At 39.5% G+C, this 72,089-nt stretch overlaps 1 protein-coding gene, 1 non-coding gene and 1 pseudogene across 3 annotated transcripts; all 3 read right to left on the bottom strand.

Moving 5' to 3' along the window:
- Positions 1-41,006: 41,006 nt before the first annotated feature.
- On the bottom strand, positions 41,007-41,081 carry ACRALDRAFT_t36. The gene has a single exon. It is a non-coding gene; the product is annotated as a tRNA-OTHER (tRNA).
- Positions 41,082-58,994: 17,913 nt separating this feature from the next.
- On the bottom strand, positions 58,995-60,884 carry ACRALDRAFT_1073289 (uncharacterized protein). The gene is made up of 2 exons (XM_071018085.1): positions 60,627-60,884; positions 58,995-60,567 (listed from the first exon to the last, which is right to left on the bottom strand). Exon 2 carries the CDS (start codon positions 60,504-60,506, stop codon positions 59,268-59,270), a length of 1,239 nt encoding a protein of 412 aa, XP_070880245.1. The 5' UTR covers positions 60,507-60,567; positions 60,627-60,884; the 3' UTR covers positions 58,995-59,267.
- Positions 59,134-59,205, bottom strand: ACRALDRAFT_t35 (annotated as a pseudogene). Its single transcript has one exon. The product of its transcript is annotated as a tRNA-OTHER (tRNA).
- Positions 60,885-72,089: the final 11,205 nt, after the last annotated feature.

Below are 72,089 nucleotides of genomic sequence, written 5' to 3'. Positions count from 1 at the left end.
TACTAGGTTAGGAGGGCCTTAGGGTTACGCTATAGCCTAGGACTAGCTAGCAGGGGGTCCCGCTTATCCCTGGCGGTTACTTTAGTCGTGATTATTATGTTAGTATCGCTAGCTATACCGTGGTTAATACCTACCCCCGAAACGACTCTCTAAGGGTTACGTTAAGGCTTTGGCCTTTCGGTATAGGGGTATAAGCTCTCCGTATACACGTAGGACTCCCTACGTAATAACATAATCGCGGGTTGCTAGGTAGACTCTGGTTAGGACTATCTAAATACGCTAAAACTCGGGTAGTTCCTCCGGCAGCTCGGATTCTAGGGTCTCCTATTTACGGATAAATTATTAAAAGGTTTTGTTAGGTTTCTAAGAGGACTCCTGCTCGGATATAATCTAAATAATAACCTCTTATAGACGGGTATCTTAGTCGTCGACCTATTAACCGAGCCAGGCTTCTAAAGCCGGCTATAAGACCCGCGCTGATTCACTATTATACTTATAGCGGACCTTATTCTGCCACCGTTCCTTAAGATAATAGGGTAAGCAGGAGATAACGAAGTAGTTCTTAGTAGCGTTAGTCGGGAAGCTATAAGGGTCGATTACGAAGCGCTCCTTTATCTCCTAGATAAAGGTCCGATACTTAGCCTAAGATATCCCGTCCTACTTTAGGAGAGGGTAGTTAACCTTAGCCTAATTAGTCTATATTCCGGGGCCTCTTATATACTAGTTAATAGGGACCAGGACCGCCTCTCCGCTAACGAAACGTTTAACGGTACCGCTAATTAGGTACTAGTTATTATTAAGTTAGTTTAAAGTCCGAGCTTTAAGCTTAAGCAGTCGTTTGAGTTTTCGCTTTTTTTTTAGTTCTTCTATATAACGTAGGCGTTCTTTTAGTTACTTATATATTAGCTAATCTCCCGGGACTCGATTATAAAGGGGCCGGGGTTTAGGGTTCCGGTTATAAGGGGGCCGAAAAGGGAGCGGCTTATAGAACACAGAGGCTAAAGAGACTAAGGGGGCTAGTATCGAGTATATAGTTATCGGGCGCTCTTTCCTAGGTAGTCCGTTATAGGCCCGGACGGGTTTAGAGTTCTATTAAATATCGGATACACTATACTTAGATAATAGGTCCGGCTCCTATTACTAGCCCGAAGGTACCTTGGTGGTGGGTACGGGTAGACTAGTATCCGGATAGACTTATTCGAGTTACTCGGTGGTATTAAACACCTATTCGTTAATAGGGTTAGATATCTTATCTTAACTTCTTAACGGTCCTCGCGCCCTTAAAGGGTTAAATAGCGATTAATATATTAAGTGGGTAATTACGAAGAGTAAAAAGATAATCAAGATAAAAGTACTTAGTGGCCAGGATATAATCGCACGTAAGTTAAGTAGGGGGGTGCTAAAGAGTTAGATTAATCGCTAGCCTCCTTATTCTAAGGGCGGCTATCTATCTCTTTTATATACGCTATCTAGGTCCGGACTAGCTCGGGATCCTATTAGCCGTAATAACTACCATCCCGTGACTCGTATAATAACCCGACTCGTGCCCTAAGTCGGCCCGTGACGTAACCACCTATTAGTCAGGCTCCTAACCGGACGCTCTAACGTCTTCCGTGACTTGTCCGCTAGCCTAGACCTATATCGTGACTCGTGGCTACTCGGCACCGGGGGAACCGGTAGTCCGGCACCTAACACCCTTAGCCTTAGCGGCTTAGGCTAGCTAGGCGCGGTAGTCTATAGCTAAGGTAGGAGGATTAATCTCCTTACTAGCCAGGGCGGGAGTAAGTACCTCCTCGCCGGTATTATTATTATTATTATTATTATTATTATTATTAGCCCCCTATATTATATATATAAGTTAGTAAATATCGCGCGAGGCTTATAGGAAGAATAAGATGCCTTAAGGGCTAGAGATAATCTTAGAAACTTAAATATCTTCTAGAGAGAGAGATAAGGGGTTAAAATAATAAAACGGCGTATAAAGGGGTCGTGGGCGATAAGGAACGTACTATTAATAGTAAAGTATACTATTAAAGAAGAGGAGAAAAACAGAACTATAGAGGTTATAGCGAAGTTAGTATTATTAGTATAAGTACGTTATACTGTTAGGGAAGGTATATATAAGGGTTCCTTATATAGAAGGAATAACCCCATGACCCGCCTACGAATAATAATAATATCCTTACGCAAAACGTTAATTAATCTTATAACTATAAAGAAGGCTCGCCTTAAGTACCCTTTAATAAGCAAAAGGGTTATTTAGGATAAAAGAGCTGCTAGAAGTCGTTATTTAATTAATAAAGGGGGTTATTTAATTAAATAATAACGCTTTACTAATATACCGAAAATCGACGGCTTACTAAGGGGAGGAGGGGGGTAATATTACGGGTTTAACCCCGTGGAGATAATCCGGTAAATCACCGGATCTTTCGACTAATGATATCGTGTTTCTAGTAGGTCGCCGCGATATCATATTTAGGTCGTAAGCGCCTATAGAGATTTCTCCCTTTCCTCCTTTTCTCCTTAGCTTTAGATAATTTAATTATTCGGCCTCACCTTTTAAATAACTCGTGACTAGCCGCTTATAATAACTACAGATAACTCTTCAATTAGCTTATACTTATATACCGGTAGTTTTTTATAATTACGCCAGGGCGCTAGTTATCTAGTAAGTCTTGTTATTATTATACGATTAATTTCGCTTTATTATTAAAGGTACTATAAGAATTCCGTGATTAACGCCCTTTATATTCATATCAAGGAACCGGTAACGGATCGCTAATCGACCTGCAAACTACTATCCTTAGCTCCGAGTATAACCGGCGTAGCCGTTAACTCCTTATTTTTATTTCTATCCGGTCTATAGTTAGGCTCCGTTATTGTTAGCTTAGGTATAACGGGCGCCTCGTGTCTAGTATCCGCTTCGCTAGCTCCCCCCGGGGGGACGCTTATTCCGCGAGTCCTTCTTAGTGGTATCTTCGGCCTAACTAGCTTAAAGATATAGAAGTTAAAGACATATAAGGCAAGGAAAGTCCGTAGACTTTAGTTAAGGAAAAGATATTATGGAAAAGGGCTTAATACCTTCGAATCGCAGAGTAATTATAGTATATTCGTTAACTAAGCGCTGACCTTAAACTAAGACTTTAACTTAAGGGATTAAACTATATCCCTTACCGTATATAGAGATAGATTCGGATCGGTGGTCCGTGCGCGACTATCGGGCCGATTATATACTAACGGCTCTGCGGTTATCTTATTATATCGGCTATCTATTTCCTAATATAGTGAGCTTATTAAATCTTCTTCGTGACTATTTTCTCTCTCTACTCGGACTATTCCTGACTCTAATAAATTATATCCGTGATATCACGCCACCTCTTCTATAGCTTATGCCCCTAGCAGCGATGTAGCTAATAGGGTGCCCTTATAAGGACCCTCTCCCGGCCCGACCCCTATCCTCTGGGTACGGCCTTAGAAAAGGTGACTTAGCCCGGGATAGTATCCGGCCACGAATAGCTTAACTTAGCCTATACCAGACTTCTAGTTTATAAGCCGCTATTCGTATCTAGGCTATACCACTATCTTATTATAGGGCCTGTTATAAATAACTTCTTTACAATTAGAGCTAAATATAAATATAAAGATCGATTTCCCTGAATCCTAAACTATTATAATAAAGCGTAAATAAAGCTTTATAGAACCATTAAATTTCCGCCTTTAAACCGTTATTAAAGGGCTCGTGAATAATCCGTGAATAATTATATTACCCGGCTATATATAAAGCCTATAGACTTCAAGGAGTATACACGACGCTTTGTTATTACTAGAGTAATAAACTATAGATATGCTTTTAATATAGGCGATATAACTAGATCGTAGAGTGGGCAGGAGTAACTACATTGGCTCTACCTAAGGTCCAGTGATTATCATAGAGTATATTCTAGTTAATAATCCTAACTTATTATTGTTTTTCCTTTTCCTCTCTTCACTTATTTAAGTAATCTTTATAATAGCCTTATCCTAGGCTCTATCTATAAGTCGTCCCCTTATCACGTATCGGAGGCATTATCCTAGTGGTTTATCTCGAGTTTCCTAGGGGTCTATCCGCAGTATTATATAAGATCTCCAGTGGTCTCTTAGTTCTAGTAATCTAATATCTAACGTAGCTTACTATAATCGTTTAACGAATAAAAAATAATAATAATTCCTAGTAATAATATACCTTAGTGCTATATAGACTAGTAATATAAGTAACCGTATGCCTATTCCTAGATCGATACTGATTCTCGTATTCCGTAATTATCAGGGGTTTTCGTGTAAAGAGTAAAGAGACGTTGTAAGACAATTAAGAAGGCAATATAAACTAATAGGTCGAATTAAGAGTTAAATTATTCGCTGAATCTCTAAGTCAGGAGTTTAGCTTTACCTATCCCTTTTATAGACAACCAGAGCCTCTTCCCCGAGAACCTTATAGAATCCCCCCGAAAGCATTCCTAGGACCACGATCTATCCGCCGGTGGTCCTCCTTATCATACTAGACTAGACCGGCCCGGATAGTACTAGTCCCGGGGCCGACTTAACTACCTATCTCCGAACACTATACCCTATCTAATTCTCTTCGTGACTATTAAGATATATTATTCCCTCCTATTTAGGCTATCCCTAATTTCGATTAATTATACCCGTGATATCACGCCCCCTCCTCTAGTGCTTATATCCCTAGGAGTAATATAGTTAACGGGGTACCCTCGTAAGGACCCTCTCCCGTCTAACCTATATCCTCCGGATATAGCTCCGAAAAAGACGACTCGGCCCGGGACGGTACCCGACTACGAATAGCTTAAGTTAGCCTATACTAGGCTTCTAGCTTATAAGCCACTATTCGTATCCAGGTTATAGCTATCCTACTATAAGGCCTTTTATCAATAACTTACTAAAGCTAGAGCTAAATATAAATATAAAGATTAATCCCTTAAACCTCTAAACTATTATAATAAAGCCTAAATAAAGCTTTATAGATCCCTTAATACTCCGCCTTTAAACTATTATTAAAGGCCTCGTAAATAATCCGTGAATAATCGTTTCGCCTAGCTAAATATAAAGCCTATAGACTTAAAGGAGTGTATACGACGCTTTATTATTATCTAAGTAATAAACTATAGGTACGCTCCTAATATAGCAGGTATACCCAGATCGTAGAGTAAGCAGGAGTAACTATATAGGCTTTACTCGAGGTCCGGTAACTATTATAGAATATATCCTAGCTAGTCCTCCTAGCTTATTATTATTTTCCTCTCTTCCCTCCTTTACCCTTTCGAGTAATTATTATAATAGCCTTATCCTAAAGCTTTATCTATAAGTTATCCTTTATCGTCCTATTATAGGAACTTACGAGGTCTAATCTTAGTGGTTTGTCTCGAGTCCTCCGAGGGTCTTTTTATCGCGTTACGCGAGGTTCCTAATAGTTCCCTGGTTTTAGTAGTTCTGATATCTAAAGTAGCTTATTATAATCGTCCCTTATATAAATAATAATAACCCCTATTAATAATATACCTTAATTCCGTGTAGAATGATAATATAAGTGATCGTGTGCTTATTCCTAGACCCGTACTAATCCCCGTATCCTATAGTATTATAGTCTCCTGGAATAAATAATTACGTGTAGCTAAGAAGCTGGCTAAGCGGGTTAACTTAGTTAGTATCACTAATGCCTCTCTTAACAGGACCCCTAAGAAGAAAGCGGCCGCGGCCTAGAAGAGTCCTAATAAGGCTGGTGGTGGCCTTAACACCACTAAGAAGAAGTCCGTTATTATTTAAGATAGTATTATTAAGAAGACCACTAATAAAGGTGGTAATAATAATAATAGGTTAGCCGTACCCGGTATAGAGTCGTCCGCGACTCCTACTAAAGCGAGGGGCCTCGCCGCGCCTACTAAAGCGCGCTATAATAATAATAGGTTAGCTATACCCGGTACGGAGTCGCTTATAACTCCTATTAAAGCAAGGGGCTCTGCCCTCCTTAATAAGGAGACCTTCACGGTCCCTAACTATAAGATTAGTAAGGTCCGTGCCCGCTTCTTCCTAGTAATTAAGTTAGACGATGGTTTAATAAGTAACCCGTCCACCGTTAACCAGAAGACTCCGGCCGGACGTCTAGTTAACTACGATAATAATAATAGTGCCGGCGACGAGGATAGTATCGTTAACTATAATAGGGATATAACTATATCGGGTAGCGCCGACGGTGTTATCTATATTAGCAGTAATAAAAACGATAATAATAACTTTATCCCTAGTAAAGGTAAGAGCTCCTAGGGTGATAATATCTTCGGTGACGAAAACGTTACCGATATCCGTCCGGGGGCTAATAGGGGTAATAGCGATACTATACCTCCTAATAGCGATAATCCCATTAACCTATACCCGGTAATAGAGGTTATTAAGGGGGGCGACCTCCGCGATAATCCCTATTAGCGGTGCTATTATGGGTTTCTTAATATTATTCTGGATAGCGAGGGCCCTACTATCTTTTATTCGTGCCGGGACTCGAGCGAGTCTATGGCCTCTACTAAGTGCTTCTACTACTAGGCTATTCGTAATAGCGCTAATTACGAGACTATAAGTTATGCCCCCTCCTTTCTATAAACCGCCCCGGATCACTAATTAAACCATAGTTAAACTAGACCGCTATTAAAGCCGCCGGGACCTTTTAAAAGTTCTTACTTAATACTATTAAGCTTAGTGGCTTAAGAGCTAATAAGCTATAGTATACGAGATATCTATAGGGACGCCTACGCCGGGCTCTAGCCGGTAACTAGCGGTATAATACCGATGGTTTTAATAAAGAAGAGTATAATCGCCGCCTCTATACTAAACTAGCGGATTATCGTATATAGTATAAGAGATTTATCGTGGACGAGATAAGGAAGGCTAACTAATTCTTAGAGGGTTTTTATAATTTCCTAAAGACTAGAGATATTAACGATAATAGGCTTTATCGACGTTACCGGGATTAGGCCGCTAATAGCTAGCAGGATAAGTAAGGTGGCACGAGAGTTTAGCCGGGGGGCGCTATTAATACGCTAGTTAATCTATAGATATAATTTTTCGTTTTAGGCGTTTAGGATATATAACGAATTTTAATAACGATAAGGCCCTTTAAGGCTATAATATAATAAATTAATAATAACGACGAAGGACCCTATAGGGTTATAATAGTCTTTATACTTTCCGCGCCCTCTCCTCTTACCGATTATAATATTCTTAAAGGAGTTCCTCCGGGATATAACGCCTTAGTTCCTAGGTATTATCCTTATACCTATAATCCGCCCACTTAACTAAATACTGCCTCCTTTTCCTATTAAACCGATAAGCTAAAATCTCCTCCACCTTATACTCCTCCGACTCCTATAGCTTTATATCCACCTCTATAGGCTTAGGAGCCTATCTATAGCGAGACCGCTAGGGCTCTAATAAAGATATCAGGAAAATATTATAAATCTTTATCGACTATGGGAGGTCTAGCTTATAGGCGAGACTATAATAACCGATAACTAAGGTAATACGGTACGGCCCGAGGTACTTATCTAAGAGTTTCTTACTAGGCCGGTTTTACTTAATATTTTTCGAGGAGACTAAGACGTAGTCTCCTACCTTAAACCGCTATTAAGTCCGCCCGGTATTATAGAACCTCTTATAAGACTCTTAAGCCTTCCGAATAAAAGTTTTTATTATTTAACGATTAGCGATTAGGTGCTTTACCCGTTATTTAGCGGATACCGCCCTAATATCTAACGACTTAGGTAACCGGATATTATTAGGGCCACGAGGGTTATAGCCTATTAACGCCACGGAGGGTATCTGCTTAATTACCGAGTGCTACGCGGTGTTATAAGTAAATTATATAAGGGATAGCTTATCCACCTAATCGGTCTGCTCCCGCGAGTAATAATTATAAAGGTAGTGCTTAATACTCTAATTCTAGCGCTTAGTCTGCCCGTCGGTCTAAGGATAGAACGTAGTAGATATCCTGCGGTGGACGCCTAAAAGACTATATAGGGTCCTTTAAAACTTACTCGTGAATAAAGAACCCTAATCCGAAATAATACTATCCGGTAACCCGTAAACACTAAAGACTCTTAATTATATTATATTAGCTAAACCTTCGGCGGTTAGTGCACTACTATAAGGGATATAAAGGGAATACTTTATATAATAGTAAACCACTATAAGGATCGTATCCTTCTTTTTTCCGCCCTAATTAATAGGGGGGAGACCTATAATAAAATTAATCGAGATCTCCTAGAACGGATAAGACGGAACCGGAAGACTACCTAATAGGCTATAAGGCTTATACTATCTCCCCTTAGTCCTTTAATAAACCCTATACATAGGCATAAACTTCTTTATATCCCGGGATATATACTCTTAATAGAATAAGTCTAAAATCCTTTTAATTATTCTACCGGAACTATAATATCTAGCGGTGGGTTTATCGTGGAAGGCCTATAGGATCTTCTTCCTTAACCCCTATATATTCGGGATAAATAGGCGACCTCTAAAAAGGATTAGGCCCTCTTTATCCCTTAACTATGGGTCGGATAACCGGTCCTTCCCTAATAAAAAAACATAAAAGGGATTATCCCTTTAGGTATCGGCCACCTCTTCCTTTAAACTTAGTAATAAGCCCTTAGAAATACTAGGTGCTCTGCCCGCCTTCTTTACTACTCTTAATATAAACTTACGGGTAAACCCCTTAATAGGCTTTTAACGCTCCGTGTCTAGGTCCGCCTACTTAGAAGTATACTACGGCTTCCGCGATAGCCTATTAGCTAGGTTCTAGGCCCCCGGTCGATACTTAATCTTAAAGTCGAATACCGATAGCTCCTTTAGCTATCGCGTATACTACGGCTTAATCTTTAGCTTATCTATTAGGTACCGATAATTAAGGTAGTCTATTAGAACTTCTACTAGGGTCTAGCTATAGGCTAGGTAGTGCCTTTAATACCGGAATACCGCGACGATAACTATTAACTCCGTGTCTAGAGTCGAATAGTTTAACTCTATACCCCTAAGCTTCCTTAAAAAGAACACGATAGGATACTATACCCGATCTATATACTAAGTAATCACCGCCCCTAAAGCAAACCCCTATATATCTGGCTCTAATTAAATAAGTAACTTAAGATCGAAATACTATAAAGCCGGAGCCTCCTAAAACCTCTAGTATAACTCGTCGAAAGCCTCTTTCTCCCTTATAGATAACACGAATATACCCTTTACTCTACTCTTCTTTATTAAGTCCGAGAGCGGCGCCGTAATCTTTAAATAATTCTTAATAAAACGCTAGTAGAACCTAGTAAAACCCAGGAAGATTTAGATAGTCTTTACTAAGTTCGGCTCTTACTAATCGCGGATAGCCTTAACCCTAGACTAATCTATATAAACCCTATCTATTCTAATAATAAACCCTAGGAACTCCACCTCTTAAGTCTTAAATATATACTTCTCTGGATTCGCGTATAATAACCACTCCCTTAACCTCTCTAAAACCTCCTTAATATATACTTAATAGACCTCGAGGTCCTTACTATAAATTAAGATATTATCTAGATAAACTATATAAATCGTATCGACTAACCCACTTAATACCTAGTTAATATACCGTTAAAAGCTAGCTAGGGTATTAGTAAGCCTAAAAGGTATAACTAAGTACTTAAAGTGACTATAGCGAGTCCTAAAAGCTATCTTCTACTTATCGCCGGGTCGTATACGAAGTCGATAATAGGCGTCCTTAAGGTCTAGTTTAATAAAGACCTTTAACGATAAAAGCCGGTCTATAATCTTATATATTAACGGGAGCGGCGTACGGTCTTTACGAGTAACTTTATTTAACCCCCGATAATCTATATATAGTCTTAACTTTCCACCCTTCTTTAGTATAAAAAGAATAGGAGTACCCGTAGGCCTAGTAGAGTAACGAATCTAACCTTTAGTAAGGGCGCCCTAGAGGTACTCCCGTAACGCCGCTAACTCCTCCTCCGCTAACGGATAAATCGGCCTAAACGGGGGCGTCTTCCCTTCCTTTAACTCGATCCTATAGTCCTATTAATAATAACTAGGCAGCTTACCGGCCTCCTCCACGTTGAATATATCTAAGAACTTATAATATTACTCCGACACGGCTACTAATAACTCTTCTTAACCTACGGGTAAGGGGTCCTCCGGGGGCTCGGGTAGTGGTTTAGGTAAGGGAGTAGGCGTGGTCGTGTCCTCTAAGATATAAGCTTAAACACGGCTAGCCCGCGCTACCTAAGACCTAACGAGTCTGATAGTCACCTTCGCCCTATTCGTAGCCCTTTTTAACTCCTTCCACGAACCTATAAACTTTAACTCCTCTTTCTAAATCCGAAATATCTAACTCTTATCTGCCTAGTTAACTATTAGGTTATACTTAGTTAACTAGGGGATCCCTAGGATAACCTCCGACCTATCTTTACTTATACCTATAATATATAACTTTATATACTATATCCGTGTATAATTCTAACTATTTATAATCCGAATTATAGATAAGATCGATCCGAGTATCTAAGTTATATATTCCTTATTGACTTAGCTAACTTCCCTAGGTAGTCCGGTAATTACTTTACTAGGGTGCACTACGCGTTTATCGATAATATCGAAGTCGGTAGCGCTATCTAGAATTATAACTCGACGGTCCTATCCACCGTTTAGTCGTATATTAAGCTTTACCCTTACTAGACTAGGGGGAGGGTCCGACTCTAATAGCGTGTTATCCTAGGCCTAACCTTATAGGGTTTAGGATAGGGCTTATACCTAACCTAAAGTAGGTCGACTAAGGGCCACGGCCTCCTAATTAGGGTTAGTAGCCAAGGTAAAGCTTTAGTCGGCCCGCCTATTCCATAGATAAGGGTAAAAAGGTTAAATATAGCCCTCCTCTCCGTATTTATAATATTTCTAAGGGCCTAAGAATTCCGAGGTTCTGCTAGGGTTATCCCGCTATTAGGTAGGGGTAGTAGCCGCGGTTATAATAGTAGGGGGCGTAGGCGAATCTTCTTAAGGACCACTAGCTTAGGATAATAAGGGTTTACTATTAGTTCCGCGCTTCCTCTTATAACCCTGATTACGGGGTATATAATAGCCGCGGTCCTAATCGGACGGTTTACCTTTACAAGATAATATAACCTTAGCCTAATAAGCCGCGATACTTAGCTTTTAGAAGGTCTTAGGTAAAATCCTAGTAATAATTTAATCGCGTAAAGGTCTATTTAATTTAGATATAATAAACTATATACACTATTTATTAGGAAGGAGGATAGATACCTTATTAAATAAGGAATCTAACTTATTAAGAAATTAATTATAGGTCTAACCGGGTTACTAAAAGGTCCGTTCCGAAAAGATTTATTCCGTGACTAATAACTCGCGGGTCTTATTATTAACTAACTACTCGGTTAGGAAGGCCTTTAGCTTAGCCTATATTGCTTTTATTAAAGAACTATAGGTCCTCCTTTAATAAGCTCGCTAATAGGACTTTATATTCCTTTTAAGATAACTAATAATAAAGTAGACTTTCTTCGCCTCTATTATAAAACTAGCTAGATTAAGGTAAAAACGTTCCTTAATCTCCTTTATAAAGGTTCTAAACTAATTATACGACTTACCGTCCTATTTCGGGGTAGGAAGGTTTACCTTAAATAAATCGCTATAACCACCTTAAGGATAATAGTGGTTCGCCGAGTAAGGGGGTAGGGTAGTATCTAGGTCCTCGCTATAACGAATAGCTTCTAGACGTTCTAACTTATACTCTCGCTGCTTACGTTCCTTATAATAGTTTAGGGGGAAGTCTAGCTCCTTAGGAAATAGTTAATCCGGAGGATAGTTCTTTAGTTCCTTAATATTAAAACGTATATCTAACTAAGGGTAAGACGGTGGCTTTATAGTATGAACCGGGGGAGCTATAGGTGTTTTACGCTAAGGGACTATAAAAGGCTTACGCTAAGGGACTATAAAAGGCTTACGCTAAGGTGCTAGATACGGTTCTGGCTACGGCTTTAAAGGGTCTTACGGGATAATAGTCTCCTGTTTACTAGGCAGAGGCGCGGTGGTGTCGTTTCTAGGACTAGGAGATAGCGTGTGCTTACGAACCGATTCGTGATCTCCGTCCTCGGGAGGGGTAGTACTAAAGCGTATATAAGGAGGTATAGTTATTTATTAGCTAACTAGTAAAGGTGAATTATACTTATAACTCTTAATAGTCGCTATACCCGTTAAAACGGTTTAGCGAATAATATATAAGGGGTTTTTATATAAAGAGTAAAGAGACGTTATAAGATAATTAAAAAGGTAATATAAACTAATAGGTCGAATTAAGAGTTAAATTATTCGCTAAATCTCTAAGTCAGGAGTTTAGCTTTACCTATCCCTTTTATAGATAACTAGAGCCTCTTCCCCGAGAACCTTATAAAATCCCCCCGAAAGCATTCCTAGGACCACGATCTATCCGCCGGTAGTCCTCCCTATCACACTATACCAGACCGGCCCGGATAGTACTAGTCCCGGGGCCGACTCGACTACCTATCTCCGAATACTATACCCTATCTAATCCCCTTTATGACTATTAAGATATATTATTCCCTCCTGTTTAGGATATCCCTGGCTTTGATAAATTATACCCGTGATAGTAATACTATAGTCTCTTATAAGAAATAGCTCTGTATCGCTAATAAGCTTACTAAGCGGCTTAATTAGTTAGCGTTACTAATGCGTCGTTTAATAGGGCCGGCCGTATAGCTAAAGAAGTATTCGATAAGCTATTCTTAGCGTTTAGCTCGGATAATAATTTAGTTAGTAGCCCGTCTACTAGTAACTAGATAACTCCGACCGCGTAGCAGTTAATTATAATAGTAATAATAATAACGATAAAGATAGTATCGTTAACTATAATAGGAATATAACTATATCGGGTAGCACCGATAGTCTTATTTATATTTATTCCGACGATAACAATAATAATAACTTAATCCTTAATAGAGGTAAAAGCTCCTAGGCTGATAATATCTTCGGTAACGAAAACGTCACTAATATTAGTCCGGGGACTAATAGGGGTAATAGCGATACTATACCTCCTTATAATAATAACTCTTTTATCTAATACCTGGTAATAGAGGTTATCGAGGGGGGCGACCTCCGCGATAACCCTATTAGCGATGTTATTATAGATACCTTAACGTTATTCTGAATAGTAAGGGTCCTACGATCTTTTATTCGTACCGTGACTTAAGCGAGTCCACTACGTCTACTAAATACTTCTACTACTGGGCGTTACGTAATAGTACGTAATATAACGATATAAGTTATACCCCGCCTTTACCTTGAACCGCCCCGGGTTACTAACAAAACCGTAGATAAACTAAAAGACAACTAAGGCTACTCGGATCTTTCAGAATTCTTTATTAGACGCTATTAAGATCGTTGGTTTATAGGATAATAAACTCTAGCACGCTCACTACCTATAGGGTTAGCTGCGCCGCGCCTTAGCCGGTAATTAACTATATAATACTAATAACTTTAATAAGGATTAATACGACCATCGGCTAGAAGATAAGCTGGCTGACTACTGGATATAGTATAAGCTGTCCGTCGTTAAGGAACTATGGAGAGCTAATAAGTTTATAGGGGGTTTCTATAATTTCTTTAAAACTAATAATATTAAGGATAATAGTCTGCGTCGATATCGTAGCTGCCGGGCTACTAATCGCTAATAGGATAAGTAAGGTACGGCGGGGGTCTATACGGGGGGCGCTATAATACGCTATCAAGCTTCGGTTATAATGTTTTGTCTTATTTTTAACCGTTTAGGATATAGTTTTCTTTTAACGAATCAACGACGACGAGACCCTCTAGGGTCGTGATATAATAAATTAATAAAAACGATAAGGGACCCTATATAGTTATAATAGTTTCCGTATATTCCGCGGCCTCTCCTTTTACTAATTATAATATTACTAAAGGAGTCCTTCTTGATATAACGTGTTAGTTTCTAAGTGTTATCCTCGTATCTATAATCTGTCTACTTAACTAAATATTACCTCCTTGTCATATTAAACTGATACGCTAAGATCTCCTCCACCTTACACTTCTCTAACTCCTATAACTCTACGTCCACCTCTATAGGCTTAGGAGCCTAATTATCGCGGGGGCTCTAAGGTTCTAATGAAGAGATCAGGAAAATATTATAGATCTTTATTAACTATGGGAGGTCCAGCTTATAGGCGAGACTATAATGACTAACGACTAAGGTAATACGGTATAGCCCGAGGTAGTTATCTAGGAGGTTCTTACTAGGCCGTTTCTGCTTAATATTCTTCGAGGAGACTAGAATATAGTCCCCTACCTTATATCGTTATTAAGTCCGCCCGGTATTATAAAACCTTTTATAGGACTCTTACGCCCTCCGAATAAAACTTTCTATTACTTAACGGTTAGCGATTAGGTGCTTTACCCGTTATTTAGCGGATACTACCTTAATATCTAATAACTTAGGAAACCGAATATTACCGTGGCTCTAAGGATTATAGCCTATTAACGCCATAGAAGGTGTCTATTTAAGTAACGAGTACTACGCAGTGTTATAAATAAACTATATAGGGGATAGCTTATTAACTTAATCGGTTTACTTACGCGAATAATAACTACAAAGGTTATACTCGATACTCCAATTCTAATGCTTAGTCTACTTATCGGTTTAGGGGTAAAATATAATAGATATCCTACGGTAAATACCTAGGAGTTCATATAGGATATTCTAAAGTTATTTATAAATAAAGAACCCCGATCTAAAGTAATACTATCTAGTAACGTATAGATACTAAAACCTCTTAACTATAGGATATCGGCTATACCTTTAACGGTTAGTATATTACTATAAGAGATATAAAGGAATATTTCCTATAATGGTAAACTATTATAAGAATCGTATCCTTTTTCTTTCCGCCCTAATTAATAGGAGGGAGACCCGTGATAAAGTCGATAAAGATCCCCTAGAATAAATAAGATAGAATAGAAGACTAGCTAATGGGATATAAGACTTATACTACCTCCCCTTAGTCCTTTAATAAACTCTATAAATAGTTATAAACTTCTTTATATCCCGGGATAAGTGCTTTTAATAAAACGAGTTAAAAATCCTTTATATTATTCTACCAGAACTATAATATTTGGTAATAGGTTTATCGTGGAAGGCCTATAGGATCTTCTTCCTTAATCTCTATATATTCGGGATAAAGAGGCGACCTCTAAAAAGGATTAGGCTCTCTTTATCCTTGAACCACGGGTTAGATAATCGGTCCTTCCTAGATAAGGAAATATAAAAGGGATTATCCCTTTAGGTATCGACCACCTCTTCCTTTAAACTTAGTAATAAGTCCTCGGAAACTCTAGGTGCTCTGCTTATCTTCTCCACCACTCTTAAGACGAACTTATACCTAAACCTCTTAATAGGTAGGTCTGCCTAAGTAGAGATGTATTATAGCTTTCGCGCTAAACTATTAGCCGGATTCTAAGCTCTTAGCTAGTGCTTAAGTTTAAAGTCGAATATCTATAGTTTCTTTAGCTATCGTGTATACTATAGCTTAATCTTCGGCTTATTTATTAGGTACTAATAGTTAAGATAGTCTATTAGAACTTCTATAGGGTCTAGCTATAGGCTAAGTAGTATCTTTAGTAATAGAATACCCTAATAATAGCTATTAGGTCTGTCTTTGGGGTTAAGTAGTTTAACTCTATACCCATAAGTTTCCTTAAGTAAAATATAATAGGGTACTATACCCGGTCTATATACTAACTGAATACTAGGCTTAGGGTAAATACTAAACTATCTAGCTTTACGGCAAATAGCGATTTAGGATTAAAATACTATAAAATAAGAGCCTCTTAAAACTTCTAATACAACTTATTAAAAACCTCTTTCCCCTATATAAATAACACGAACACTGCTTTTACTCTATACTTCTTTGGTAAATCTAAGAGCAGTGCTATAACCTTTATATAGTTCTTAATATAAAACGCAGATAAAGCTGGTAAAGCCTAAGAAGATTTAAATAGTCTTTACCGAGTTCGGTACTTATTAATAGCAGATAGCCTTGACTCGGGATTAATGTATATAAACTCTATCTACTCTAATAATAAACCCTAGGAACTCTACTTCTTAAGTGTCGAGTATATACTTCTTAGGATTCGCGTATCAAGACTACTCTCTTAACCTCCCTAAGACCTTAACGTATACATAATAAACTTCGAGGTCCTTACTATAAATTGAAATATCGCCTAAATAAACTATATAAATCGTATTAAGTAATCTATTTAAGGCCTAGTTAATATACTATAAAAATCTAGCTAGGGTATTAGTAAGCCCGAAGGGTATAAGTCTATATTTAAAATGGCTATAGCGGGTTTTAAAAGCTATGTTTTACTTCTTACCGGACTATATATATAGGCGATAATAGGTATCCTCAAGGTCTAGCTTAGTGAAGACCTTCGATAATAAAACGCGATTTATAATCTTCTATATTAACGGGAGCGGCGTATAGTCCTTGTAAGTAATGTTATTTAACCCCTAACAGTCTATATATAGTTATAACTTCTACCTTTCTTAGGTATAAAAGGAATAGAAGTACTTATAGGGGTAATAGAGTAACGAATCTACCCTTTAGCGAGGGCGCCCTAGAGGTACTCTGCCGCCTCTAATATTAAGGAATAAGGTTAATAAGTAAAAAGCGTAGCCAAGGAGGCCGTCGCTTTTATAGCGAACGCCGGTAAGTGTCTAGCTAAAAAGAAGGTTTGTAATAACGCTTAGTATTTCGCTACGAGGATCTTAGTTTCTCTCTAATAGTCTAGGACGCCTTCTATTATTCTGACGCTAACCGTATCATTGGCGTTAAATGGAATTTTAACTAAAACGTTTTATAATTAATCCGGGCCTAGTATAGCCCATAATAAGCCTAAATACTATAAATATATCAGACACTTCTATATACCGCTGTATAAGTTCTCTACGATTCGAAGGCTGAGTAGGCGCGATTAGCCCTTTTTTAAACTCCCCGCCTCCGCCGTTAACTTCGTTAAGCTTATAGCTAACACGGGCTGAGCTATACGTAATAATCCTAATAATAATAATATAAGTCTTCCTAAGTTCTTTATTAGGTGGCTACTAACTCTGGTTTAGTTCCGCGAGGCCTATAAGTTAGCTTATAGTGAGTATTATACCTCCTTATCCGAGGTAGCTCCCGCCGCGACCCCGGATCCCGCTCCTAACTCTGCCCCCACTGTCGTTAATAATAGCAAAAGTATCCGCTATAAAGTAGCGGCCCTCCGCCGCGAGGCTTATATATAGGGAGAGGCGATAATGCATTCCTATAGAGTATCCTCGCTACTTACTAGCAGGGTAACAGTTCTATTACTGGTAATAGTAGTAATAGTAGTAATAAAGAGAGTCTAACCGGCGATAACGCAAACCAAAGTCCTTTATAAGGGCAGGATATATCTCTTTAGAAACCGGTAAGGGGCTAGTAAGCTCCCTCTCTTTAATTAATTTACGATTATAGGTTATCCCTCCCTCGTACTAAGCTCTTTTCGTCTTCGTATACTCCTTATGGTATATTCGTATAAAGGCCTATTCTTCTTATCCGCTAAGCCGTATTCCGCTTCGAAATCGTGTAACACGTTAGTGTTTTATACGGCGTTTAGCAGTTCCTACATAGGCTCTGCCTAGTCCGTGTAGCGTACTAGTACTTTATATTATACGCAGTAAGCTCGTCGTTTACTCCGCGTATATAGGATACTTTCTATTTCCTACTTTTTGTCGCTATTAAGAGCGCCTTTAATCGGTTCGGGCTAGGGATTAACCGCAACTTATCGTAGCAGGGGGTCGCGGCTAGCTCGCTTCAGGATATTAATATCCAAACAGGGATATATCTTAAAGGAGATATTTAATTCGATAAAATAGGAATTAATTACTTTTATTACCCTATACTTCTAGTATAGCTAGCTTAGCGTCTTAGATAGCCTAGGCGTAGAGTAATTAGCTATTAATAACTAGGCAATGTCTCCTACTTTAAAATATTCAGCTAGGAGTCGCCGTATATTTATAGTTTCTTTATTTAATAATTACTTTGATAGTATAGCGGCCTACGCGAGTTTTATAGCCCTTTATGAACCGCTTAGTAAATTATAGGCGGCGGCTTCCTTAGGGTATACTAGGGGTAGGTTATAGACCTAGATCGAGTGGATATGGAACCCGTGTAAAAAAAAAAAAGGATTTATCTAAGTCGTCGAGCTTTTCCTGCTATTAAGCGATAACTATATAGCGGGTAATAGGCGACCCTAGTTATCCTAGGAGTAGTATAGAAAGGTATAAAGGTAAGCTTCGCTATCTTAGTTTAGTCTCTAAGTCCTTTATTAGTTTAAGGGTAATAGGCTATACTAAGTCGCTACTTGATTTTTATAAGTTTATAAAAGTATTACTAGACCTTGCTAGTCTAGTTTAAGCCTTAGTCGCTAATAATTAAGAGGGGTATACCCTGGAACCGGAAGTAGTAGCTTGAGAAGTATGCTGTATAGGCTTCCGCTTTTATTATCTTTATCGCTTTTAGTATTATAGACTTTCTTAACCGGTCTATAATAACCTATAAGTAATAAGCCTTATCTTTACTAGTACGTAATAGATTTATTATAAACTCTATCACGAGGTAGCTAAGGATCCGCTTAGTATAGGTAATAACTTTAATAGTCCGTGTTTTATATTTCGTTACTAATTACTTCTGTTATACTAGTCATAGTTATAGATAAACTTCCGGATATCTTTACTTATACCCGGCTATAATAATTATTAGGCTATTATAACGATTATAGTCTCCCTGCCCGGGTAGCCGCTAATAGTAGAGTTATGGATCGCTTATACTAAGCGTCCTCTTAGTAGCGAGTCTTCTCCGGAACCCGGGACCTAGAGATAATCCCAAAAGGTTATATATTCTACTAGATTAAGGGAATACTAGGCGATCTATAACCTTAGTTCGAGGGATAAGTTAAAGCTATAGGCTCTTATAATAATAGTAGTGAGAACCCCGTAATACTAGGAGTCGGTCGCTATAATCTTATCCTAGAATAGCTAAAGGTCCTTATATACTCTAAATACCGGTTAAATAATATTTCTCTATATAACTGGTCCGAGGATAGATATAGGAATCGCAGAGTCGGGGATTAGTTAGATTACCTCTCCTTATTCCTAATTATCCAAGTTATCTATTAGATCGTCCTGTTTATAATATAATCGCGTATTGACCACGAAGTTCTTAGTACCTCGCCGGTACTTTAGTATTAAGTTAAATCAAGTAAATTTACTAGCCTAACGGCTCTACCTTTTAATAAGGGACCGTTTAGCTGTAAAGTATTCGAGTACTATATAGTTTAATAATATCGTAAATTATTCGTTGCTAGTTAGTTCTACCTTCTAAGCGAGTATATAGCTTATAATAGCTAATATGTCCTTATTATAAATAGGATAGTTATACTTTACCGGAGTGATTTTATACCTGTAGTACGCGACTATATATCGATATCCATAGTCGTTCACCTAGGATAGGATACCACCTAGTATATAACCCGAATAGTTACTCTTTAATAAAGTCTTATAGTCCGGGTTCTATAGTGATAGGACGGGTTTTATTTAGACGAGTCGTTTTAGTTCTTTAAAAGCGGCGTTCTTTCGGCCCCTTACCTAAAAAAACAGTCATTTTTCGTTAATACTAAGAGGGGGCTATAATGCCCGCGATGTCGTAGATAAATATCTGGTAGCAGTTCCCTAGCCCTAGGACACTTTATAGCCCCTTTATGGATATAGGAGCCTCCTACTCGCGGATAGCCTTTTACTTCTTTAGGTTATAAAATACTCTTTTATCTACGGTTATAATAAATCTAAGATAGTTGATTATTATTATACTAAACTCGTACCTAGCCGGCTCTAAGTTTAGGCTAGTACCTATAAGTCTATATAGTATTAACTAGACTTTTGCGTCGTGGTCCTTAAAAGATCCGCTCGAGTAGATTAGGATATAGTTAATATATACTATAACGAAGTTATTAAGGAACTTTTATAGGGTTTAGTAAATATAACGTTAAAAGGTAGCGCGTATACTGCTTAGTCCGAAAGAGTATACTAACTACTCGAAAAGACTAAACCGTGTCCTAAAAGCCGCTTTATTCTTATAACCTAGGGCTATACGAACATTATAGAAAGCTGAGCCTATGTTAAGCTTCGTAAACTACTTTGCGCTAGCCAAGTTGCGCAGGGTCTTAGTGATTAGGGGAAGGGGGTAGCGATCTGGCTAAGTAATCGCGGTTAAGGCTTTATAGTCGTAATAGAATTATAGTCCGCCTCATGGCTTCTTTAGAAATAAGACCGACGCTAGAGCCGCTAAGCTACTAGCCCGTATAAATCCCTTATCCACTAGGTTAATAAGCGCTTTCTGAAGTACTAATACTTTTTCTCTTAATATACCGCAGAGAGGCCCTTATAATAAGGTCGGCTCGGGCCTATAAGGACTCTATTTTCAGGAAATTTCGTGATTAACGCCTAATTAGTAAGGGGATAAGTTATTAGCCTTATAAGGCGTAAAAAGGTCGCCGAACTCTAATAGTATACTTATAGGGATATAGTCTTAAGAGTCCACGGGCTCTTTTTTATAGAGGGCCTTAACGATATCTTATATACTAATAGCGCGGATAAAGGCGTTAAATTCGTTCCTCCCCTTCCTTCTTAATTCCCGCCTTATTCGTTGTATCGTGGCCGCGAACACAGATCTTAAGACTAGCCTTACCTCGTGGATAACTTATATATCGGCCGGCTTATGTTCGCCTACTAGTTATAGGTTAATAGCGGCGACTCTATAGTATAACCTAGAGTTCTTTATATAATACGTGATATCGCTATATTCTAAATATAGTTTCCCTAGGAACATGTCCTAGTCTAATCCTTTTATTATATAAGTAAATACTCGTTATATATGGCCACTAATCTCGAGCTTAAACGCGGCGGTCCTAGCGCTAATAGCCGGCTTAGATATATCCGAGAATCCCTTTAATAGTCGTTTCCTTTTATCGACTAATAGTAATTAGAGTCTTATAGCAAAACGTTTATTTATAGTAGTATACTAGTTATAACCCGTATCTATAAGAGTATATATGTATCTTTTATTTACTCGCCTTAATATTAGGGCTAAGTCGCTGCTAGCTAAATATCTAAAGGCCTCGTATTCCTGTCGTATAGCGGCTATTAGCTTTCATGCCCGTTTTCGCGTTAAAGCTATTCTTTTTCAGACTCTTTATCGTATAAGTTATCTAAGCTCCTAACGATATCGTTATTCTTAGCCTATACCTTCGCTACGCAGGCGCCCTTGGTTTTTAACCCCTTAGACTGGGACTTATAATGTATATAGATCTATTCTTTTTTCCTACATTCCTAGTATTCTCGGTTACCGCGAGGTCGATGCTACGTACCAGTATCCGGCACTATACTAGGAACTAAACTAGATAGCTCCGGATTAGGTCTAGTAATATACCGGCAGTAAGCTCGTATAGCACTAGATAAGTACCAGCACTATACTAGCACTAAACCCATATGGCGCTGCATCGGTGCTAGCACTATCCTAGCACTATAGCCAGTATAGCGCCTAGCTATAGATAGCCCGAGGTTCCTTCGTAGCTATATAAGGCAGGAACCTCGCCCTCTCTTTTAGAGAATCTATCCTATTTATATATTCTTTACCATACCTTAAGGCTACCTTACTTAAATCCTCTTATAGGTCCTATAGTACTGGGTAGCGAGAGATATATACGGTTAATATATATTAAATAGTTTTAATGGATTAGGCTACGAGTAGTAGGCTATACGCGCGGAAGAGAGGAAAATCAAGCAAAAAGCTGTTGAATTCGTAGATCCGTAGGATTACTGCTTGTTTCACGAACGTGTGATTTTGAGTGTGTAAAGAACTGACTTCTGGGATTTCTTCCTGGATCCGGGGCTGGCAAAAGACCCTGGAAGATTGGGTGGCGACTATTACGTCAACAGCCTACGCGACGGTTATCACGCCACGTTATTAGCTTAAGTAATAACCAAGATATCCAATTTATGACACCTAGTGTATTTATATAATATATATTATAAGCCACGTATATATACACGTATAATACGTTTCATATTATAGTATAGGTTAAGCTGGTTATAAAGTAGACGTCTAGTTATATAGCTATAACTATATACTGTTTATTTTAACTTAGATATTATACTTATTATTATTATAATTATTACTTATTATGAGTATAATATTAACAAATAGTACTAATTGGAAAAAGATTTCTCGATCTTAGTAAAGTTCGTTTACTGATCCTATATAGCGACTATATAGACTATTCTAGTTATATAATCCCAGGATAAGTTACTATCTGTTATTAGTAAAGTACCTCCCCTTAATTAGGATTAGGTAATAAGCAGAGACTATTAAGCTATAGCCTAATAGCGCCAATAAGGAACTACTTACTTATACACACCTTACTATATTAACTAGTCCCTTGTATAAGACGTATAAGATCTATATACTTAACCAATTTTTAGTTAAATAGCTATATATAGCGCCCTAAGCGGCTATATAGCTTAAGCCGTACCGGTTAGCTAGAGTTCACTAAGGAAAGCGCCGCCCCTTTAATAGGACTAGGCTCGTAGGCGATAAGTATAAGAGTCTATAAGTACTAGTAAAGAAAGGGGAAGCCGTTACTATATAGAATGGCTCCGCGTAGGACAAAACAAACAAACTAACTAATAGGCTAGCCGAAGGGAGGGTTAAGCTCGTCACGGGTCCGTATCTAGAGCTAAGAGTCCTAAGGAGACAGTCGCCGGGCCTCTAAAAGGGTCGGCAGTGGTCTAATCAGGGGAACGGATAGCTATAGATAGGCAGGCGGGCCTACAGTCGCCTCTTCTAGATCGTCTAGATATCCGAAAAAGAAAGGATAATATAAATTATAATTATAATGGGTGATAGGTGACGATAGTGGAAGATCGGACAAAAAAGCTAGCTATATATAGTAGGTCTATTCCGAAGAATGGCCGGAGATAAGACTAGATCCCTAGGACCGCGTATATAGTCACCTAATATCCAACGTCTAGACCCGGGAATACGAGTCTGCCCTTATACACTAAGAGGAGTTTACTCGCTAGTTTAAGAACGGGCAAGACGGCTCCGGCCTAATATTCGACGGTTACTTTAGAGCCATTATACCATTCGGAGATAAAAATAGTATAGTATATTATCTTATTACGGCTAGTCTGGTATTTAAGTAGTGGACTGTTAAGTATAAAGCTCTTATAAAGCGTTATTATCGTTAAGCCAATAAAAGAGGGTACGATAACCCTTAAACTAGGCGATGAGTGAAGAAAGGCGAAGCCGTTACTATGCAGAACGGCTCAGGCAGTGTGAACTCGGACAAGCCTTCGACAACAGGAGTGCTATCAGGCATTTATGCCCAAAAACCCCGAAAAGACCGATAAGCCTATTAGGTATATTCGTAGAGCCACGTCACACACTGCTCCGAATATGGCGGTACTTCTATTAGATGTATTATAGTGCTTTTCCCCCTCTTATAGGTATATATTTATTATAGGTTTTATGTGAGGAGTGAAGAGAGTCGTCAAGACTATAACAAGAACAGGTCACGAAGCTGACCTTAGGGGGGGAATAATTATAAGATTATTCGTTAAGCCCCTTTAACTTAGGACTTATCAGGAAACACCCTACTTAAGGACTAGTGACTATCCTCCCTAGGATCGATATATAATAACCTAAGGCTCTAAGACCATAGGTCTTAGGCCAGCTTAACGATCCTAAAATATAACTCGGTCCTAAATATCCCTAGGGTTAACCTTAGGGCCGGTTCCGGGTTCTTAACGTATTCCTTAACGCCTCTAAGTCCTACCCGATTCCCTTAAATAGAATATCCCTAATATCACGCCCCCCCTTCTAAGGCTCCTGTCCATAGGAGCCGGTAACCGTTACTAGTCCGGCCCGCCCGTTAATCTATCCCGACCTAGGGACGGATAGGCCGGCCTAAACTCCACCTATTAGGGCCATTAACTCCCTCCTCGTCCACCTAAACCAAAACTAGCCGTCCCCCTTAACCTGCCCTTCCTTTAATTAATCCTATCCACCTCGTATAGTATAACCGTAGCCTTATAAACCGAGAGGCCTAGTTATCTTTAGATAAAGCATAACTCTCCTAGGTCTTCTTTATTCACCTCCCTTACTACGACTATACTATAATAAAGCCCTAAGCGCTCTGGCCGGGGCCCTATCTAATAAAGGGCTTTAGTTAGAATAAACCATAACTCTAAAAACAGATATTAGGTCGGTAATAAATCGTAACCCCTTATACTACCACTATTACTAAGACGACCTAAAAAGCCTACGTAAAAAACACTTTTAGAATAAGGCCTACTACGCTATAGTCCTAAATAATAAAAGAGCTTACTCTATTTCCTTTATCGCCCTCTTACAGCTTATCTAGCTTAAGGCTAGGTAATAGTAAGGCGTGATATCTATTATAAGTATTAATAATAATAAAGCCTATCCGTAGACGCGTATACTATAATAGTACCCTAGACGCGCCCTTTATTAACTAAATAACCGTATTATAAAAACCCGTAATAGGTAATCGTATCTAGGTAAAAGGGGAAGGAATAATATAAGTAGAGCCTATATTAGGTTATACGACTATTCTAATATAGGACTTTTCTATTTACCTAACTTATCCTATTATTTTCCTTTTCCTTACCCTTTTTTATTTACCTGTCTATAATAATAATAATAGCATCGCTATTATAGTAAGTTATCTATCCCCGTCTATATTAAGGGTATCGACTTATCCTATTAACTCCTTATTAGGGTATATATTATCTCTGCGTGGTTCCGTGTATCGCGTATAGGATCGCGGGCGGCTTAGGATTCGGCTAATATCATAGCAGATTATTATTATTATTAGCACTATTACTATTACTATTATATAAGTGTCGTGTCCCCTTCGCGTAGACCTTAGGCTAACTTATAGCGTTAGAGTAGACCACTATTATATAATAGCGCCCCTAGCTTTAGCTAATAAGCATAAAAAGTCCGGCGCGGCCGGTAAATTATCTAAGAAGTCCGGTAAGGCCGGTATAAAGTCTATTAAGGTGGTAGCTAAGGTTATCGATAAGGGGATAACCAAGACTACTAGGAAGAAGGCACGGCGGGCCGCTAAGAAGGCTTAGGCTAAGGCTAAGGCCGTAGCTATAGCGGCTACTCTTAAGTAGTTGCAGTAGTAGTAGTAGTAGCAGTAGTCTAACTCTTTATCGGACTTATCGTCGGATTCGTCCTCGGATTTATTATCTTCTTCCTCCTTAAAGGATAAAGCTATTAAGTAGCCGGGCACGGCGGCTACTCTAGCTAAATAAGCTATATCGGTTAAGACTATTAAGAAGCCGGCTACTATAGCTACTCCGGTTACTAAGTCGACCGACCCTCTCCTTTTAGGGTATAATAATTCGCCGTAGGGTGCTCTTGAGCCCCTTAATGACCTAGAGGGCGTCCTTAACTATACTAGTCAGGACGTTATTATAAGCGGTAGTGCCGATAAAGCCACTCTCTTTAATAATAAGGAAGCTAACTCCGATAAGTCGTTATTATCGGAGTTCGCTTTATTTATAAACGGGTCTAGTAATAGACCCTCGGACTTTAGCGATAGCGGCGGCGTCGAAATACCGGTATATCCTATTATTTTAGTTAGGTCGGGCCTAGAGCTTCGTGCTCCTTATAGGCGGTGCGCCCGTGTACTGGGTTTCCTGGTGCTGGGTAGCGATAACGCTACCGGTCCTATTACTATACGGCCCTGCCGTGGTAGTAAGGTGTCCGATAAATACTATTACTACTATAATAGTAATAGCCGCGACTATAAGTTAGTACGTTTATATAACTATAGTCCCCTTTACTTTAACCGCTCTTAAGGTTACTAACTAGATATATAGCTTTTATTATAGGCGGAGCGGGTAGCTAAGAAGCTATAAAAGATATTAGTAGCGGCCGTATAGGGCGGCGGTAGTCTAGACGACTAGGCGTTTATAAATTAGCCTAATATCCTTATAAAGAGCACCGCTAATATATATAAGCGCCGGGCCTTCCGGGTCTAAATTAAGCTATACCGGGCCCTTAAGGCTATAAAGAAGTACGCCCGCGATAATAAGGGGTTCGACCCCCTAGAGCGTCGTTGCTAGGAGGAGGAGGAGGAGGCGGAGAAAAAGCGCCGCGATACTCCTATTAACACGGAGCGCCACCTAGCCACTATTACCCGCCGTCTAGGCTAGTTAGTTAAATAAAATTCGAAGTTAGCCGGTCTTCGTAAAAAAACCGGCTATAAAAAATAAATAAGGATTATATACGGTTATTATTAGGCTTAGACTAGGGGGGGTTAGGGGTGGGGGGGGGGGCGTTAGCGTTTTTTTTTATTTTTATTTTTTTTATTTTTTTCTTTTTTTATTTTTTTTATTTTTTCTTCCTTAGACCTAAATAAAAAAAGTCCTTACGGGGCGCCGATAATACTATTAACTGGTCTTACTCTTTCGATTATAATACTCCTCGATAAGCGTGTTAGGGAGATATCTTTATAGTTCCTATATATTATATTTATATTTATACCCGGCCTACTTAATAAGGTATTCGCGCCTATTCCCGTTATAGCGATAAGCTAGGACTTCCTCTACCTTATATTTATCCGACTCTTATAGTTTAACCTTAACGTCCACGGGTATAAGCGACCTGCTATCCCGAGACTTCTATAGTTTAAGGAGCGAGATCAGGAAAACGTTATAAATCTTTATCGACTCCGGGAGCTATAGTTTATAGGCGAGCCTATACTGGCCTATTACGGATATAATCTTATAGGGGCCGAGGAACTTATCTAATAGTTTCTTATTAAGGCGATATTACTTAATATTTTTCGAGGATAGTAATATATAGTCGCTAATCTTAAAACGCTAGGCCGCCTAGCCGGCGTTATAGTACTATTTCTAGGTGGTTTAGGCTTTCCTAATAAGGACCTTTATAGCCCTGCGATTCGATATAAGGTGCTTTACCCTTTACTTAGCTATAGCGGTATAAACCTCGCCTAACTTATATATCTATATATTATATAGTCCGCGTAGGTTAAAACCTATTAGTGTAATAGAAGGGATTTACTAGATAGCTAAATACTATACGGTGTTATAGGTAAACTAGGCTAGGGGTAGCTAGTTAACCCAGTTATCCTGTTATAGGGTACCGAATACCCGTAGAAAGTGCTCTAAGTTCTAGTTTTATCGTTCCGTCTAGCTATCCGTCTAGGGGTGGAACGCGGTTAATAACCACCGCTTAACGCTTAGGAGGCTATATAGGGTAGTCTAGAACTTACTAGTAAATAGGGACCCTCGGTCTAAAACGATGCTATTAGGTAGGCTATAGATACTAAAAACGTGCACCTATAGGATACTAGTAAGACCCTTAGCTATTAAAGAGCTGCTATAGGGGGTATAGATCGCGTACTTAGTATATCGATATACCACGACTAAGATAGAATCCCTTTTCTTTCCTTATAAGGTTATAGGGGGGAGGCCTATTACGAAGTTTATCGAGATCTCTTAGAATAGCCGTTCGGGTATAGGCAGAGGTGCCAGGTACCTAAAGGGCTTATACTAGCGCGGCTTAGTCCTTTAATAGATGCTATACGTAGGCACGAACTTCTTAACGTCTCGTAAAAGGTATTCTTAGTAGTAGAACTCGGAAATCCTCTTAATCGTCTAACCTAACCTATAATAGCCCGTAGTAGGCGCGTTATAAAATACCTAAAGGACCTTATCGCGTAAACCTAACTAGTTCGGTATAAAGAGACGGTCCCTAAAGTAGACCGCACCTTAACTATTATAGGACTATAGGTGCGTTAAGTTATCCTTTAATACTAAGGAGATATAAAAGGGATTATCCTTTTAGGTAAAGATAATCTCGTCCTTTACGCTAGATAGACCCGAGGGCTTAGGTATACCTCGGGCCTTTATAAGGCTAATAACGAACTTCTTAGTAAATCCCTTAACGGGCTTCTGCCGCTCCGCTTTAAGATCTGCCTAATCTATAATAAGCTACGGCTTCCGTAAGAGCCTATCTACGGGGTTATAAACGCCTAGGCGGTAACGAATCTTAAAATCAAAGCTTAATAGCTCCTTTAGCTAATAGGCGTGTTAAGGTTTAATTTAAGGCTTATTTAGTAGATACCGGTAGTTTAAATAGTTAGTTAGTACCTTTACTAGGGTCTAACTATACGCTAAATAGTGGCGTTATTACCGGAATACTTTAACGATCGCTATTAACTTAGTGTCTAGTATCGGATAGTTTAGTTCGGGTCCCCTTAGCTTCCTAGATAGGAACGCTATAGGTCGCTAGGTTCGGTCCTTATACTAGCTAATTATAGCGCCTAGTATAAAGTTAGACGCGTCGGGTTCTACACGAATAGGCAGGGCTAGGTTAAAATACCGTAGTATAGGTGCCGACTAGAATAACGATTATAACTTCTTAAAAACGGCCCTCTTTATATCCCCTAACTAAAACGTACCTGGTCTGCCCCCTAACCTTAATAGGTCCGTAAAAGGGGCAGCGACCTTAGAGTAGCCTTTAATAAAACGTTAGTAGAAACCAGTAAAACCCAGGAAAACCTAAATCTTCTTAACGGAAATAGGTTCCTCCTAATCCTTAATAGCCTTAACCCTCTTCGGGTCTATAAAGACCCTATTAGGGCTATATATAAAGCCTAAGAACTTAACCTCTTACGTCTTAAACACGCACTTCTAAGGGTTTATAAATAGGGACTATTCCCTTAGGCGTATAAGGATCTCCTTAATATATACGCGATAGGTACTAAGGTCCTTACTATAGATTAGGATATCGTTTAGATATATAACGTAGATAGTATCGATAAGACCCTTTAAGGCTTTATTAATATAACGCTAAAAACTGGCAGGGGTATTATATAGACTAAAGGGTATTACTAAGTACTTAAAGTGTCCGTACTTAGTTCTAAAAGCCGTCTTCTACTTATCCCCTTCTCGAATTCTTAAGCGATAGTAGGCGTCCTTAAGATCTAACTTAGTATAAACCGTGGAGGATATAAGGCGGTTAAAGATCTTATGTATTAGGGGAAGCGGGGTTCGGTCCTTACGGGTAACCTTATTAAGACCTTAATAGTCTATATATAGACATAGCTATCCACCCTTTTTTAGTATAAATAGGATTAGGGCGCCCGCGGAGCTTATTAATAATCGAATCCACCCTTTAGCTATAGCCTCCTTAATATATTCTTAGAGGATAGCTAATTCTTACTCGGCTAAGGGGTAGATAGGGCCGAATAAGGGTGACTTACCTTCCTTTATCTCGATTACGTGATCCTAATACTAGTAGGCGGGTAGACGGCTAGCCTCCACGATATTAAAAATATCCGAAAACTCTTAATAATACTCGGGGATAATATTCCCTAACTCGTCCTTATCTAATAACTCTTAATACGGCCCGGGATTAAAATATTCCAGGATCCCTTTATCTAGTTAGGTTAGGTTAGAGGGTATAGGGGGTATAGGTCGCGACGGGTCTAATTAAATAATAGGGATTAAAGGACTATTAGGTAACGTGTCCTCTTTATCCTCGGTAGCGTTCTACTTCGTGCTAATAACTCGGCTAATATAGGGGGTACCGGACTTTATAAAGCGGATAATAAGCTATACGTGCTCCTTCGCCTTCTTTAACTCTCTTTAACCCGGGACGCTTTAAAGGTCCTCTTGCTAAAGTTAATATATCTATTCGCCGGACCGGAAAAAGGTAACGGGGTTATATTCCACTAACTAGGGTATACCGAGGATAACTTAGGACTTATCGGGGTCTATATCTAGCACCTTAAACTTAATCGGATATATCCGGGTCCGGTCCTAACTATCCGTGACCTTAATATACGTTTTAAGGGACCCGATAAACTATATATCGACCCTAGGGATAACCTATCTAAGTCGCTTTAGTAGTCCTAGGGGACTATAGTTAGGAGGCAGGGCTTTTCGGTTAATTAGATTAACCTCGGCGCCTCCGTTAAGCTTAGCGCTCCGGCGGCCTTATCCGCCGCTTAACCGTAACTCTAATTTCGCCTTAATCGCGCCCTTATTAGTAAAAAACGGCTAAGACGGCGGCCTTTCCTAGGCCTAAGCCTATTTAATAATAGGGTGCCTTATATTAACTAGTAGGTTATTCGGGTTCTGACTATTAGAGTATCTTAATAACTAACCTGACTTAGAGGGTTTTTTCGGGTATTCGTTCCGGTAATAACCCTTTTTATTATAGCCGAAGCATATAACACCGCTATTATTACGCCTCTTAGGGGGCCTAGGGGCTTCCGTATTATTTACTTCGATTAATTCTATAAAACCTTAGGGAGGTATAAAGGGCCGAATAGTTATAGTACGGGCCCTATTAAGGGCCCTATTACGCCCACGCCTCTCGCCACGGGGCTACCTTAGGCGATTATTCCGGGGCGTCTCTTTTTTATTCTTATATAAAAAAGCAATCTCTGCCTATCGGGCTATAATACCTAACGCCTTACTATTAGTAGGGATACCGGTAGCCACGATCTAGTTATATAGCGGCTTATTAAGCTTTATTAAGATTAACTATATACGCTACTTATCGGGTAAGGGTAGGGATACCTTATTAAATAATAAGTCTAGCCTATTAATAAACTTAGTATAGGTCTAATTAGGTTTTTATATAGTCTAGTCCGAGAATAGCTTTTTAGTTATAGATATCTTACGGGTTTTATTATTAACTAACTACTCGGTTAGGAAGGTCTTAAGGTCCTCCTAGGTAGCACCTCTAGTCTTCTTATAGACGCGCCTATAATAGGTATGCTATCAGGATTTTATAATCTTTAGTAGCAGGGTAAAGGTAAGGTGGATCTTCTCTGCTTTAGACGGCTTAACCTTATCGAGTATAAAGCGCTCCTTAATTTCTTTAATAAACGTCTAGAACTAGTTATAGGACTGCCCGTTCTATTCGGGGAGCTTTTACGGGACCTTATACTAGCTCTTATAGGAGTCCCTTTTAGGGATACGCTTAGAGGTATTAGGGTCCTTCCCTTATTAAAGGGTAAGAAGGCGCTTCTTTTTCTTTTCGCGGGCTTAGCGGTCCTTATAGTGCTTAATTAGGAAGTCGAGTTCCGCCGATAATAAAGTACCGGGGGGGCGGCTCTTAAGGTCTTTAATATCGAATTAGGGTCCTACACGGATAACTTAGGGGGTCCCTTAGTCGAGTAGTAGTCCTATTATAGGATTATAAGCGTCCGGGTTAGCTTATCTGCGAATCTCGAATTCGGGGTTACTATCTTTATCCTCTAACTCGGGTATAAGGGATTACTCGCGATCGGCGCTTAATAGCCCGGCTTCGGCTCCTTTAGTAGCGGGGGAAGTATCCCGGGTACGAATAGTAGTGGTGCGCTTAGGGGGTATTTTAGGTACTAGTTAGGGTAGTAGTAGGATTTAAAAAATAACTTAGTCTTTTAAACTCTTAATGGTTATTATACCCGTAAACGGTTAAAACGAATAAAATATTATAGGTTTTATATAAGGAGTAAAAAGAGTTATTAAGACTATAATAAGAATAGGTTATGAAGCTAACCTTAGGGGGGGAATAATTATAAGATTATTCGTTAAGCCCCTTTAACTCAGGACTTAATAGGAAACACCCTACTTAAGGACTAGTGACTATGCTCCCTAGGATCGATATATAATAACCTAAGGCTCTAAGACCATAGGTCTTAGGCCAGCTTAACGATCCTAAAACATAACTCGGTCCTAAATATCCCTAGGGTTAACCTTAGGGCCGGTTCCGGGTTCTCAACGCATTCCTCAACGCCTCTAAGTCCTACCCGATTCCCTTAAATAGAATATCCCTGACAATATTTAATATCGTAGACTCGTACTCTTTTATAGTCTGTAATAAATATAAGTTATACTTTATATAATATTAGTGTCCTGATAGTTATAAGCCTGGCGCTCTGGTGATACGCCTCTATTCCGGTCGATCTAATAGTTATAGGCGTTATAGCCTCTCCCTCTTCTGCCTCTTTTTAAAGCCCTCTTTTTAAAGCTCTTAATCGTTACGATAGAGCCTCTTTTTAAGTCCCTGCTCTGTTATAGATAAAGTCGTCCACTAGCCCGTCCGCCTGCCTATTATTACTAACCCCTTTAACCGCCTCTATTAATTCCTCCTTCTCCTTCTCCTTCTCCTACTCTATCCAATCAACTACTCTTCCACGCCGTCACGATAACTTCGGTTATACTAACCTCTTCTAAGGACTGGTACTAGTGGTATCTACGTGTAATAGAAGTCGCCTTATCTAATAAGGTTACGAAGCTTATAGATCCGGATCTTAACGATACTAAATATCCGAAACGCCTCTAAAAGGTTAACGCTCCTACTAAAAGTAATAACGATAATTAGGACTAAAGATATAAGCTATGGCTCTTGGCCTATAACGAATATAAGCAGGAGAAAGTCGCGATAAAGGCGGTATTAGATTATATCACCACTACCGTAGACTAAAGCCTCGCGGAGTCCCTCGCCGGTAAAGACGACCTAAAGGAAATCCTGCGAATGCTAAAGGCATACCTTAAACCCACTAACGCCGCCTAGAGGTTACTAATTAAGCGCCGTTAGGACGATTATATATAATCTATTAGGAAGATACCTTACTAACGCTGGCTTAATGACTTCCGTAAGTTATATAAAGAGGTAAAGACGTATTAGGTTCGCGTGATCGATTCGAAGATAGACTAGCTTAATAGATTTTTTAACGGGATTAGATTGATTTCCCCGGAGTGGTTAGAAGCCCGGTTTTCTATAATACTAACGGAAGAAGATAAGGCTAAACTGCCGTATATCGAGACCGTTATTAACGAATATACTACCTGGTTATGTTATAGGCACCCTCGGCGTTTAGATCGGAAGCCGGGATCGTTATCATTTTATATAGTCACGTTCCTAGGAAAAGATAAAGAAGGTTAGTAATAGGATCGTTAATCGGATCGCTAAAAGGATCGTTAACAGGGTCAGGGTGCTAAAAGGGAATTTATCTATGACTACTGTATAGCCCGGAAGACCCGAACCTGCTATAAGCTAATTTAGACCTGCCTAAACGTTAACCCCGCCCGAAGAGGGAAGACCTTTAAGCTATCTAAGGAGACGGAAGAACGTTATAACCGGATTATCGCTAGCTAGGATAACGAACGTTAAAAGAGGTTCTAGAGTAACCTTAAAAAGGACGCCGAAAATAAGGGAAATACGGGTTAATAGAAGGCACCCTCGAAAAACCCTTCCAAGGACTTATCTAATTTCGTGGCTACCGGGGGCGCCGGTTCTTTAAACTCGGATTCGGATAATAGAACTGGATCGTGTAGTATGTATAGCTTTTTATTAACCGGAGCCGTAGATATACCCTTTAAAAACGAGCTATTAGTTAATTCCGGCACTATAAGGCATACTACTAATAAGCGTTACCTTCTAGAAGACTACCGGCCCGCGGAAAAGCTCGTGATATTAGATACCAGTAAAGGAGAGTCGGATCCGGTTACCGGATTCGGGACTATAAGGCTATAAGTTAAAGATCGGGATTATAAGCCGTATACGCTAATTTTAAAGGATATAGTGTATATTAAGGGATATCCTATAACCCTTATATCAGCCCTCTGCCTACTTCTAAAAGCATCGCTTATTACCGGTAAATAGGCGTTAGAAATTAATAAAAAAGGTAGGACTATTATCCTGCCTTTAAAGAATATAGGAGGTTAGTATACCCTCTAACTAACGGCTTAATAGCAGAGCTTCTTTAATAGCTTAAGAGCCCCGATTATAAGCGTCGCCGACGCTCGTTTATGGCACGAGCGGCTAGGCCACGTAAGCGCCGAAGCCCTTAAACACATCACGACCGCCTGCATAGGCGGCACCGTCTCTAGAGGGTACGATTTTCCCCTCGTAATAGAATATAAGAGCTGCTCCGGTAGCAAGGCCCGGAGGCCAGTATTACGACGAACGCCTAACCACCGGCCCACACGCCCTTAGCAGCGTGTAGATATCGATATCTTCTCTAACGACGAGTCCTTTAATAGGCTTATAAAGCTAATACTATACCACTACCCCTGCACCCACTTTATCGTAGGAGACTTCCTAAAGGACCTTAAGTCAGCCTTTCTATCGGTAACGTCCTTTAAGCTGCGTACGGTAAGATAGTATTACTGCCCTATTATAGTAATCCGCCTAGATAATAAACGAGACCTATAAAGTAATCTTAATAACTAGGCGTATACTAGAGGGATCCTAATTAAGAGGTCGTTACCTAATATAGCCGTATAGAACGCCGGGGCGGAACGGCACGGGGCTCTTATATACGCTATCGCCTAGGCCCTCGCTATCGCCTCCGGCTTCTAATAGAATATATAGCCGGAGATTATAGCCGCCGCGATATACCTATATAACCTAATTCTACGCTATAACCTCGGGTAGAAGTCGCCGAAGGGTTATATAGATAAGTGAGTTAATAAGATAGGTATCGAACGTATTACTAGCACCCCTTTAATCGGTCACCTAACAAGGAATAGCTGCCAAGCCTATCTATTAACTATTAGCTATTAACGTAGGCGACGGAAGAACGAGAAGCTCGCGGAGAGGGCTTATATCGGTTATCTAATCGGTTACTAGAGTACTAATATTTATCGGATTTAGGTACTAAAGCTTAGAAGGGTCCTGCGTATAAGAGATATCAGCTTTAACGAAAAGATCCTGTATAAGGATCGTGACGTGGACCCACCTATTACGATAGAGCTTTTTAAAGAGCTTAATCTGCCTGACGATACTAAAAAGAATACCCTAGAAACTATTAGGGTGATACTGGTTTATAATTAATTCCTGGTGTTATAGCAGAATACGACGATGGAGTCGTTCTAATATATCAGGAGGCCGGATTAGCTTAAAGTAATTAAGAGAGCTAGAATAGCGGTTAAAGCAGGTAAATAGGTTAAATAAGAAGAGGTTAAAGTAGTAGCTGTTAAAGTAACAGAAAATTCGACTCCCTCGTCTAATTCTAGGGGGGTGGATAAGTTACTATAGTAATCATAGCCGCCTAAAACGGCAGCTATAGTGGCTACTAAGGTTGCTCCTTCCGCTATAGCAGCCACGGCATAGGGCTCTGCTATAACGCCGGCTATAATTACTGCTATAATTGCCTCTAAAACCTGTCCTATAATAACCTCTTCTATAACCTCTAAAACAACGCCCTCTTTTTCTTTTTCCCCTCCTATAATAACGCCTCCAGCTTCACGTTAATTAACGCCTATAGCAGCTATTCTAGCTACTGCTACTATAACAGCTACCTACTAGCCGGCTCCTCCGGCTAAGCCTCTAGCTCCTATAACGTTAGTAGTAACCGCCGCTGCCTTTAATAATAACTCCGATAACTCCAATAACGATAACTCGGATAAAGATTCCTCCGATTCCGACGACTCTGACGATACTATTACGCTTACCGCCGGCGCCGCCGGCACCACCACGGCTATAGGTTTATTATCCCCTAATCAGTTAGTTCTGGAGGATGAAATAACGGCTACTGCCACGGCTGCCGTAACAGCAGCCCCGGGCCCTTCCACTATAACCACCCCTACAGCAGCTACTTAACAGCTACCTCCACCGGATACCTCTTTAACGCCGGCTAGCCCTCTATCTTCGGACTATCCAGCGCTGGATACCCGTCTATCCTCGTCCACGGCGGGTGCTATATCTTTAACTACCGCCACGGCGGGTGCCCTGTCTTCAGCTACCACGCCGGCAGCCTCCACTCGGCCGTAATATAACCGCTAGCTACCGTAACGATACGCTGACTCTGCCTTCCTTTATCTTAACCGCTTCGATATACTAAAAAAGCCGCTGCTACGCCGCGATATGCCCGAAGAGCCATCTAATTAGAGCTAGATAATAAGGTCTCTATACAGGACGCAGTGGGTTATAGCCGCTTCTAAAGAGTATAGGCTCTCGTTAAGATAGGCACCTTTAAAGCTGTTAAGACTCCGTTATCTTCTACCCTTCCGAGCCGCTCTTTAGATCTAATATAGGTATTTAAATATAAGGTTAATCTATCTGGCTACGTTACTAAATTTAAGGCACGCCTCTGTGTTCGTGGTAATTAATAGCCTTAAAATCACCTTAACGCCTACGTCTCCACTCTGGCCGGCAGGACCTTTAAAACGCTTATAGCTATTACTGCCTACTTCGATCTAGAGACCCCTTAACTTAATACTGTTAATGCGTTTACGAACGCCCGCCTTAACGAAGAGGTCTATATTAGACACCCGCAGGGATAGAATATTCTATAGGCCGCCTCTACCGCTAACGTCACTAATAAGGCCGAATTAGACCCGTTTTTAAGTCTCCTACACCCCTCTAATCGTGGGATTAACCGGCTACGCCGGGCCCTGTATAGGCTACGCCGATCGCCTAAGCTATAGCACCAGGAGCTCTCTTCTATTTTAGGTAAGTATAGTCTTACGCAGTTAAAGGAGGACGATTACGTCTTCTAAAGCGATAAGCTGCTTATATTCTTCCACTTTAACGATATAGTTCTACTACATCGAAAAGAGTATATTAATGCCGCCGAAGATTTAATTAAGCAGCTATAAGAGCGCTTCTAGATCCGGGATTTAGGTCCTATTAAGTGGTTCTCCTTAGTATTAGGATTATAAGGGATCGTTAACGCCGAACGCTATGGTTATTATTAGATAACTATATTAACGAAAAGATAAAGGCGTTAAATATCGTGACTAGCCGAAGGGTTACTACGCCACTCGCCTTTCCGGATACACTAAAGCCGAACAGTTAATAATAACAGGCGTTAAAGGACTCTATCCACCTATATCTTTAAAAGGTCGGATCCATTAATTACGCCGCCTGTTAAATAAGGCCAGATATCGTGAAGGCTGCTTCTAGACTAGCCGAATTCGCTACTAATCTATCCGGTTAGTATCACGAGGCCGCTAACAGGTGCCTTAAGTACCTCGACTTAACGCGGTCCCTCTGCTTATCCTTTAGGCCACGGGATTCCGATAAAAACCCAGCTAAATACGCCCTCTTTTATATAAACGACGCCGCCTTTAGAGACGATCATGAGACTTGGTATAGCTCCTAGGGATATATAACTATGCTTTTTAAAGGCCCTATCGACTAGAAGGCGAATAAGTAAACGAGCGTTATTATATCCAGCACCGAGGCAGAGCTTATAGCTCTAAGTGCCGCCGCCCGGTAGTATATCGCGACGCTATAGTTAATAAAGGATCTAACATTAACCTTTAAAATTAACCCTATTACTATCTACTACGATAATAATTAGACCCGTTAGATACTAGAGAGCCCTCGGCCGCAGATCACCTCGAAATTAAAGCATCTTAATATCCAGGCCCTATGGATCCGGCATATCGTATAATACCGGGAGATCGTGATTAATTAGATCGCCACTAATAGGATAGTCAGCGATAGGATAATAACGGCGTTACCGCCGTAAAAGCACGCTATATTAATTAAGATACTTAGGATAGAAAAGAGCCCTGCTGGCTTAGTTTAAGCGGATCGATTACTATCGCCTTAATAGTGGTTTGGATTAGATTACGATCGCAATTAACGATTATTAGATTAACTATAATTATATAATAATTATCACGTTGTTTTTAAGGTTAATTTAACCACTATTTTAGGATTATAAGGTACGAGCTGTTTAATAAGCCGTTGGCCTTTGGATTGATATCTAGCCTTAAAAATCCTAGATTTTTACGTTATTTTTAAGCTTTAATTCGATTAGAACCGTTAGGATTAATCCTGCGGCTCTAGGGGGGTATATCAGGTATTTATACCCAAAGACCCCGAAAAGCCCGATAAGCCTGTTAGGCATATTCGCAGAGCCATGTTATACACTGCTCCGAATACGGCGGTACTTCTATTAGATGTATCATAGTGCTTTTCCCTATCTTTTAGGTATATATTTAATATCGTAGACTAGTACTCTTTCATAGTCTGCAATAAACACAAGTCACACTTCGTACGATATTAGTGTCCTGATAAGTGCTTAAGACCATAAAGTGCATATAACCAAAACAACACATATAATAAAAAGACCTTTAAAAGAGGTTCCTGGAGGTGCGCGCTGCTCTGATCAGGGTAACGTAGCTTGAACGAAGTGAATACAATAAACGTGGCAAAACTTAGGGTTAAAAGGATAATGATTATATAGGATAATAAGCATCCTCTGTGTCTGGGTGGCGCCGCCATGTATATATAATATATAAGATAAATAATAAAAAACGATGCGCGCGTCTTATAACGTCACGTGATGTCCTAACGATATGGCACTGGGTCTCCGATCCAACCCTTTATACCTTCGCAGAGATTAAATACGTTAGCTCGTATATAACGTAATATAACTGGATAGGGATCGGCATAGGCCCCGCAGGTATAGATACTTCCTAATATAAGGGAAATACTAATAAAACTAAGTATCTATACTTAATCAAAAATTCAAATGCTTTACTTAACACTATTAGTAGTCTATATCTCCTCTATCCCGCTTAATAACCTAATATAGGCGGGTAGGCATAGAACGTATTAAGCCCTCCAGAAATTTACTATTAACAGCCTCCTAGGCAGCCTCGATAGCTATCTTTAATTCCTCCCTTCCTATCCACTATAGCTATGGATATTAAGACTCTATCCAGCTCTTTACATAGAACTAAACGTTCTTTATAGGAGCTAGGTTAGGAGAGTAGGGCGGGTAGTCTATTAAGATAATATCGTTATCTCTAAACCACTACTTAACTTTTCTTAACCTATAGGAGGGGGCGTTATCGTGCTAATATATCTTATATAAAAGACGCTCTTCTATAAAATGCAGTATCTTAGGGCAGATAAATTTAATAAATCCATCCCTATTAATACCTCTATACTCCTATAGCCAAATATAACAGGGGCCCTTAATACGCCCTATAAAGTAGCCCTAAAATCTCTATCCTTTAGGGTTCCTGCGTAGCAGTGGGTAATCTTCAGGTCGTTCTATATCGTGTATCGTCACCCACTGCTTCCATAAAGCATCGTTAACAGCCTAGGTCTTATCTGCTATCACGATAGGGCACCTAAGCCAATCTTCTTTATCTAGCATCAGTTCTAGTATATCCTTTATAAAGGATACACGCTTACGTCGGTGCTCTTCTATTCTAAAGATCCGATAAGGGCGGATACGACGAGTATAGTTTAAATCCTTTATAGTAGACTATATAGCTATATCACTATATAAGGAGAGACTAGGTATAAGCCAGCATAGATCTCCCCACGTATCTATACGGTTTAGAGGATCTTCTTAAATGTAGTCGTGAATCCGCTATTAAAGAGGCGTACGAATTTTCTTTTTTCGTGGATTAGATCATTAAGGGGTAACCTGCTTATAGGCGCTCTATACCTAGTAAGCAGTAATCTTCTAGCGTATAGTGCTAGAGGCAGTAGCTATAATATCTACGTAGCTCTATCCTATGATACGTCGAAGGCCACGTAGCTCTAGCCTTATATCTCTAGATAGTTCCTTTGCTCGTGGCCGTTAAAATATAGGTAATAAAGTATCATAGCGATAAGCCTCGATAAATCGGGTATGCAGGCGATTCTATCGTGCTGCATAAGGGGAAGGGGGCGGGCTAAAGACCCTATCGTAGTTATCGGGTATAATTCCAGGGGACTTATCAATAGTGGGTAGGCGATAAAGCTATAAAGTATCGGGTATAGAAGGTCGTTAAATATTAATATCTTTAACGCTAGTCTCAGGGAGTCTTAGAGGAGGTAGGGCGTTATTATATATTATATTAAAGAGTTCTGCTTCTAATAAATCTAGTAATAGCTTTAAAATTCCAATTATTATTATTTTATTTATTTATTATTTCTTACTCCGCTATCCTTATCCTACCTAAGTAGCTAGGAGTCCGAATTCTGACTATACGGTCCTTCTCTTATACCCACAGGGGGGAAAACCGTAGTATAAGACTTAGGGAACTAGTATAATATAAGACTTAGATAAAAACCCCTATACTCTCTTCCTCTAGGATTACTGCCTTATACGGGTACCACGGGGGCCCCGTTACTAACTCGCTACTAGTACGAAACTCGTAGGCTTCTATGCTAGGAAGCCTATAACGTGACCCGTAGCAGCTTTAAAGCCGACTATGTGTTTAAATTAATAGCGCGCGTATAGTTATCTTTATTAGTTTTATACGCCTCCTATATACTCTAGGGCGAACCCTATAGGCCTACTATAAGCGACTTATATATTCCCTTCCTAGGGTTTAAAGCTCCTAAGCTTCCCTTACTCTTTAGATAGCTATAGGTGGAGCTAACACAGGCTATATACCTACGCAGAACGCTTACGTAATGGCATAAGAGGCTGCTTCCGTATTATAGAAGAGACGCCGCGTATTTTCTATTTATTTATTGTCTCTTACTCCGCTATCCTTGTCCTACCTTAAATAGCTAGGAGTCAGAATTCTGACTATGCGCCGCGTATTTTACTCACGCGCTTAGGGACAGCGCGATACCGTCTTCTTATTTCCACGGTAAGGCGACAAACTCCCCCGTGGCACCTATTAACGACTAGCGAAGCCGGGCAGAAGGTGGGTCTAACGGGCCCCCTGTTCAACCCTTATCGTATATACTAAGGCAGATAAGGGCCCCCTAGAATAGGATCCGAGTAGCGCAAAAAAGGAAAAGGGGTTCCTCTTTTACGTGCGCCTCTAGCCGGATTCGAACGGACTCGGTTACCTCGACTATATGCCAGGTATACCACCACTACACTATAAAGGCATTTTGATTATTATAAAACTAATAATATTATAACTAGTTAAAGTTAGAGAGTAAAGAAGTCAGCCTATAGGCAAAGTTGTGGTAGCTTTAGATATTACTTACCTTATTAAAGTTAGCCCTATATCGTTATACCTCTATATACCTTTTTATATAAATTTATATAAAAAGATACCGATCGGTAGTATAATCTAGTAAACGGTTAAGACGTGGGGCAAAGTAATAAACTAACATATTTAATCCCTATATAGGTATATATTAAAACAAACTATCTTCGTACTAGAGCCTATTACTAATAAGTCCGTTACTATAGCCAGGGTAAAACAGATTATACTAGGATACCTATAGCTATAGTCTCTACTAGATAATAACTATGCTATCGCCTAGTAGCCTTAGTATAAATAATGGTTTAAGTAATACCTCGTAATAGCGCGATATAATATACCCTATAGCCTAGATAAGTAATTTCTGCACGGATCGGCCCGCCGGGCTAGTAGGATCATAGTCACCGAGGCCGGATCCTTAACACGCATAGCTAACATGCTAAACAGCTGCTAAAGCCCGGCACTTCATGGTGCTAACCTATTAGCCGAGATAATTAAGAAAATTAATAAAACTAATAGTATTAACCTCGTGTTAGCAGATATAACTAATAAGCTTAGCGATGGAAATATTAACCTAGACTTATTTATCCCGGCGACTAAAGAATATCGCGAATATATCTAATAGCACGCCGTAGTTATTAGACTATATATAGGCACTTAAAGAGCGAGCTATACCCGTTATTTATTTAGTTATAGATATCTTAGCGTAAACTAGCCTATAACTATCCCCGACTAATACTAGCCCCGCCACGCCTCGTAATAATACCGCCTCCAGAAAGAGGCTACACGACGGGTCAGACCCTACGCAGCCGGGCAGAAAGTTATTCTTTACTAGGTATAAAGAAGATACGCTCTGGGTGTAGGCGGCTAAGGCCTTCGCCGCGAGGCTTAAAGTCCCCGCACCCGGTCTTAACATATAGATTGTAAGGCTAACGGCTAGATATTAGCTATTATAACCTAGGGTCATTATACTATTATTACCCCGCTACTCGCTGCTAAGTTCGTAATATAGTTTATTAAGAACTATTTATTTATTTATTGGTTCTTACTCCGCTATCCTATGTGTATACTAGGAGCCAGAATTCTGACTATGCGGTCCTTCTCAGTTGCCCACAGGGGGGAAAACCGTAGTACAAGACTTAGGGAACTAGTACAAGACTTGGATGAAAACCCCTGTGCCCTCCTCCTCTGGGATTGCTGCCTCGTGCGGGTACCGCGGGGGCCCCGTTGCTGACTCAATACATATCCGAAACTCGTGGCTTCTATTCTAGGAAGCCGGTGGCGTTTTGCCCGTAGCGGCTTTGAAGCCGACTACGTGCTCAATTGACGGCGCGCGCGTTTTGATTGTCTCTGTTTGTTAATTATTAAGAACTATATAACACCTAATAACGTGTTATAGGTAATCGACCTGCTATTCCTAGTCGTAATATAGCGTATAGAATAATATACGTAGGTGGCTTAGCTAAAGAGTAATAGAGAATTAAATAAGGTTAAGAAAAATACTATATCTAACCGCTTAACTAATAACGTCTAGATAATCATAGATTTTATCCACCACGCCGCCGTTACTTATAACCACTATAGAAAGAATAGCCGTAAGGGGTTCTGGCCTTATACGATCTAGTAGACGATAAACTAAAAAATCGTCTAGACGAGATCTCGCCCAAGGACGCGGCCACTATCCTCCAGCTGTCTATATAGGGCTAGGGCCTACCGTATATAGAGCCCAACGCCCCGGATATTAAGATTCTATAATAGGGTGGTGCTAAGGTAGTTATCCTAATTTTTATTTACTTATTTTTCTTTTATTCACTTTAAGTGCTGGGTTAGTAATTCTATAATAAGAGGATCGGCCGCTAGATATACTTGCTAGTACTGTAAACAGAGCCTAACGGAGTTAGGACGCCGCGCTATAGAGTGCTATTATATACCATAGCTTTTTTTCTTGGATATATTTAGCCTCGGCTAAAATAGAAAAGATTATAGCACCGTCTACTGCCTGTTACTAGTATAATAATTGGCTATACCGAGTCTAAGTTAGACGTCGTAAACTATAAGATAAGGGGAAGCCGGCGGAATATAGGGCTTTAGCTCTCCCAGGGTATATACTATATACTATTATCCGGTACTATACCAGGAACTAAACTATATAGCTCCAGATAAGTGCTTGCACTATACCAGTACTAAGCCCGTATAACGCTAGATCGGTGCTAGTATTATCTTAGCATTATAGTCAGTATAGTGCCTGGCCATAGATAGCCCGAGGTTCCCCTATAGCTATATAGAGTAGGAACCTCGCCCTCTCCTTTAAAGAATCTATCCGATTTATATATTATTTACTATACCCTAAGGTTGCCTTAGTTAAATCCTCTTACAGGTCCTATAGGACTAGCTAGCTAGAGATATATACGGTGAGTGTATATTAGTCGGTCTATATTCGTGTCGGGTTAGACCTAGTTAATCCCGCTTATCGTAGTATCTCTATCGGCGTCTTAGGCCTCTTAGACCCGGTTTCGGTTTAGTATATAGATATTCCGATTAATTAGGCATAGTCCTTCTAACTTCTAAGCGATACTCTAGACCTTAGCCACCTAACTCAGATAATTATAGGGTAGCTTCGCCGTAACTAGGGCGCTATATAGCTTCTGGGTTAGAGCTTCTTTAAGGAATATAATCTTCGCCGCGTTAGCCTATTCGCCGCCGCCTACTTATAATCTGCTTTTTGAATTTCGGTAAGAATTATATAAAGCTTTATTCCTCGCGTTATTAAAGAGAGCGTAGCGTATAAGCCGCGCGAGGCTCTTGATTTTACTCTTATATATATAGTGTAAGTACGTTAGAAACTCGTTAGGGTCACGGGCACCTCCTAGGCGCTTAGAAGTATAATAGGCGGATACTACCTATTGAGCACTCCCTTCTATGCACGAGTTAATACAATACTATATCTCTGCTCGGTTATTAAACAAATATTCGTTTAGACTAAGTGTTATAACTAATATAAGCAGTACTTACCCTATTATTATAAGGGGTATTCCTTTTTAACATAGTTGTAAAAGTCTGTAATAGTTATAAGCCCAGAAGGAATAGATGCTAGACTGTTCCTTGAACTTCCCCGCACGCCGAGCACCGCACCGGTTCGAAACACGTTCGAATAACCCGAGCTAAGAAGATACTTTAAGGCATAAGACCGCGAGCCACTATACTATAGTGATATATTTAAGATCAGGCTCTAAAGTGCAAGATCCTCCTTTATAGGCTAAGGAGGTGTGTTATAACTAATATAAGTAGTACTTACTCTATCGTTATAAGGGATATTCCTTTTTAATATAGTAGTAAAAGTCTGCGATACTAAGCTTATCGCGTATCTATTATAACTATATAGCGTACTCTACTCGTCTTTCGCTAAAAGCTACTGGGTATGGTAGGGGCTTAGTACGCATAGGGCGCGGTTCTCTTAGGACTTCGAGTTAAGGGGGAGTAGGAGCCGCTAGGCTAGTAGGGCCTGCTACCGACTCTATAGGTATATGCGTAGGGGCTCCTTCTAAGGGTGGCGCGAGGCTAGGAGAGGGTCGCTATAAGGCTTAGGGGCATATAAGGCCTATCGCTAGTTATTAGAGCAACTCTTATTACTAAGCTATTTACTCTTATAAAGGACCTAGCGTCGTATTAATAGCTTTAGTGTTCCTTCTATCCGTCTACTCGGCTACCTCGGCGGGGGTCGTAGGACTACCGACGCCTAACGGCGTGTTCATATCTAAGGCTATACTAATATAGCATAGAGGGTTCGCCAAATTCTAGCTATATAAGCGGCTTATTACGGGTTAGTTATACTAAATAAGGCCGAATAATTATATTAGCTAGAATTAAGAAAAAGAAAAGGAAAAGGTTTATAAAGAAACGCAAGATTTACTATATTTATACGAGTCTGCTATAAGGGCAGCGCGTAGTCCGAGCGCCGGGCCTATGCGCTGATTAGCGGTTCCGGCCTTATACCGAAACGGTATACTCGAGGGGTTTAACTCGCCATAACGGGTATCTCCCGGGCCCTTCGTAGTATAATAGGTAGATACTATTTACTAGGCACTCTCTGAAAGGTGTAAGACAATATAATACTATATCTCTACTTAGCTATTAAATAAGTGTTTGTTTACACTAAGTTTATTGTATATGCATTATAATTATATAGTATATTTAGCTTATTTTCCGTTACACTTCGCCGGGTACGGTAAAGGCTTAGTATATAGGGGGCGCGGTTCTTTTTACGAGACTTTAGGTTAGGAGGGAGTAAAAGCCGCTAGGGTCGGAGGGCCTCCTACCGACTCTACAGGTATCTTTATAGACGCTACCTTTAAAGGCGGCGTAATGCTAAGGGAGGGTCGCTACGAAGCTTATTTACTAGGCCGTTTATTAGCTATTAAAGCAACTTCTATAACTAAGTTATTTATTCTTATAAAGGACCTAGCGTTATAATAATAGCTTTAGTGATCCTTGCATCTATCTACTCCGCTATCTTAGCCGGGGTTATAGGACCACTACTACCTAATAGCGTATTTATATCTAATACTATATTAACGCAGCGTGTGGGGTTTGCTAAATTCTAACTATATAAGCAGCTAGTTATAGATTAATCACACTAAATTAGGCCGAATAATTATATTAGCTAGAATAAAAAAAAGGAAAAGTGTTATAAAGGGGTATAGGATTTACTAAGTTTATACGAGTCCGTTATAAGGGCAGCACGCGGTCGGAGCGTAGGGCCTGCGCGCTAATTAGCAGTTCCGGTCTTATGCAGAAACTAGACGTCCCAAGGGGTTAACCCGTAATAATATCACCTAGCTCTTAGTATCTTAAAGGAAATAACTATAGCGCTAACTTATATAAAGTAGCTTAGGATATAGCTCGGTATATCTTACGCCTATAATATCCTATAATAGAATTAAGAATAACCACTGCCTGCCTTTAGTTACATTAACTTCTACCCTTATTAGGACGTTAGTTATAATATTATAAATAAAGATAGACTACCCCGTATCTTATAGCCTTTTATTATTGTAGTTAGCCGCGGATAGCCTGGCCTTATAGCTAAAGATATACTAGTTAGGTTAATATCTATTAGTAATAATCTACGCTATAGAGACGCTATATCCCGGGCGCGTAACTTATCTAAGTAGGGGGGGGAGGAAGAGTAGGTATAGTACTAGTAAGAAGAGGTTACGCGCCGTTTTAAAGAATAAGAAGAAGAATAGTAGTAGTAATGGGGTTAGCGAGGTGGAAGTAATCGTGGCCATAGCTAAGGTCGCCCTCGAGGCTTAAGGGGGAGAGGTGTAACAGACTAATCCTGATTAAAGCTAGAGCAGTGGTGCTTACTTTAGCCGTTTATATAAAAGCATAACCCCTTTACTATACGGGTAAAAGAGTGCGTATTAATCTCACTGCCTATTAGATTTACGAACCGCGTGTATTAAGGAATAGTAAGTCCTATGCCTTATTATAAGAGGCATAAAGAGGTCTTATTAATTCGTGTTATAAGTCTCTAGGCTTCCTACCAGTGTCCAGTACGAGCTTGTCGCGTAAGCCATAGAGGCCTCTCGTGAAAAGGTTCTAATGGCTTATATATTAACCACTAGGTGGCTTCGTGTTTAGAGAAGACTTATCGTGTATTCAGGATACAAGAGCTAGCTTAGAGTATATAGAGGGGGTAGTAGCCTTTATAATAAGGCTACCTTATTTATGAAGGTCCCTTAGTTACTCTAAAAGGAGATTATATAACTAATACCTTCTTATTAAGCGGCCTCTAGAGGTCTATAAGTAAAGACCTCTATGCCTATATCGTCTTAAAGGAACTTAACGAATAATCTTAGTATAATACCCCCTCCCTTAGTCTACTAGTAGGCCTCCTTATTTATCTTATAATAGCTTCCTTTACTCCTTACTTAAATCCTATAATATTTTATTTATTCTCCCCTTCTACACCGGTATAATAACTATCAGAAGCTATTAACAGACTTTAATTAAGTACTTTATTAGTTATCTTCCTAGTAGGAACTCGCTTTCTATTATAATATAGGCCCTAGACGCTATCCTCCTCTTAGTCCTAAACCAGAACCTAAGAGCGCTGGACTTAGTAACCCGCCTTCCGACCCCGAAGATTCTAACGGTAATGCTATTATAGTAGCCTCCTATCCTTTACCTCCTAATAGATAATCCCTAGGGACCCCTAGTCCTGCTATTATCGCTACTATACTATCCTTGTATCGTCTAATAGAATAGTTCCGTCCTCCACCTACTTATTATACTCAGGGAGAGTCCTCGAGAACGACTCGCCCTCCCTAAGTTAAGTATTCTAACCTATTATTAAGAAGTCTAAAAGGGAAAAGAAAAGAGACTTCCCTACCCCCGGCTAACCCTAGACCCCGAGCTTAGGTTCTACTTAATTATTTAGTCGGGTATTATAACCCTTAGTAGGAGGATACTCCCCCTAAAAAGCTTACTAATAAGTAATTAGAAGCTATCCTATTATAGATCGCTAGCAGAAAAAATCGAGAAAAATAGGAAAAAAAGCTACGTTATCTATAATAAGGAGAAGACCTAGATAACGATGATCTATTAGCTAACCGCCGGAAGCATCGTCGCTATTAAGACTCTTTTTCGCCCCCTAGTCAAGGTTATTTATTATCGCCGCGGCGCGAGCGTAACGATTAAGCTAAAGTTAATTACCCTAATCCGAAGTAGGATAATAAGTTCTATAATTAGTTCTAGACCTTCGTGGAGGAGCTATAGGAAAGGTTTAATTTAGATTATTATTACTTTATTACTAAGAGGTAGAAAGTATACTTTACTAGTAGGTATCTCCCGCCTTTAATAAAGTCTAGGTAGCGTGCCTACTAGCAGAGAGTCTATAACCCTATAAAAGGGGGGAAGCCCGCTTAATAGGTCGATATTCGTAAATTCCTTATTAGCTAGCTAGTAAACCACGATACTCGTAAGATATCTATTATAGAATAGCTCTTTTCGGATTAGTCTATATAACGCCCTAACTAATCCTATAACTAGTTCCTTAATTAACTAAACTCTTTATTTAATAAAGTCTCCTTAGAGTTCCTTAATAAGTAGCGTATATAGCTTATTCTTATAAAGCTATAAAAGCCCCTTCACGATTAGATTACTATTAGTAGCCTCCCTCGGGACTACGAGCACCTTAGCGTTTTAGCTTATTAAGCCGAAGTTAATTTATCCCGGTTAATAAAGGTTAAGTCGCTTACCTCTAGCCGCCCCTTAGCCTATTATCTAGCTTTCCGTTAAGGCATAGCTACTAATAATAGCTCGCGATCCTCTTAGCCCTTTGCCTCTACCCCCGCCGCCTTATCCTCCTCCGCCCTATCTACCTCTACTTCTACTTAGCCTTCTACTAATAGTCCTCTTACTGCCTTATCGACGGAGAGTCCCTCCTAAGACTCTACTAAACACTAGCCCCTCTTAGAAATCGAATATTACTATTATTATTAGTTCGGTTATTATAAGTCTGCGTGCCCTAAGTTAGCTAATTCGGCTTCCGCTAATACCTCCGCTTCTAACACGCCTAGCAGCAGTAATTATAGGCCGTATAATACTTATACTCCGCCTACCCGCCACGTACCCCCGGCTTAGTCTAGTCTTAACGATTAGCCCGTTAATTTAAAGAAATAAGTTATTAATTAGGTTTAAGCTAATAATCCACTAGTAGCCCCCTAGGATTAGTCCCTACCTAGCTCGCTATCCCTAGAAACTAGGACCCTTAAGACTAATCTCTTAGTATAGCTAGGTAATAGTTAGAAATAATATCTCGTGTTTATAGATTATAAAGCTAGTATTAACCTTATTAACCGCCACGCCTTACCTCTAGGTATTAACCTAACTAGCCCCCTAAAACGTCTAAATTAGGGACTTTCCGAAGTCGAAAAAGACACCTATAGTTCTATCACTTTATTTATTAAGGCTACCGATAATTAAGGCCGTACTCGTATATATCGTACTTTATTTCGTATTATCGACCTTACTAAAGGTTCTTAAGTCCTTCTAGGTATCTCCTAGTTAACTACCTATAACCCTTATATCGATTAGTCCGACCGCCTTTAGAATTTTCGTATCGATAAAGAAGACTTTAGATTAGCCACTAATAAGAGAGGGATAGTCTAAAGCCCTAAAGAAATTAAAAAAAAAGAAAACACGCCCGCGTAATTATCCGATTAGTTAGTTTAGCAGTAACCCCCTAAGAGGATACCCTCTATATAGGTCGTGTTATTATCCCCGATTCTAACCTAGCCGCCTATTCCGATTCCGTTCCGCCCCCCGCCTATTCCGATTCCGTTTTACCCGAACCTAATATCCCCCTAGAGGACGTTACCTTTAATACCCTCCCGACGTTACCTAAGTCCTTTTTACCCGAATAGTATCGAGATTTTATAAACGTTTTTAATATTATTAAGGCCGGTCGCCTCCCGCTATACTATAGGTGGGACCACGCTATTAAGTTAGAAGACGGTTAGACTCTACTATTTAGTCCTATCTATACCCTTACCGAAAAAGAGTTAGAGACTCTATAATGGTATATTAAAGACGCTTTAGCTAAAGGTTAGATTCGAAACTCTACTAGCCCTGTTAGTGCCCCCGTACTCTTTATCCTAAAGAAAGGAGGTAAGCTTTAACTTTATATCGATTATAGAGGACTTAATAAGATTACTTATAAGGATCGTACCCCCCTCCCCTTAATTTATAAGATTTTAGATCGCTTATCTAAAGCGAAGGTATATACTAAGTTAGATTTAAAAGATACCTACTATAGGCTACGTATAAGAGAAGGGGATAAATAGAAAACTACGTTTTATACTAAGTATAGTCACTTTAAGTATTTAGTTATACCCTTTAGACTTTATAATACCCCTATTAGTTTTTAGCGATATATTAATAAGGCACTATATAGTCTTATAGATACTATTTATATTATTTACTTAGATAATATTTTAATTTATAGTTCGGATAAGGAGACCCACCGCGTATATATACACAAGGTCCTTTAGAGGTTAAGAGATTAGTCTTTATACGCGAACCCGGAAAAGTATATCTTTAAGTATTAGGAAGTGGAGTTTCTTAGTTTTATTTATAAGCCTAATAGTGTCTATATAGACCCTATACGGGTAGAAGCTATTCGCGAGTAGGAGGAGCCTAATTCTATTAATAAGGTATAGGTTTTTATTAGTTTTACTAGGTTTTACCGCCGCTTTATTAAGGTATACTCTAAGATAGCTAGGCCACTTACCGACCTATTAAAAGGGGGTGGTTAGCTAGGGGTCTTTACCCTTTCCGATAAATAAAGAGCGTCTTTTAAGAAGCTCCGAGATACGTTCTAAGACGCCCCCGTCCTCCGCTATTTTAACCCCCGTTTTCCTATTCGAATCAAGCTAGACGCCTCTAACTTCGTAATTAGCGTAGTTATTAGCTAACTAAAGGACCGTACTTAGCGACCCGTCGCGTTCTTCTTTTATAAGCTTTAAGGAGCTAAGTTAAACTATCTAACCCCTAATACTAAGCTTATAGCTATTTTTAAAGCATTCCGTTATTAGCGATACTATATAGCCTATACCTAGACCCTAATCGAAGTCCTTACTAACTATTTAAATTATCGCTACCTCTTAAATAAGCCTTATATTAAGGTATAGCACGCCCGCTAGTTAAAAGAGTTAGCCGTTTATAATTTCGATATTCGCTACCGACTAGGCGTCTAGAACCCTGCTAATAGACTGTTTTAAAAGCCCTAACACGCCGCTAACCCCGCCGAAATCGATTAAGAAAGGCGCCGTCTAGTAAAAGATTTTACGAAGAAGTTTGTTATTAGCCTCCTAAAGCTCGCTAATAAGGAGAAGCCTACCCTGCTAAGTCTAAGGGAGGAAGTTATTAAAGCATAAAAAGATAATCCCTTTTATTCTGCCGATAGTAAACTACCCACCTAGTAGACTCGGGACGCTAATAGTATAGTCTATTTTCGTGATTATCTTTTTATCCCCGATAAGTCCGGTCTTTAAGAAGCAGTTATATAAGCCCTTTATAACGCCCCTACTACTAGCTATTATAGTATAGGCAGAACTAATAAGCGTATTTCCGATACCTTTTTTTAGGTATTTATATCTTAGAATATTAAGAAGTTTATCCCGAGTTATCCTATCTATTAGCGCACTAAGCCTAGGCACTATAAGCCCTATAGCCGTCTTACTAGTTTGCCTATTCTAAGCCGTCCTTTTTAAGAGATTTCTATTAACTTTATTACTAGCCTCCCCCCGGTCACCTATTAGGGTAAAAAGAGAGATATAGTATTAGTTATTATTTACCGTTTAACTAAGTACGCCCTATATATCCTTTATAGTAGCGGGTTATTAGTAGATAGGCTCGCCGATCTCCTATAATTATACGTCTTTAGTATCTTTAGTCTCCCTAATAGGATTATCTCCGATTAAGGCTCCCTCTTTACTAATAAGTTTTAGACTACCCTTTATTACCGTCTCGGTATTCACCGCCGGTTATTTACTACCTTTTATCCCTAGACCGACGGTTAGACGGAACGTTAGAATCAGAACTTAGAATACTACCTTCGATCCTACTATTACCTCTAGCAGGACGACTAGGTAGAAAAGTTATCCCTTGCTTAGTTCACGTATAATACAGCCTGGCATTCCGCTATTCGCTAGACCCCCGCCTTCGCCTTTATAGGATTTAACCCCCGAGGTCCTGATAAGATTAAGTTACCTAAGTCCGGTAAAGTCCGTGCCGCCTAAGCCGAATAGCGTGCCGGCCACCTAGTATAAAACCGTTAAGCTATATAAGTCCTTATCTAGTATACGTAAAGGACCTATAAACGTTATTATAATACCGGTCGTATATATTAGTACTTCTAAGTAGGTGACTATATATTACTTTCTTCGAAGAATATTAAATAGGGCAGACTAAGTCGTAAAATTTCCGATAAGTACCTTAGTCCCTTTAAAGTTATTAGTATTATAGGTAACCACGGGTTAGCCTACCGGTTAGAACTCCCTTCGTCTATAAAGATTTATAACGTCTTCCTTATTTCGCTTTTAGAACCTTAGGTCTCTCGCGATAGCTAGCCATTACCCGTCCCTATAAAAGTTAATATCGAGCCTTAAAAGTCGGATAAGTATAAGGTCGAAAAAATCCTTAGTCACTGTTATAATAGGAAACGCCGCGAGTATCTTATTAAGTGGGCGGACTACGGATTCGAAGATTATACTTAGGAACCTAAAGGCTACCTACTAGACTCCCTTTTATAATAGTACTATAGTTAGATACCGCGTTAAGTCAGTTAGTCGTTATTAGTATAGGGTCGCTATATAGTGGTAACACCGTTAATTATTAGTATCTCTATACTCTAAAAACAAAAAACAAAAAAAAACGTTCCCCTCGTTTATTATATAGCACTTATAGTGCCTAGTCCCTATTCCCTTACTCCCACTACTTATCTTCCTATTCCGCCCGTTATACCAGGTACTCTAGACTATACGTAATCCTTTAGGCGTAGTCGGATATTTTATCCCGCTACTCTTACTTAACTTAAGCTTTCTTCTCGGCCTCTTTAGCCGCCCTCTATTCGGCCCGGCGCCTTTTATTAGCCCTATCCTTAGACCCGTCCTTATTCTCCTCTTTAAACTCCGACAGGGCGGTACGGAGTTTCGTCTAATTAATTAGAGCTTTAACCTATCATATAGTTAGCAGTAGTAGGGCACCACGTTCTAAGTTCAATATACCCTTTCACGGTTAGTTAAACCGCCGTCTACGACGGCCTTTAGTAAGATCTTTTATAGGCTAGTAGCGGCCTAAGCAGCGGAAACCGAAAGCTAGTCCCCGTCTTATTAGCACCCACCTAGTAGTCTATTAGAATAGCAGACTTATAACTTAATAATATTTCGATTTAGGCACTTAGCAACGTTTATATTTAAATAAGGCCGTAACGCTATCCCGGTAAGCGGAGAATTCGATTAGCCCGCGGGCCTTATTATTCAACTCTAACTCTAGCTATTAATAAGTATACCGGCTATATAGTATCACCACCTTAAGTCCCTTAACCTTTTCGCGTATAACCCGAGGCTTAGGGCCTCTATCCGCCGTATTACCGTTATTATTTTAGGTGGCTTCCTAGTAGCCACCCGCACTATTATCCTTAGCACTAATAGCAGTATTATCGTTAGTATTAGTTATAGCGGTATCGCCGCCCGCGGTATCACCCTCCTACTACTCGTTATTATATCCTCTATTAGCGCCACTTATTATAATATCGGCGTCGTCCTAAGCACTTAATTTATTAACGCTATTCCTAATATTATTATTACCCACCCTATAGGACTTTTTAATCGCCTTCGCGATCTTACGGGCCTTCTTCTTAGCCAGCTTATAAGCCGCTTTCGCGGCCTTACTCTTAGTATTAGTAACGTTAGGCATAGTGGCTTTTACTATATTAGTAACGGTCACGTATAAAGCACTATCACGGCACTTATATTAAAGGATAATAATTAAGTTATCCGAGATATTATTATATAAGAAACTATCTCTCTATTAGTTCTATCTATTACTTCTTATTACCCGGCCGCCTAGAATAAATTCGAATCCGATAACCGAGTCCGCGAAGTCGATAAAAGACTTTAAGCTGTATATATAGCTTTATACCACTAGCAGGGAATCGACTTATATATATAGTTATCTAAGAGTCTAAAATTATAAAGTTAGATAATAACTAAAGATAAGAAGAAGAGGAAGAAAATAATAAAGTTAGGAGTTAATAAAAAGTTCTTATAGATAAGTTAGGAGCTGCCTATAGGTGCCTAGCAGCCTAATCTCTTATAGATTTAGCCTTATTTATATATTATAACTTCCCTTTTTAGAAGCACCTTCTCTTTTTATATATTATAAGTTATAATTATAGGCCTCTAGTAGGCAAAGGAGTATTATATAGGTTATTTAAAGATTAGACGATAAGTTAGGAGTTTATAATAGAATCCTTTACAATAGTCTTTAGTAGTAGTCTCTTTGCTATTATAGGGTCTTTATATTTATAATATTAGCCGCTAGTTAGGGTCTCTTAGAATAATCTTCTTTATTAAGCCACTTTATTCTTTATAATCACGTTTATCTATATAGTATGAAAAGGAATCTTTATATTTATAAGCTTTATCCCCTTTTCTGTTTATCTCTTGCTTTTATCTCTTATTCTTTAGTGCTTACTTTAGGAGTGGTGTTATTCTATAGGTGGTATAAAAGGAGGTTCCTAGATTAGGCGGAGTTCTTTATATAAAAGAGTGGCCGGACTAAGGGAGTCGTTCTTTTTTATTACCTCTAGACCTCCATTACTCCTAAAGGCAGGGAGTCAAAGAAAGGGGGGGAATCTATAAAAGGTATAAAGAGGTCTTATTAATTCGTGTTATAAGTCTCTAGGCTTCCTACTAGTATCCAGTACAAGCTTATCGCGTAAGCTATAGAGGCCTCTTACAAAGAGGTTCTAGTGGCTTACGTATTAACTACTAGGTGGCTTTATGTTTAGAGAAGGCTTATCGTGTATTTAGGATATAAAAGCTAGCTTAGAGTATATAAAGGGGGTGGTAGCCTTTATAGTAAGGCTACCTTATTTAGGAAGGTCCCTTAGTTACTCTAAGAGGAGATTATATAACTAATACCTTCTTATTAAGTGGCCTCCAGAGGTCTATAAGTAAAGACCTCTATGCTTATATCTTCTTAAAGGAACTTAACGAATAATCTTAGTATAATACCCCCTCCCTTGGTCCACTAGTAGGCCTCCTTGTTCGTCTTATAATAGCTTCCTTCACTCCTTACTTGAATCCTATAATACTTATGCCGGGATTATATAACACGGTTCTGACTCGTAACATTACCCTCCTTCCCCCCCTGCGCGCGCTACGCAACTGCCTGCACGTATTCCTTAGCGCGCACACTTAGGAATATACCACACACCCCCTAAGCACTGGCCCTTATTATATAGCGGCTAGCTTATAAGCTTAGGTTCCGCGTATCTGCTGCTTATGCATTTTAAACCTATATCTCTTAGGGTTAGTTAGATTAAATATAACAGGCTAGTCTCGATTAGAACTAAAGCAGCGGTTCTTGCTTCGGTTGTTTACATAAAAGCATAAACCCTCTACTATACAGGCAAAAGAGTCTATATTAAGCTAACTGCCTATTAGATTAACGAACCGCATATATTAAGGAATAGTAAGTCCTGTGCCTTATACCGGGATTATATAACCGGGTTCTAATATATAATAAAAGGATATATAAAAGGCTATAAAGGAATACCATAAGCAGGAAATAGTATATAAAATACTTTTAATAGTATAAATGGCTAGTCTAATATAGATAGAGTAATTAAGAGACTATAATAAGAGTTATAGTAGTAGTAGTAGTAGTACTTAATTAGTATAATACGAATACGTATTTTCTTTTACTATATACTTTATATAATCGTTATAATAAAATGTTATTTTTAAGTTATAACGATATAATTAGTTATAGGATTAATTAAGGGTATATAGATAAAATATAACGTTAACGGTTTTTAGTAGTTCTAATACCTATTAGTATCTAGACCCTAGTCAGAATGTCCGGTTGCCATAGTCGGATTATCCTAACCCTATATTTATAAGGTACGGTTAGTTCGACTAGGGCACTTAGTTATTCCGACTAGGGTCCTATAATAATAGCCGGTAACACCTGCCCCCGTATTCTGCTTATACCTAGATACTTTTATATACTTTATCTTAGTAAGCTTAGGCCACCCTGGGGAGAGGAGTATAACGTAGGCCGGTAATATATGTATAGGAAATACATTTATACATAATTACCGGTATAGTATATATATATAGGTCCGTTTTAGTAATCTAGCTAATCAGAGGTCTTTATTCTATCTATCATACTCGCTCCCGCAGGGAGGTCTAAGACCCGAATATAAACAGAACCGTAACTAACAAACGCTAACTTAATCGCGTTTACGAATAACCACGATATTATCGTTTTAAAGGTCTGCCTAATCGCTTAATTTAACTACGCCTAGGCTAATCGATTTAACAGATTAATCTAGAAGCCTTTAAAGACTGCCTAGTTACTCGATTCAATCGTTAATCAGGTCCTTTAGGGGTCCTTTAAAGGACCGCCCGGTCGCTCTATTTAATTATTAATCCGGGCCCTTTAAAGGTCCCGAGAACCAGGATTAACACACCACCTAAGCAATAACCCATAGAAACACGATTAAACCTATCGTCTAAGATGCTCCTACTCTTGACGATTCTCAGTGTATAATTTACTTAGCGATATCTAGTATATAGGCGAAGATAAAGGGGGGTCGTTATATGCATAGAAGGGCGTACCTCGGGTCGATTTCACAATAGGGTATTTAGGTAGAGATAAGCAGAAGCCGTAGGGTATTATAAACAAGATGGGTTTATATTTAATTAATTCCCTTACCCAGATAGTAATCAGAAAAGCGATATCTTAAGTGGTTATTATATAATTATAATCTTAACATAGACCCTTGAAAATATGTCTATACAACGCGAGTCTGGACTACGATTAGCTCTGCATTCGTTCCTTAGACGTTTATTCTAGGTATCCCAGAAATACTAAGTTAATATACATTTTATAGCGTATGGCTTAGGCTTATACTTATTAAGTGTATTTTTTGTATTTATATAACTTAAGCAGAACTATATCACTATATATACTACGAATTAGCCGCCCGCTGTTTTTATGTCTAGAATCAAAACGTCTAAGCTTACTAAGATAATATATACTATAAAATATCCGCTTAATTAATTATAATAACGATATACTTAATTAAATATAAGCCCCTATAGTGCACTAGTGGTGCCCTGATATATAACCACGAGGCAGTTAGGTCGGTTCGCATCCGGCTAGGGACGCGTGTAAAAAGTTTTTTCTTTTTGTGTTGCCTGGCCCTGTTCGCGGGTAGCCCTTATCTGCCTTAGTAAGCACGATAAGAGTTGAATAGGGGGGGCCCGATAGCCCTACTACCCGGCTCGTAGCTAGTCGATAATAGGCGCCGGTCGCTCTGCAGCTAAGGCCGATACGTCTATATCGCTAACTAGGGCAGGTAGGCCCTACTATAAACAGGGCCGTAACGGATTAGTCGGCCGTTAGGTATATAGAGACGGTACCGCGCTCCGGAGCGCGTAAAATATCCTAGCAGGAACCATATAAAAACATAAGAGCTACGAACCGTATAATTACGTATAAGGCCGTCTATAGATAACGTAAAAAGCTTTAATATAGGCCTAGGATATATTAAATCCTAAAGATAGGGTTACTGGCTTAGAATAGAATTAATTACTAAGGGTCTGTCTTAGTAATTAATAAATAAGAGGATAATAGGGACTAGGATAAAGGAGTATAGAGCTTATATTAGTGGCTTCGTAATACGAACAGTGTTAATATAGCGGCCGTATAGTGTCTTCGCGGCGGCCGCGTATATGGAACGAATTTTATTATTCTAAGGGGGAAGGGGTTTTTATCCGAAGAGGTTTTCCCCCCTTCTAAAATCTAAAAGGGACTATTGCCTAGGAAGGCTAGCCTAGCATTAGCTAAGCGATAACAGAGTAAGAATAAAGAAATAAATAAATAAATAAATAATTAAATACAAGGATAATATACTTAATCGATTATAGAGACGATATACTCTCTTAATAATAGTAACGATACTAATAAATTAATTAATTATAATAATAATATAGTTAATTAATCGTCGTGACGATATAGTTAATTAATCGTAATAAGGATATAGTTAATTAATCGTAACTACGATACGCTTAATATAGTGTCTAGGTATAAAAAGAAGTCGTGCCGGCTAGCCTTAGGCGTTATTAATACTAGCCTAGTCGGAATAACTAGGTGTATATATATCTGTATATATATATATTCTTTAATATCGGGATATCTCTTAAGAAATGTAATGGACGCCCTATTACCCTAAGGTATCTATCTATATATATAAAGGGTAGACTTCTTCGGACTATAATAAACTCTTAATCGGACTATAGTCTAATTATAATAGCTTTTAACAGGCCCCGCTACCTGCTAGGTTTTCTTTTTTTTTACTATATAATTTATAACCTGCTATAATAAAAACTACGCCTATAATGTTTTTAACGTCTTTAACGTCTTTAACGCCTTAAACGTTTCTAATGTTTCTTAGACATTTTTTAGACGCTTTTAATTGAGTTCGGAGACTTCTTGATTAATTATATATATAAGAAGCGATTAGCTACCTCTTCTTAGCGTATTCGAGCTTAGAGTTTATATCGCTTAACTTTATAATCGGATACGTGGAATAAGGGCTATCGGGATAAGACTCTATTAGGATATCCTTTATAGTGGTAAAGGCGAATACTCCTTGATTATACGTGTCTGTTATAGTCGTGATAGTTACTTAGCGGTTTACTTAGTATATCGAATCGTGTCTAGGAGGGTAAAAGAAAAAAGAAAAGGAATAAGTGGCGGAGCCTATTAAGAGCTATTATTAATTAGACTATAGTCCGATTAAGAGTTTACTATAGTCCGAATAAGTCTACCCTATATAAATACCTTAATAAGGATAAGTAAGGAACTTTCGAGTAAGAGGGGTATTTAGCTTTTACGGGATATTAAATATCCACTAAGAGTAATTTCGGTTAGCTATACGGCTAGGTATATTCTATAGCTAGATAGGTTCTGCCACCTTAGTATAGTAAGCTAGTTTCTAAGGAGACTTAGCTATATAGTGTTAATTATATATAGTTCTTCTATTAGGCAGTGCGTAAACGGTCTAACTAATATATCCCTATTACTAGGACCCCTATTCCGTGTAGGGGCTCCGGGTAGTCGTGGCGAATTAAAATTCGCGCACGGTTTAAGGGGAGCAGGATTCGAACCTACGGCTTTACGCTGCCACCAGGCGTGTCTACCACCTACGCTATCCCCCCATAGAATAACCAAGTGCCCCAGTCGGACTAGCCATACCCTATTTATATCCAAGGGAAATACCCTAACCGAAATCGAATCGGTCCGGGAGAACTACAGGCGCTAGCAAGGTCCAGGTATACAAAGCGTAACACACCCAGGCACTTATAATCTTCACCCAGCTTGCCCAATAGGTGCGCCCGATTGGCGCGAAGTCACCATCTTGTTCAGACTGGTCCACACTCATGCCTAAGAGGGTCGCTATCCATGCTGTGGCCAGGAAAAAAATAATATGGAAAACGCTGTAGTTATACTGCGTTTGGTTGCTCTCATCGTCCCCAGTAGCGTGACTTTCAGCCTCACTCTCGCCATCTGATACGAGCGCGTCAGCGGGCAAGCTTCCTTCTTCAACTGCACGTCGTAGGGCTTCGGCGCGCATCTCTCGACGAGCGCAAGGCTGCTGGGTGACGAGGTCGTGCTCGTCTGACTCGGGAAGACGGATATCACCCCCTGTACCCAGTGCCAAACTCCGTGTCGCTGCCCGAGTGGTGGTATAAGCCACAGTAACCATAGTGACGATGGCCCCAATAACGACTGAGGTCGTCCGGGTACCTTGGGCCCGGACCAGAGGGTTGCAATGCTTGTCGTCTGGCTCCATAGACACGGCCGACATAGTCAGATAGGTGCAATAAATAGCGACCATCGCAGCCTGAGCGAGACCAGCCTTAGGATTGTACTCCTGCACTGTCGGATTGACAGAGATAAATGACGTGGCCAGCCAAAGAAGGAGGTTGACAGTTATCGCGACTTGATTCATGGTGCAACCACCACCAGCAAAGAAGATGTACTGGATGACAGTCATGGTCAAGGAAGCAGTATACATGCCCAGGGTGGACCCGATTAGGACGACTCTCCAGGCCCGGGATTCGGTTGTATCGATTTGTTCCAGGCAGTATTCGGCCCACCCATGGGCGAGATCCACTAGTAGGATCAGGCCGAGTATGAGAAATAGCATGGCACTTAGAAGGGAAACATAGTTTCCCCATACCTGGAAGAATTCATCGGGTATGAGAAAGGAAAGCGCGACCAAAGCGAGCCAAACCAAGATCTTCGGACCCCAGTAGCCATTCTGAAGCGCAGCACGAGGGTCCTTCGACGAGGTGACACCAAAAAGGAGACCAGCCAAGATGAGATGAAAGAGACCAAGGGCAAAGTTAATCCGGCTCATAGCAAACCAGCCATGGCACTGGCCTGTTGGACAGTCAATCTTGACGTAGTCGAGCATCAGACCTTCGAGTTTTTTGATGGCCCAAGGTGTAAGCATGATCCAGGACAAAATCGAGTTGAGTAGGAGAAGTAGGGCGTATGCGACTCGAGTGGCAACACTGGTTGACTATGAATCAGTGTCTGTCACTTGGGTAAGAAATGGTTGAGAAAGAGCTACCTGTTACCGCACTTCCCACAAGCACTGCATATTGCAGAGCATGTCGCGGCGCCGCAGCAGCTCGCAGTAAACGCGATAGCCTAACTGTTGTTAACACGCATTTAGATTTCTAAGGACTATTCAGGGAGAGAGGAAAGGGGCGACTTGCAGTGCCGATACTGGGAACCGCCAGAAATGGCAAAGACAGGATGGCGCCCATGGTGCTTGATTAGACAAACGTCCGGACAACTAAATCGCAATTTCAAAGGTGGGATGTTGGGACAATGATGGAAATTCATGTTTGTGTTATACAGGGCTGGCCCGTAATAGGGGCGGAACGGGTTATTCCGACCCGAGAGTTGAGTATAGGTCACGAAGAAGCGATGAAATGTGAGATTGGGAGTAGCCTAGCAGTAAGTTACGTAAGGGGACTAGTTAATTATAAGGAACTGTTAGGAACTGTTGCCTATTTAATCCTAGGCGGGCCTAAGTGGAGGTACTTACATATAGGGACTTTCCTATATAAATATAATCCGTTTAAGGTACCTTTCCCTATATAGATTTAATCTATCCTAATAAACGTATCCCTGCGTGTTGGGGGTTTTTTATATAAAGAGTAAAGAGACGTTATAAGATAATTAAAAAGGCAATATAAACTAATAGGTTAGATTAAGAGTTAAATTATTCGCTAAACCTCTAAGTCAGGAGTTTAGCTTTACCTATCCTTTTTATAGATAACTTAAGCCTTTTCCCTAGGAACTATAGAGAATCCCCTCGAAAGTATTCCTAGGACTATAATCCGTCCGTCGGCGGTCCTCCCTATCACACTATACCAGGTCGGTCCGGATAATACTAGTCCCGGAGCTAACTCGATCATCTATCTCCGAATATTATATCCTATATAATCCTTTTTATAACTATTAAGATATATTATTTCCTCTTACTTAGGCTATCCCTGGCTTCGATAAATTATGCCCGTGATATCACGCCCCCTCTTTTAGTTCTTATGCCCCTAGGAGCGACATAATTAACCGGGTACCCTTATAAGGACCCTCTCCTATCTACTAAGCTATTATAATAAAGCTTAGATAAAGCTACGTAAATCCTTTAATACTCCGCCTTTAAGCTATCGTTAAAGGCCTCGTGAATAATCCGTGAATAATCGTATCGTCTAGCTAATATAAAGCCTATAGACTTAAAAGAGTATACGCGACGCTTTATTATTATCCGACTAATAAACTATAGGTACGCTCCTAATATAGCAGGTATACCCAGATCGTAGAGTAGGCAGGAGTAATTATATAGTCTTTACTCGGGGTCCGGTAACTATCGTAGAATATATCCTAGCTCGCCCTCCTGGCTTATTATTATTTTTTCGTCTTCTCTTTTTTAGCTATTTAAGTGATTATTATAATAGCCTTATTCTAAAGCTTTATCTATAAGTTAATCCTTATCACCGTATGTCGGCCACTCGCAAGGCCTTATCTTAGTAGTTCGTCTTAAGTTCTCTAGGGGTCTTTCTATTACGTTACACGAGGTTCCCGGCGGTCCCTTAGTTCTAGTGGTTCTGATATCTAGGAGCAGCTTATTATAAGTATCCCTTAGTCGATTAATAATAACTCTTAATAATAATATACCTTATCTTCTCGTAGAATAATAATATAAGTGATCGCGTGCCTATTCCTAGACCTATACTAATCCCCGTGTCTTATAGTATTATAGTCTCCTAGAAGAAATAGTTACGTGTAGCTAAGAAGCTTGCTAAGCGAGTTAACTTAGTTAGCGTTATTAACGCCGCTTTTAATAGGAGCCCCTAGAAAAAGGCTAATAAGAAGACTCCTATAAAGGCCGGTAGTGGCCTTAATACCACTAAAAAGAAGTCTGTTATTATCCAAGATAGTATTTTTAATATATTGGGCTACGAGTAGTAGGCTATACGCGCGGAAGAGAGGAATATCAAGCAAATAGCTGTTGAATTTGTAGATCCGTAGGATTACTGCTTATTTCACGAACGTGTAATATTATGATTGTGTAAAGAGCTGACTTCTAGGATTTCTTCCTGGATCCGGGGCTGGCAAAAGACCCTGGAAGATTGAGTGGCGACTGTTACGTCAACAGCCTACGCGACGGTTATCACGCCACGTTATTAGCTTAAGTAATAACCAAGATATCGTATTTACGATACCTAGTGTATTTATATAATATATATCATAAGCCAAGTATATATACACGTATAAGACGTATAGTATTATAGTATAGGTTAAGCTGGTTATAAAGTAGACGTCTAGTTATATAGCTATAGCTATAACCATATACTGTTTATTTTGACTTAGATATTATACTTATTATTATTATAATTATTACTTATTATGAGTATAATATCAACACCCCCCCGTAAGCTGACTCTTATATAATAAGTGCAGCTTAGTCAGGTTATAGTTATGGTTATGTTATAGCGCAGTAATCCTAGTCTATCTAAGACTAGAATATATAGAGGAAAAATTTGAAAAAACCTCTTCTTTTTAATTCAAGGGAAAATTCAAAAACCCTTGTTATTATTATAGTATATTATGCAAAGGAACATTCAGAAAAACCTTTGATATCTAGGAAAACCCGAAGGTAAAAAACCTAGTTATATCCCCTTGTAAAGAACTAAGAATACTAAATATTAAAACCTAGTATTTTAATTCTTTAATATTATTGTAAGGCGGTAAATTATACTTAGGCAACGTATCGTCCTTGTGACCTAGGTTTATATAACCGTAAAGAGTATTATGAGTCTTTTTTGCTAAACCTTTAGCTATTATATCAGCTATATTAAATTTCGTATTTATATATACGATTTTTATTTTATTATTATGTAGCTGTTGCCTGCAGTAGTGATACTGCCTGTCGATGTGCTTTACCCGTTTATGAAATTCAGGGTTTTCGGCGAGCTTCTTCGCACTCTCACTATCTATTAAGGTAGTAGGAATCTTAAGAGTTTTATTATAATTATTATTATTTTTATCTTTATTATTATTGCCTCTTGTATTAGAATCTAGACTTAGATTCTGTAGTATATCTTTATATAGATTATAAAGATAGATTCCTTGTTTAGAAGCTTCTGTGACAGCTATATATTCGGCCTCTGTTATTGATAAAGTGACGACTTTTTGTTTAGTTAAGGTCTAACTAACGGGGTTATTTACTCCTACGCAGTAAATATATCCTGAAGTCGAGGTGCTATCTTCGATTATATCTGAAAAGCTGGTATTAGAATAACCGTAAACACTAAGGTCTTCTTTATTATAGTTATATAAAACACCGATATTAGGATATGTATTTATATAAGCCTAGATTCGATTTAACGCAGTAAAGTGGTCTTACGAGGGATTACTTATATAGTGAGAATACTGGTTAACTGCGTACGTTATATCTGGTCTTGAATGTAAGGCTAGATATAATAAAGCCCCGGTTTCCTGTTAGTATTTATTTATATTATTAATTATTGCTTGTTTAGGATTTGGTACTAGGACCTTCTTGTGTATATAAGGGGTGTTAGCCCTTTTCAGACTTCGTTTATTATACCTTTCGAGTATCTTAGTAGTATAAGGCAACTAACTTACAGAAAGAGTCTTATTATCTTTATTTATATTTATTATATAGCCTAGAAAGGTATTTATTTTACCTAAGTCTTTAAGTGTAATATCTTTAGACATCTCCTTAAAGAAATAGTCTAAAGTGTTCTTAGAAGGGCTCAGAGCCCCTATATCGTTAACGTGGCATAAAAGAATAGCTCGTTCTTCTATTCTTTTAATTTTATTATATTTATAAAAGGTAAAAAGTCCGTTATCGTATTTAGAGACCCGGTAACCTAGTTTGGATAATATCTTAACCAGGTAATTATACCAGAGTCTAAGACTTTGTTTCAACCCGTACAAAGCTTTATTAAGCTTACAGAGTATTATATTATTATTATTTTCTGAACCGTCTTCTTTCTCGAAGCCTGTAGGTTGTATAGCGTATATCAGGGTATCTATATCAGTATAAACGAACGCGTTTTTAACGTCGAACTGCCTGAATTTCTAGCCGTGTGATACGCCTAGTATTAAAGCTAGTTTATAGCTTTCTGGCCGGCAGGTAGTTAAAAAGGTTTCTAGATAATTAGGACCTAGAACCTGATTAAACCCCTGAATAACCCACCGAGCCTTATATTGAATAGCTTTGCTAGAGCTATTATATTTGATTCTGAAGACCTAACGACCTCCTAGTACGTGGTAGTCTTCTTTTATTTTATTATAATTATTAGGCGTATTTTTTATACTTATTAAGTCCCAGGTCTTCCTCTTTTCGAGTTCTGATATTTCTGCTACCATCGCGTCTATCTATTTATCTTGATCCGGGCAGTTTATAGCCTGTTTATAGGTAGCTGGTTCGTTAATCGAATTTATAGTTAAAAGAAATAGGGAATTTTCTTGGAACTTTAGATTTCTAAGTATAGTATCTTTTATAAGGTATAGTGTATTATTATCTGAGGATATTAAATCCTTATAGTCCGGTTTTGAAGGTTTTAAAGGTATTTGGACTTCTAGCCTGGTACTTTGCCTACTATTATTATTATTATTATTATTATTATTATTATTATTATTATCAACAGCTGGAACTTCACAGCCCGCTGCCCGTAGACGAAGACTCTTACGTGTATTACTATTATTATTCTCTTCTTTAGGTTAAATAGACTTAATAGAACGTTTCGAAACGCGCAAAGGAATATTTTATGAAAATTAACCGGTATTTTTACTAAAAGTGATTCCTTTATTATACTTAACGGGTTAATAAGGCCCGTGGTTAGGAACCTGATTATATGCCTGAGTATTAATATAAGGAGGGAGGTTATTACTATTATTTTCAGGTATAGAGTTATTATTATAGTTATTTAAAGAAGAGTAAAGAAACTGATTTTCTAAGATATAAACGTCTCGAAACCAACCAGTCTTTTTAGTTACTGGGTTATAAACCTTATAGCTATAGTCGTTGAAACCTATTAAGGCACCTCGAAGTGCCCTTGTATCTAGTTTCTTTATATTCGGGTCGTTGTTTTTTATAACGAGATAATCGCAGACCTATCGGCATATAGTCGGACCGATGGCCGCGCACGGACCACCGATCCGAACCTATCTCTGTACGCGCATAGAGGGATCAGTTTAATCCCTTAAGTTAAAGTCTTGGTTTAAAGTCAGCGCTTAGTTAACGAATATACTACGATTACTCTGCGATACTAAGCTATCGAGCCTTTTCTATAATATCTTTTCCTTAACTAAAGTCTACGGACTTTCCTTTTATTATAATTCTTTAACTTCTATACCTTTAAGGTAGTTAGGCCGAAGATACCACCGAGAAGGACTCGAGGAACGAGTATCCCCCCGGGGGGACCTAATAAGGCGGACGCCGAGCAGGCGCCCGTTATACCGAAACTAATAATAACGGTGCCTAAGTAGGGACCGGAGGAAAACGAGCGGTTAACGGATACGCCGGTTACGCTTAGTCCTAAAGATAGTGGTTCGTAGGTCGATTAACGATCCGTCGCCGGCCCCTTCACGTTAACGTAAAAGGCGTTAATTATAATATTTTCGTAGTATCTCTAGTAGTAGAGCGAGATTAATCGAGTGATTATAGAGAAGTTCGCTAAATAACCGGCGCCCCGGCGTGATTACGAAAAACCGCCGGTATATAATTATAAGCTAATTAAAGAGTTATTTATAGTTATAGAAATTAATAACTAGTTAGCAGCGATTAAGGCTAGGAATTAGTTTAGACCTAGTGCCTTAGTGCTATAATAGATCGAATAGGCTTTAATAAAGCTTAAATATGCCTTCTAGATATCCTAGAGGCACTATACCCGGAAAATCGCTAACCCGAATTAGAACGACTTTACGGCGTTTATTCGGCGAGAGTATCTATCCCGGGATATATAACGATACTATTACCGTAAGGAACTTTATAAGCTACGAATAACCGGCGATATAACGCCGATAAAGCTATTCGAATAATAGGATAACCTATACCGGCTATTAGGCTAGGAGAAGAGCAGAAGCGAAAAGCGTGCCTATAATTACTTTAGCCGGTTACCTCTACGTATTAAGGATAAGATATAAGAGCGGAAGACTAAGTTAGACGAGGCCGTGACGCTGGCTTAAGAGGTATAGCTATTCTGGGATATAAGCCCTATTAAGAAGGCGAGTAGTAAGCGATCGGATATTAGTCGTAAAAGGACCCTATCGAACTTCTAGTGTTCGGATGGTCGCTTAAGCCGGGTAAGTATTCCGGCGACTAGTCGGCGTATGCCCGCCGAACTAGGCAAAGACTCGAAGGGGGCGCCCTTAACGGGTTAAAAGGTATTAGGCTTAGGCCTAGAGTCTTTATAAGCGTAGCCTAGTACGCGTGCCTTTATAGGCGAGTGCTATAACTATAGTAAAAAGGGTTACTATTCTAAGGACTATTATAGTAATAAGGAACGACGAATAACTAACGATAGGGCGGCGAAGGCTCGCGCCCGCGTTAGTAACGTGCACGCTATATATAACGACCTTGATAATAATATTCGGGTTAGAGAACTCTATTTATCGGGAAATAATTCGGTGTAGGTGATAAGGGGGCCGGATCTATACCCGATAACCGGCTAGCGATCGTAGTTAGCGAGGTAGCGAGATCTATAGCGATAGTGATCCGTTACGGAAAGGAGGTTAAGTTTAGCGTGGACTTAGATACCTATATATAGGTAAATATTATTAGCCCGGCGTTAATAGAACGCCTAGGGTTAAAACCGCTCTTAGAGGTAGAGACTCCGGAGATTAAAGGCTTTAACGGTAGCCCGGTAAGGGTTCGCGGAGCGTACGGCTTGGCTTTTTATCTGCTAGACGTAGAGGGACGGCCACGCCTATTAAAAAGGGTCTTCTTATATACGGATCGACCTAAGGGTACCGGATAATTACTGCTTTTAAACGATAGTATAGGTTAAGAAGGTATTATAATTAATACGGCTCGCCGAATATTCGTCTATAGGCCGATTTTAATCGCGGACCCCGAGCTATAGGCTCGCGAGGTTATCGAAAAGCGGGCGAAGGTATATATTATATATATCGCTGCCGCTACTGCTATCGCACCGGGGACGCCGGATATAACTATTCCGTTTATAGACGATAAGGTGATATACGGACTAGTCGTCGAACTGCCGCCGGAAATCGCTAACTACTAGGACGTGTTTTCGGAATAAGCTGTAAAGGAGCCGCCCTTATTATAGGATACCGAATACACGATTAACCTATAAGACGGGAAGGAACCGCTATTCGGGCCGTTATATCCCTTATCTCGAGCCTAGCTAGAGGAGCTAAAAAAGTATATCGCCGAAGGGATAGTAAGCGGTCGTATCTAACGGTTAATAAGCCCTATAGGCTTACCGGTGCTATTTATACCTAAGAAGGACGGTAGCTTATGACTCTGCGTTAATTATTAAGGGTTAAACGCTATAACGATTAAAAATAGGTACCCTTTACCCTTAGTAAGCGAGCTATTAGATAGGCTTACCGGGGCGAAGTACTTTTTTAAGGTGGATATCCGAGATACCTATTATAGGATCCGGATTAAAAAGGAGGACCGCTAGAAGACGGTGTTTAGAACACGATACGGCTACTATAAGTATACGGTTATACCGTTTAGGCTAATAAATACTCCGGCTACTTTCTAGGCGTACGTTTACTAAGTACTCGCCGGTTTATTAAATATATATTATATCGCTTACCTAGATAATATCCTTATATATTCTATATTAAGGGAATAGTATATAAAGAACCTGAAAAAGGCCCTAGATCGGCTTTATAGGGCCTAGCTATACGCGAAGCTATTAAAGTACGAATTTTACTATAACTAAGTAGACTTTTTAGGGTTTATAGTAACCCGTAAAGGTATCGCGATAGATCCGAAATATGTATATACGGTCGCCGAGTAGCCGGAGCCTAAGTTATTCCGAGATATCTAAGTCTTCCTCGGTTTTACTAACTTTTATAGAAGGTTTATCGAGGGGTACTCCCGGGTTATAACACCGTTAACTACGCTACTAAAGGGTAGTTAAACGGGTAAGAAAAAGGGACCTTTTAAGTTCCCGGATAACGCTAAGCGGGCGTTTAAACTACTAAAGGTCCCCTTCGGGTCAGCGACCATTCTACGATACTAGAATCCAGTGCTAGATATAAGGGTTAAGACGGACGCCTCGAATAAGGCTGTTTCCGGGATCCTGAGTTAGAAGTATAAGACTAGATAGCGACCGGTCGCCTACTTCTTACGGAAGCTTTCCGAGATAGAGTAACGATAGGGTATAGGGTAGTAGGAGCTATTAGCTATAGTAAAAAGCCTTAAGTATTAGCGTTACTATCTTAAAGGCACGGGGCAGGCGTTTATTATACTAATAGACTATTAGGCGCTTAAGGGCGTATTAAACACGCCGGCGTAGGACCTTCGCGGAAGGCTCGCTAAGTAGGTATACCGATTATCGTTATTCGACTTTAAGGTTTAATACCGTCTAGGTAAAACTAACCTAGTAAACGGCCTATTAAGACGGCCGGATTATATAGTGGATAAAACGCCGTATAATAATATGCTTCCTACCTTATCGTAAAGATTACGACTAGTTAGCGACCTCCTAATAAGCGTTCGCTAACGGATCGCGAGTATCTATCTTACCCTAATAAGTAACGCGGTAAAGATCGTATACGTTTAAGCCGCTTAGGTAACGCTACCTGAATATAGGCCTAGTAAATATAAGCGGGTATAAACTCTATAGGAGGGGGCCCTGCCTAGCTTAAGAGAATACGAGGATAGAAGAGGGCTATAACCCCTATATCCTATTAATAATACCCGGCGTGTTATTATCGTTACTATTACCCGCTCCCGAATATAAGACGCGGGGTATAGGGCGACTACCTAGCGAAGGGTCGCCGATAAGATATCGCCGATACCCGAGGCTAATAAGGCTAGGGTTACTATAATACCGGATTAGTATATCCCACGTTCTATAGCTAAAAAGCTAGCTAGGAATAAAACGGCAGGTCGGCGCACTATTAGCGAGGAACTAGAAGATTTAGTTAAAGGGCTATAGACTACTAACCCGGATTATATATCCTTAATTAAGAATATTCGCCGAGGGACCGGAAAAAGAGCGGGGTACTCTCTCGGAGATAAAGACGTACTACTATTTAAGGGACGGTTAGTACTGCCTGTATAGGGCGCCCTAAGGGCGGAGGTCCTACGATAATACTATAATAACCCTAGAGCCGGGTATATAGGAGCGAATAAAACGCTTAAGCTGATTTCGAGAAAGTTCTACTAGGTTGACTTAGCGGGGGACGTTCACGATTATATCGCCGTATATTCGGTGTATTAAGGGGCGTAGGTGCCACGATATAAGCCGTACGGTTAGCTATAAACGCTGCCGTTACCTATATATCCATTCTAAGAGATTAGTATAGATTTTATTATAGGTTTACCGCCTATAAAAAGGGCCGACGGGTAAATATACAACGCTATTTTAGTGGTCGTTAACCGGTATACGAAATATACCCTATTTATTCTAATACAGAAAGACCTAATAGCACCCTAGTTAGCGGCGCTATTATATAAGAAAATCGAGTACCGATTTAGTAGCCTAAAGGGTATAGTAATAGACTAGGATAAGCTATTTACTAGTTAGTTTTAGATAGAGTTTTACCGTAAGCGGGTAAACGCTTAGTGACTATCCACCGTATACTACCTATAGACGGATAGTTAGACGGAACGAATATATTAGTTCCTAATTAAGTACCTATAGATAATCGCCGGCGATATAATAATATAGTGGCCTATTTAGTTATTAGAAGCAGGGTTTACCTATAATAACAGCGAGTATTCCTTGCTTAGTATTTTATTATATAAAGCGTTATACGGGTACTATCCACGTATAGTAGAATATATCCGCCCTAGGGACGATACCCGGGTATAAGGCGTTCGAGAACGTATTAAGAAGCTAGCGGAAGTTCGGCGAAAGGTCCGCGAATACTAGGCGCGTGCCACGGAGCATTAGGCTCGGCACTATAATAAACGCTACTAGCTATAGTAATATAAGGTAGGCGATATTATTAGACTATCTATAAGGAACTTCCGATTCCGGTAAGGGTCGAAGCTAGCACCGCGATATATTCGGGTATAGGTAACTAAGAGGATCGGCGAGTAGGCGTATAGGGTTCGCCTTCCTATATAGTATATAAGGATACACGATATATTCCCGGTATTATTATTAGAACCGTGGAAAGACCAAGTTACTATAAAGCCTTCGGCGAAGGATCTCCCGCTTCTAGAGGAGGAGTAAGATAAATAGGAGGTAGAAGATATCGTTAGTTATAAAGAAGAATAAAGGAAAACGTTCTATCTTATAAAGTGGGCGGGTTAGCCGGTAGAGTATAATACCTAGGAACTAAAGGACTACCTAGAAAACGCTCTAGGGATCCGGAAAAGGTACTAGAAGCATAAGAAGTATATATATAAAAAGTAGGACGACTATAAGATAGTATAAAGCGCCGAAGGATTATTAGATATAAAAATAAGAACTTAATTATAGGTTATAATAACCTTTTTCCTTAACAAAAACTAAATAAAATAGGGCTAAGCCCTTACTAATCCCGAAATTATAAAACTATTAGTATAAAGTTTAATACTATTTCGGGCGATTATTACCGGCGAACGCTTAGTAAATAAAAGAAAAGAATTTAATTATCGAAGCCATAGAAATCAGTTTCTACGCCGGAGGTAGCGCCGGATAAACGATAACGGTTAGGATAAAAAGGTCCGGGGACCGGAACCTCCTTATCGTTATTAATAGTAAACGAGGCGGCGGACGCACGCCGATAAGGAGTAAAGGCGGGCTCGGACTTAGCGGCGGGTAATTAGCTAACTAAAGGGCTAGTATAAGGAGTATAACTACGATAAGGAGTCGCTATACGATTAGCGAACCGACGACTAAGTAAGGGCCGGCGGGGCTTATCGATAGCCGCTAATAAAGCAGCGAGGCCGGGCAAAGTCGGGAAGGCCTCGATACCTTCCTAATTATCGTTATCGGGATAAGGGCGGCGATATATCGCCTAAAGGTTAGCGAGATAACACCGGGAAAAATTAACGTCCTGTAGGTTATCCTCGCGGGGGGGGCGGATCTGGTCTAAGAGGACCGTAGTATCGTTATCGGTAACGCGACTAAGTTAGTGTATAAACTAAAGCGTTATAACTAAATAAAGGGAGGTAACCTTATCTAAAAAAAGCTACTAATTCTATTAATAATTAGTATATAATCGCTAACTAATTAACGGAAAACTTATGGCTTTAATAGGAAGCTCGCGATCGCCCCGTAGGATAACCGCCCGGAACCACTTATAGGTATTAGCGATATAAGCGTGGGTATATTAACGCTAGATCGGCGTTAAA

The sequence above is a fragment of the Sodiomyces alcalophilus genome (assembly GCF_042370955.1).
Source record: "Sodiomyces alcalophilus JCM 7366 unplaced genomic scaffold ACRALscaffold_1, whole genome shotgun sequence".
NCBI classification, from domain to species: Eukaryota; Fungi; Ascomycota; class Sordariomycetes; order Glomerellales; family Plectosphaerellaceae; genus Sodiomyces; species Sodiomyces alcalophilus.
Note: the sequence above shows the minus strand (reverse complement) of the source record. Positions and strands in the feature narration are given on the sequence as shown.

What these genes read in the sequence shown, in the direction of transcription:
- ACRALDRAFT_1073289 (XM_071018085.1), bottom strand. Translation starts at nt 60,506, where the DNA reads ATGCTTACACCTTGGGCCATCAAAAAACTCGAAGGTCTGATGCTCGAC.